Source organism: Micromys minutus (genome assembly GCF_963924665.1).
Source record: "Micromys minutus genome assembly, chromosome: 19".
Taxonomy (NCBI): Eukaryota; Metazoa; Chordata; class Mammalia; order Rodentia; family Muridae; genus Micromys; species Micromys minutus.
In genome coordinates this window covers 32,150,903-32,222,991 of record NC_137954.1, presented here as the reverse complement: position 1 = coordinate 32,222,991, position 72,089 = coordinate 32,150,903, and the positions used below count along the sequence as shown (strand labels likewise).

At 39.1% G+C, this 72,089-nt stretch overlaps 1 protein-coding gene across 9 annotated transcripts; it reads right to left on the bottom strand.

The window, feature by feature from the left end:
* Positions 1-12,240: 12,240 nt before the first annotated feature.
* Positions 12,241-70,302, bottom strand: AGFG1 (ArfGAP with FG repeats 1). Of its 9 annotated transcripts, XR_013975426.1 has the most exons (16): positions 70,003-70,302; positions 50,424-50,517; positions 39,456-39,571; positions 32,512-32,674; positions 31,760-31,913; positions 29,634-29,753; positions 28,947-29,018; positions 27,514-27,723; positions 26,445-26,625; positions 23,694-23,770; positions 23,407-23,499; positions 18,570-18,617; positions 16,592-16,750; positions 15,893-15,984; positions 14,685-15,332; positions 12,241-14,275 (listed from the first exon to the last, which is right to left on the bottom strand). XR_013975426.1 is itself a non-coding variant. In XM_080932787.1 (15 exons), the coding sequence occupies exons 1-15, from the start codon at positions 70,167-70,169 to the stop codon at positions 15,273-15,275; spliced, it is 1,806 nt and encodes a 601-aa protein (XP_080788913.1). In that variant the 5' UTR covers positions 70,170-70,302; the 3' UTR covers positions 12,241-15,272. The 9 variants fall into 9 exon arrangements, 8 of the variants coding, with proteins under 8 accessions (XP_080788913.1, XP_080788914.1, XP_080788916.1 ...); XM_080932787.1 differs by having other exon boundaries at positions 12,241-15,332; XM_080932788.1 differs by having other exon boundaries at positions 12,241-15,332; positions 23,694-23,767.
* Between the last annotated feature and the right edge of the window lie 1,787 nt (positions 70,303-72,089).

Genomic DNA, 72,089 nt, shown 5'->3' with positions numbered 1-72,089 from the left:
GGGGGACGGGAAGACACAGAGAGGGAGGGAAGGAAGAAAGATATTCATTCTAGATAACAGAAATGAGAATGGTGACAATTGGGAAATAGGGGTTACACTGGGAAGCATTAATGTGTAACAGGGCAATTAGCAAAGATGGGTGTGGTTGTGTGTAGTAGAAACACTGTCTGCATTAAAGATACTTGCCCCCCACATATGAGAGTGAATCAGAACCCATCTTCTCACCAGTTACAAAAGGTGTGTGAATTTACTAAAGTCTCAAAGCTAACACTTGGAACTCTGAATCCACTGGAATTGAACAGGAGGATGTTTACAGACGTTAGCATTGTAGAAAAAGTTGCTGTGTCATTAAAGGAAAGGAAGTGCACCCAGTGGTGGTGGTGCATGCCTTTAATCCATGTCAGAGCTCTGAGTTCTATGACAGCCATGACTACCCAGAGAAACCCTGTCATGAAAATTGAAAAGAAGAAATAACAGAAGGAAGGAATGGGCGGGGGGAGGAAAATAAATCTCCCAGCGTTCTCAATAGAATTATCAATGAAATTAATGCACTCCATGATTTGTCTTTTGCATGCTTTTCAATGCAATATAATTGTCTTCTCCCTATATATCTAGCAAGTACTTTGATTTTTAATGGTATTACGTTTCCTGTTTTAAATAGATTTTTTTGCATGTTTATGTGTAAGGGTTGTATTGTGGAGGTGTATATGTATCTGTGTGTGTGTGTGTGTGTGTGTGTGTGTGTGTGTGTGTGCACGCGAGCGATGGTGTGTAGGTTCATGTGGAGATTGGAAGTTGACATCTGTTTTCTTATGGTTTCTACTGCTCTGATGGAACACCGGGACCAAAAGCAGCTTAGAGAGTAAAGAGTTTATTTCATCTGACAACTTGAAATCCATCAATCAGTGAAGTAAGGGTGGCAATTCAAGCAGGAACTGATGCAAAGGCCATTAAAGAACTCTACGTATTGGCTTGTTCCTCAATGGTTTGTCTATTCCGTTTCCTTAGAGTACCCAGGACCACATCAATCACCAATTAAAAAAATGTACCATGGCCTCACCCACAGGACAGTTTGGTAGGGGCACTTTCTCAGTTGTGGTTTCTTCTCAGATGACCACAGCCTGTACCAGGTTTACATAAAAACTAGCCAGCCCATCTGGTATCTTCCTAAGTCACTCTCTACCTTATATATCAATGTACAGTCTTTCACTTGAACCCAGACCTGGCCAATTCAACTAGTCTAGATCGGCAGCTTGCTTAGGGAATCCTCTTATGTGCTAAGATTGTACGTGTTCCACCCCACCCACTGCTTTTATGTGGATGAGAGGGCACATTGATCCATCTTTCTATCCTTGAATGGCTTCTTTTTAAAACAAAATTTTCTATTTAATATATAAACGGTCTTAATTGATAGATATTGACTTTAAGGCTCTTTCCTCTCCAAAAGTTTTTACCATTAATATATTCTGTGAAAATAAAACTAAGACATGGCACTTTCCTCTGGGGTGCCAGCCCTGACTGGCAAGAATGAGGAAGATGTTCATCTCCAGCTGAGGTCAAAGAAATCCCATTCTCAAGCAGACAGACGTGTTTATTAAATATTTCAGACAGTTCACATTCCATTGCTGAAAAGGAAGTGAATCTACCTAAAACTGCAGTTCAAATGAAGCTATGTGTCCTTGTAAGGTGAGGAAGTAGCCAAGAGAAAATAAGTGTTCATCACAGAGACCAAAGCATCAACAAGGAAGTGACCATAAGCCTCATGCCAAGCCAAACATTCAGACCTCCTTCTCTCTTCAGTCTCACTCCTCACTTCACCTGAGTCCACACGACTACCATGGATGGCTGTGGCTGTGGTGGCTGTGGCTGGGGTGGCTGTGGCTGGGGTGGCTGGGGTGGCTGTGGTTGTGGTGGCTGTGGCTGGGGTGGCTGTGGTGGCTATGATGGCTGTGGCTGTGGTGACTTTGGTGACTGTGGCTGTGGCTCCTGTGGCTGCAGCTGTGGCTGTGGGAAGGGATGTTGTGAGTAGAAGTGCTGCTGTCAGCAGAAGTGTGGCTGCAAGAAGTGCTGCTGCTAGCATGGCTGTGGTCTCTTAACATAGTGTCTTTGCTGGGATGTCCTTGCCTGTTGGTTAGTCAGCATTTCTCCATGATTTCCTATTTTCTTCCCATGACCCAGAGGTCATCCCCATGCATTCAACTGCTATGAATTTGCTGCTCTCCTGTTTTTTGCAGATTAATAATTTAATAATATTAATGGAGGTCTCTCTTAACAATGCCAAGAATGTAACACTTCAACAGATAGGAATGGCCCCTGGTAAGTGTTTCAAGAACCCTTTCCAGAAACCATGCCTGTGTATTCCGAGCATCTCTCTTAAGCATTAATCTACTATCTTGCTGAAACAACTAATTGCATTCTATATATTCATCCACAGTAAATATAGAGCTCTTGTTGGGAAGAATCGCCCCCCCATGGTCAGATTTGCTTCTTTTGTGGTCAAAGACACACTGAGATACACTATGGGCAAAAAACACTGCTCACATGTAGGACCATGTGTGAAAGCAGCCTTGCTTGTCCAAGTTCAATGTCCCTTATCTCATAGTTAGTGATACTCATTTCTATAACTACAAAAATGTCATTACTCATTCCAAAATCTCTACGCCTCACATCCACCTTTGTGCAGCGCTGAAGGAGCACAAACTCAGTTTGAGTTGCTACTGTTCAAAAACAATAGCAACGAGGCTGGGAAGACATATGACAAGTAGCAGCATGCATGCAGGAATAAAGACTTGGATTCACATCTCCAGCCCCCACAAAAAGCTGAGCGTGCCCATGTGCACCTATAACACCAGCACAGGAGAGCGGGGCTGAAGACAACCAGAGCCAGCCAGTCTAGCTGAAAACAAAAACAACCCCTCCAGATTCAGTGGGAGACCTTGTATCAAAAGGATGAGGTAGAGCATAATAGAGCAGGGTATCCAATGTTCCCTGTCTCCATGCCAGCACTTGTGGGCACGTGTGTCTCCCTACTCTCATAGATTGCTGACCTAACGGTCTATGACAGCAGTAGGAGCAAAGACAGTGGAGGAGTGTGGGGCAGTGGTGATTCAGAAGTCCCGTGACTGTTCAGAGTGAATGACCACACCAGGGCCAGCTCTCAGAAGGCAGACAACTTTATTTAGGTTTATAATGTTTTGGACAACTAAGAGTAGGAACATTCTGGATGGGCAAAGGTCATTAGATGAGGGCTGAGGGCACCAAAATGCCTCATTAACATGGGAAAGCATTTCAGAAATCTTGGGTGCTAGCTCAACAGGTTTTATCAGGAGGAAGGAAACTGATCCTGTAATCTAATTGAGGTCATGTGACATTCCTTGGGCAGAGGTGTACTTGGAGGGTTGGAATTCCCCAGCCAAGGTCAGAGGAGAGTCTCTGCTAGTGAAGTGTCTCCCATATTGCAGAAGCCAGAGACTGTGTGGTCTTGGTGGACTTCAACCTTAATGAGCAGTTTTCCTACATGTACACACCACACACACTATGCAGTAACTGAAATCTGTCAGTTTCTCATTTGAGATATTTTACTGTAGTTATGCAATGGGCTACCTTTGGCGAAGGGTTTCTTAACACTGTATCATAAGGGCTAGAGAAATTGGTCAGTGGTTGAGAGTACATGCTGTGTAACTCTGAGGACCTGAGCGAGATCCCAGCAAGCCAGGCTTGACTGTGGACAAGCCTATATAACCTTAGCTCTGAGAGGAGCAAAGACAGAGAATCCCTCAGGCTCACTAGCTGACAGTCTAGGCAAAAATGGAATTTCTGAGAATTTCAGAGACAAAAACCTTGCCTCAAGGGAATTTCAGAGACAAAAACCTTGCCTCAAGGGAATGAGGCAGAGAATGAAAAGAGGACACCCAACACCCCCTCTGGCCTCTGGACACAAATGTGCACAAGAACATACATAGCCCCCCCACACACACCATACATACATACATACATACATACATACATACATACATACATACATACATACACACACAAAAGTTTTTTTAAAAAGCAATTTAAGGGGCTGAAGAGATATTTCAGAGGTTAAGAGCACTGAAGGTTCTTCCAGAGAACCGGAGTTCAATTCCCAGCAAGCGCATGGTGGCTCACAACCATCTGTAATGGAATCCAACACCCTCTTCTGGTGTGTCTGAGGACAGCAACAGTGTACTTATACAATAAATAAATCTTTTTTAAAATTTAAATAGTTTTTAAACGATACATCAACCTATAATGTATAAAAATTAAAATCTTAAAGAAATGCACTTAGGGACATGTAAGTGTTCATAATACAGCACGTAGAAGACACCCAAGTCTGTTTCACTGCCATCTCTCAGCCTGCCCCACTGGCTCATGTCAGCTCCGATTATGATGCTCCTATACTTAGTGAATTCCTCGGTCCCAAGTGTATCCTCCCCACTACCGTCAGAAACTGACGGCACCCTGTACGTCTGCTAAGCACTGGCTCCACCTCCACTGGCCCCTCTCACTCTCAACAGCTGAGGTCTGGGCCACATCACACCACACCCAGTGACTTCCCTGCACATTGCACTTACTGTAAGTCATTTCATCCACAAGCTCCAGTCCCACCCTCCTGGCACAGAGTGCCCTGCCACCCACTCTTGCCTTCTTTGAACCTTTCAAACACATAAATCTTGTGCCTTCTTTAAACCCAAGCTACTTCCTCTGATTTTCTGAGCTCTTTGCAAAACTGGCTTCTGCTTCACTTGATGATATAAAATGATCTGCCATTCTCTCACTCAGCTTTCCTGTCCATCTCATCAGAGAGTGGCCTTAAGATAATCTGTATATCTGTGTTTGTCTCATTCTGATGTATGTTCTTCCTTAGATTGTTGCCTGTCTCCCTGGTGCCTGAACAGCTCGGAATGTTCTGCAGACACTATTGGATGAATACAGGGCAAGCAAGTCTGAGGCTTTTCCTGAGCCCTCCTCAACCTTCACAGCCAGCTGTCCCTCCCCTGGGCTGGCATCTTTCCTTAAACAATCCCAGTGTAACTCTCGATTCCAAGATTAAAGTGCTAAATCATGGAACCACCATGGGTGGTCTCAAATTTCCAGCCCCTTTCACAGTAAATGGCCTCCATTAAGATTTAATGAGCAAATGACTTCATCCACTTTCTATGGAATGACACCAATTGATGGCTGTCATCAAGACCCACTAAAAGCCATTTATAATGCCAGTGATGATGTCTTACATGGTACATATAAGTCAGACACAGAAGACCTCATTAAGTATGTGGTGAAGTTGTGTCCCTAGGCCTCAGCAGAAAACATTCTATGTAAGAAACTTGCACAAGCAGCAAAACAACAAATCAAACCACAATTGTAACTTCTAACAATACTTAGAATTCAAACTATCTGTAAAATTTCTATGTCTGAGACAATTGAGTCTCACAAAATAATGCAATAAATTTCATTCAGAATGAAACTATTTCCAAAGGAACGAATGGTCAGCCACGTCCTCTGGGCTACCAAGTCGCCAAGGGGTCAGCAGAGCAAGTAATAAAAATCTGAAGAACAAAAAATCTTAAAAATAAATGTTTTTCTTGTTTCCTGACAGTGCAGTGTCACATGGGTGAGCTTTGTTTTTCCTTTTTAGAATCATTTATTCAGTGCATGTATGCCTGAATGTCTTTATATATACCCTGTGAGTGCGGGTGCCTGTACTCCAGAAAATTGTGTCAGAGACCCAGGAACTGCAGATGTAGGCAGCTGTGAGCCACTCAATGGGGGTCTGGTAATTCAATGTGGGTTCTGTATAAGAGCATCAGCCGAGCAGTTTCTCCAGCCTCTATCCTGCTGTTCTCAAATGCTCTCTGATGACCCAGTTCATCAGTTTCTTCTGTTACTGTAACTTTTTTGAGATAAATTAGATAAAAAGAAAACTGAGCTACACAACACACACACACACACACACACACACACACACACACACCCTCCAATGTCAAACACCAAATGAATGAGTTGGAAAACGGGAAAAATTATTTTTCACTGAAAGTCTAAAATGCTAATCAACGTGGGTGCTTTGTCACACCCCACCTGTCTCAACTAGTTTCTGCAGGCTACACACACAACCGCCAGAGAAACTTACTCTCAGCCAGCATGCATGTGCACAGTCAACAGTAATGGCTCCTCCAGGCCATTCAGCTGCACTATACCCCAAAGCCATCTTAGTTCAGCTGAACCACTGGACTCTTGATGCTTGGGTAGAAAGTTTTACCAGAGAGACTTAAGCAAGAAAAATGAGACATACCGGTTTCCTGAAACCTATGGTCTTCAAATGGTTTCTTTTTTCAAGAAAGCTAACTCTTTTCTCTTTGGATCACTCTGACAGAGAACAGAATAAAGAATTAAAAACTAAAAGCCATTGAAGAAAACATAAAATAGGTATCTGGGTAGCATTGCTAACACAGCAGGTAGGACCAAAATCTTCATCAAACAATTCTCCACAAGAGTCATAGGACATGGGGATGAACACTTTTACCCAGAAATAACCAGTTGGTAAATCTTCATAAGACTGTGGGAATACTGTGTGAGACTCTAATTACCACTGGGAGCTCTAAGAAGCCCTTTGAACCCAAGGGAACTGAACAAGCTGCGTGTTTTCAGGTGAGCAGTCCAGAGTGAGTGGGTAGACTGTCACAGGGGTGGTGCACCGGAAGAGGCAAACAGATCCCTGCAGGCATGACATAGAAAACCCGGGCTAAGGGACCATCTTATCTTTTCAACACTGGAATTCATCAGTACTTTGGAGAGAATCTTCAGTGAGGGCAAGGGACAGTTCCTTATGATGTGGTGGGAAAAGTAGGTAGCTGTCTGTTCATCAATGGTCCTTAGAGCTCCATTATCCCGAGTCTTCCTTTAGCAAGATGGAAAGTGGCTAGTTTCTATCATTATGACAACACAAAGTCCCATGTGGCTTATGTGATCTACATTATCAAGAATACTGCCTATATGAAATCAAAAGCAGATAACCAGCCAAGTGCTGGAATACAGCCACTGGTAGCTGAGCTGCCCATCTCATTATGTATAAACATGAGCTATGATGGGCAAGTGGCTGGCTGAAAAAGCCCTTGTGATGGGAAACAGGACCATTTGCAAGGCCAGCAGCACATCACAACTGGGAACACACTGAGTCACAATGATCCAGTTTCCCTAATCTTATTACCCCAGGAAATGAGTCAAAGAAACGTTAGATTATTCACCTCTCAGCCATTCTCTTGTTAAAAATACGTATTAAAGAGTGTCTACTATTTGGTACATACCGACCTTATGCCAGAGATTTAAGTGAAGTCTGCACGCTGCAGTATGAAAAATATTGGGGTATTCTAATCATATAGTTGCTTTACTTTTGCACTTCAAAGTGAGATAGAGTCAGAGGGCTCAGTGTTTGCTGCCAAGCTTGATGAGCTCTATATGGTCACAGGAAATAACCCACACCCACAGGCTGTCCTCTTACCTTCCCATGTATGTACCATGGCAAGTGTATTCACCCACCCCTCACACATAATACAAAAATGTAATGAGATGTAATTTCCATACTAAAAATTTTCCTTTGAATTATAATGACTGACTTTAAAGTACAAAAAATTTATCTCAATTTGGTTTATTCACAAAATTGAATTCCAGAACATCTTAGCACCTCCCGACATCTTATGGTTTCTATTGCTGTGAAGAGACACTAGGACCACAGCAACTCTTACAACAGAAAGCATTGAATTGAGGCTGGCTTACAGTTCAGAGGTTTAGTCCAGGGTTCATCATCGCAGGAAGCATGGAAGCACACAGGCAGACATGGTGCTGGAGAGGCAGATGAGATTTGTAGGCAGCAGGAAAATAGTGACACTGAGTCTGGTTTCAGCATCTGCAACAAAGGCCACCCCCAGTGACACACTTCCTACAAGGCCACACCTCCTAATAGTACCACTCCTGTGAACCTACGGAGGGGGGGTCCATTCAAGCCACGACCCCAGAATGGGTGACAGTTGTCTGAACCTTCTCCCATGTTCAAACGTTTTCTTCCAAGTTCTGTATTAAGTTCATAATTTTCATACCAACCCTGTAGCCACCTGAAACTCAACGTAATTCTCAAACATCCCATTGCTGACCTACTTACACTTTTATACACCTACTCCTTTAAGGCCTAGAAAATATTCTTTCTCACATTTACCTGTCTGGGCTCTAAAAGTTCCTACCCAAAGATCTGTCTCAATATAGCCCCTCAGACTTTCTAATAGTGAGTGTTTGGAGCCAACACATTTTTTGCCTTCACTTATCTGAGTACATCTGTTTCTGTGTTCCCAAATGGTGTTTGCAGGAAACACAGACTGCTGTTGATTGGACAGTCCCCCATTCCATCCCATCCCACCTCACCATCATTTACAAGCCCTGGTTCCAGGGTTCCACAGACACAGTGCTTCTGAAATCAGAGATGAGGTTTTGCATTAGCATCTTTACTTTCTTTTTCATTCCCATGGTTTTCAGTGTGACTCTGAGGTGCTCAGGAGCCTCTAAATTACAGATTCAAGTTAATTATGAGGCCTTCCAACTTCTTGCCTCACTGTGTTCCTTCTTAAACCTCTCCCTTACTCTTCAGCCAGTCATCTGTCAAAACTGTCCGCCAGGCTACATTCACTTTACTGACATGATCTCAGAGCCTGTTTTCCACTGGTTCGGCCTGGCCTCATAATTCTGCCTGCAGCCTTCATCCCCCCACGCTTTATAATTAATCCAGAGTTTCTGCAAGCCCTGCATTTCTGCCCTAACCTGACCTCCATGCTTGTGCTGCTCTTGACTTTGAACTACATCGTTCTTCCTTGACTTCACGTCTCAGCTGGCCATTTCTTTTTATAGAGGCCGTTTGTCAGTGCTCTACTTTGGTTTGGCCCCTCTCTGTGCCCATGGCACCTCGGCTTCCATCAGCTCTTACCTCCTGAGGATGCATGTGCATGCCTCACTGCACTCTACCTTGACCGGGATAAAAACTATGCTTGTTTTTGGAGGAGGGGGCTGTTTTGTTTTGGTTCTTTTAAAAAAGAAATAGATATTCAATGAAGATACCAGATTCTATCAACAAACATTCCATATCCAGAAGTTTGGTAAAACTAAGCAAAGAAAAAGGCATTTCTGTTGAAAGCAGATATAGACAGAGGAGTGTCTTTCAATCTCCCAGATATCATGTTATATTAGGACACGATTAAAGAGGCCACCCCAAATGGTACACAAATTTGTCTTTATTTTTTTTAAAAATTATTTCAACAATATTTTACAATGAACAAGAAATTAGCTGGGTTTAGTTGTAGAGCATTGCCTAGCCTGTGCAAGACTGAGGGTTCAATCCTCAGCATCTCCAAAAGAGAAAAGAAACAGTTATCAAAATCAGTAAGTATCTACACCTAAAACCACTTCCTGCACCAGGACTGAGCCTCAGAAGCCCTAGCAGGTTAACATTTCCAAACCCAGCAGCCGCAGACGGCCGGCCCCTGAGCACTGCCCTTTGCAGCTCCTCCCTCTGCACCGCTCCCCTCCACATGGACAGGTGCTTTCAAGTCAGTTACTCGGCAAGTGTTCCTCAAGAACAAACTTTCCTAGGAAGCACGTTCTATGCATATTAATTCTGTAAGAAGTCAAAATCAAAGCTTTTTATAAGTTGTTCCCCAAATGTTTTCCAAAGCAAAAGCTAATTCTGAAGACACTAGTGAAAAAATAGACTTGTACTTTCTTTCATAAATATAAGGTTCATTCCAAGCTAAGGTGAATGAGCACAAATAATACTGAAGTCTTCAAGCCATTCTTTTAGAAACTTCAGGGTCACAGGTAGGGGTCACAGGAAGAATAAAGTATAAAATAAGACAAGAGACTTCGGTCTCTCACTGAGTGCACTGAATGCCCTTGTGATTGAATTTAAATGCTGGCATTTCACAACTATTTGAAAGAACTTAACATTTTCTCAGGTGGAAATAAAATACCATATATAAATAGCTGGTGAGCCACAAAATTAAGTTATCTGTTTTGTTGAAAGTTCCCTATCAGGCAAAATCAAGAATTTTCATGTAAGTATACACATGTATGTATATATGTATGTGTATACACATATGCATATAAATGTGTACATATGTGTATGCATATTCATACAAAAATGTTCCTGACATCCACTCCTGGATCTTGATGCCATTCACACAATGGGATAGTGCTGCATGTGGAAATGGAAAGGTGTCCAAGTAAAAACAAAGGAAAATGTTGCAAAAGTCTGCATTTTTAAAAGGCAGAACCATGAAAGGCATGCACAGATATGTAGACAGACATAAAAGACAGCATTCCTGAAAACTACAAATACAAGGAACAATAAGAATTCCCCTCAAGTGTGAAGTCAAGTTGCAGAGGGAAACATTCTGTGTCTACCTTACACCCTGTGTACACTGTACAACTGTAAAAGTCCTAAGCATGTTTTTTAGAACATATAAAGACTCCTAAGTCTTTAAAAATCTGGCTCTATTTACCACACTCTAGGAACACTATGTAACATTAGTTTAAAACCTCTGCTGCCTCAAGTGTAATAATCACAAGGCTACTTATTTAAGATTGACTCAGACAACAAGTGGTGGAGAACAAACCAATTTTAAAAATTAATCCAATGGGCATATCTATTGTCAATTAACACGTTCTATCTAGAATTTTTTTTAAAAAACAAAATTCTGAATCAAAACACCGCTTTCATTCACCTCCACAGATCTAGGTACTGGACAAGTACAGCTTTCAAAACAATGGATTCTAACTGTAGGCATAAAACATGCAGAATGGATAGGATATTGATATATCTTCTTGGCAGAAGTCTTTACTGGAAAGACTAATCCAGAATCCTGAAGGAAGAAAAGGTGCCGGAGGAAAGCCCTCTCACCTTTATCCCCGTCCAGGATCTGCTCATTGAAAGGCTAGGGAAGCGGTAGATGTGGGAGACAAGGGACCTTTGCAAGTACATGCTCTACTCCCGTGGGATCTGAACCCAAGTTCCAAGAAGTACTGGCAGCATATCACTACACGTCAGCAGACAGCAAGCACCTATACAGCCCTATACCAGGAAAGATTATATCGTCGTCTCCAATCTTTGACAGTACTTGGACATTTCCAAATTATAGTGTACTTTCAGAAATAAACCAGTGTCTAGATGCTTACAGAATGAATGACTAAGAATACAAACAAAGGTTTTCAAAGCCTGAATCTAATTATCAAAGGAGCAGTTGCTCATCAGTGCTGTGCCAGAGCTGTCTAACTCGGGCTCAGCACATCCACTCATGCTCCTTTCAAATGGTATTTCATGACCCAGACCACTAGTAAAAAATAAACCTGCCATTACAAAGCAGGTTCCTTCATCTTCTCTTCAGGGATGGCTGTGAAATACCAGCACAGTCCTGGCTACACTCACATCTCCATTTGTTCAAATACAACCATATAAAAAGCAAAGCAATGACACTGCTTTAAAATACACAAAGTTTAACTAATTAGTAAATTCAATACCATAAGCTAATTTATACAAACTCTTAATTACCTTTAAAATAAGCAAATGTTAAAGCAGAAGGGGGAACAGACTACATATATAAAGGACAACTGTCCCATACAATGAGCCACTGTCAACTTCAAGTGCAAGCTGTCCCATCACTCACCCCAGTACTCTACAGGCAATAAGACTCTCAGTGGGCTAGGTGGCTGTGGTGGCAGAGGCAGACCATTTCTGTGAGTTTGAGGCCAGCCTGGCCTACAGATTGAGTTCCAGGACAGTCAGGGCTATGTGGAGATCCTGTCATTTAAAAAAGCAAACAACACTCTACAGAGCAAATAGTACTTATTTCGTCAAAGTATAAAAAAACTCATGTTAAAGAATTTAAGTATTTTTGAGAATATAAGTAACTTGGTTACTATATAAGGGGGCATGGTCTACTCACACCTAAATATGAAAGCACAATTTAACCCAATAGTACTTTCTCCCAAGAATAAAAACTGTTACTAGCTTACCTGTTCTATGCCTTGTAGATTCCAATACATGAGTTGATGGAAGAAAACTACTTAGGGTGTAAAAAACACCACACCCACACCACACATTACCATTAGTACTTTATTTAACAATGATTTCAACTGGAATTTCACCAAAGGAAACAACCCCTTGAGTTCAGAAGGAGCAAGGTTTCCCCAAACAGAGGTCAATAGATCAAGAACACAAAAACTTAAAGTGCTGTGTTCTCAAAATGTTATCTGGGAACCCTAAATACCTGCACCAGATCTAGCTGATTTTCTACTAATTCTAAGGTGGTTTGTGCCTCTGTCAACGTCTGGATTTCACAAGTACACAGCACAGTTTCCAATGCCTCCCTGCTATGTTACATGAAGAGTCTGAATGCAAGCAGCATGACTATCTTCAGTTTCTATCAAGCCTGATATTGGAGAGGTGGGCAAAACATAAAGTGTTTGCTTTCATTTTGGAACTTACTTTACATCAAATCTCCATGCTAACATGTAATAGGACAATTGCAGTCACCTCTAAAAGAAGGTATGTTTCAGAAATCCCTCAGTACTTATCTGTAGTATACTGACCTATGAAAACAATCAAGCTTTGTAAACAAAAGCTCTTTGTAGGGTCATCAACGGTTATAAAAACTATGACCCTACAACATCATGTTTCATGAATGCTGGCACAGTGACTGTAAGCAGCCAGGTACTCGCTCGACTTTGCAACTGAGAGGAAGAGGTACCAAGTACCTCCCATATAACAGGTGTTTAATTTACAGAACAAACGATTTTATGGAAGATGACAACCTAACCTCCATTAAAAAAAAAAAGTCTAAAATAAAACATTCCTTAAGTCATAAAAACAAGATGAAGATGGTTTTAAATTTATCAACACAGAATTTGATTTCTGATCAGAGACAGCAGGAAGGGTGCTGTGAGCAATGAGCCCACAGTGTGATGACCCTCAGCTGCCACTCAGAGCACCATCCTTCCAATGATCACACAGTGCCAAAAACTAGAAGCAAACCCAAATGTAAGCCTGAGAAAACCAACTAACACTGGAACTCTTCTGAACCTAAGTAACTGTATTTTTATTATAGGCACTCACTGAAAGTCAAAACAGCACCCTCCCATTTAGTTGCACATTTCAAGATCTACTAGAAAAATAGTCTTTAAGGTTATTTTGATAACAACTGTTTAATTTACTTAATAGATGTAAAGCCTGGTGGGTTATTTGGGTAATGGCCTATATTATATAGTTTAACTTGTACATATGAATTGATTTGAATCTAATATCCCAAACAAAAGTTTAAAGACATTCACATTTTCTCTCCATGAAAACAGATGAAATCCCCAAAATGTACAAAGAGTTCAAGACTATGCCCAAAATGCAGGTGAGCCTGAGCAACCCTAACTGGATTCTCGGTGGTGGGCTGTCCGGAGGAAGCTCAGTCTCAGGCACATCACTTGTCAAGTGCACATAAAGCACCTCCAATAAGGAGGGCACCCGACTGCCATGATCAAGTAAACACTGACATTAGAGTATGAGGACAATAGCCACCACTGCAAAATACACCCAGTGTAATAAAACCTGTGAGAAGAGCGATGCTCGTGTCACTTCAAACTACCGCTTTCAACATTTCCTACGTCACTTTCTAACAGGCATTGTTTACTTGTGTATGCAATTTCAGCTTTCTGATGGCACAGTCACCACCTCTTGACTGAGCTGGCTGTCCCTATGGGGCCTTTGGCAGTACATGCTCTCCATCCTTGTTCTGTACCCCTTCCTTTCATCAACACTAATATGCTATGGACCAATAAATCAAATTATCAAACTATTAAACGCTCATATTCAAAAAAACACATATGCTCTACATATAGAATTCATAACTTAGGGGTATTGTTCAAAGACTTTTTTTAATCAGTTCAATTCTTAGTTGTATTTGGTTCTGATGAAAAGGCCAGATTATCCTGGGATGAACAAGGCATTACTACATATAAATATTTAAACAAGTTCATTTGGATATTAACAAAAAGATAAACTAAAATTAGTATTGCTACCTTTTTACACAAGTATTACATCACCTTAAGGTAACATTGGGTTCCTTTTTCTTCATCCCCAAAACAAACACAGAGTTTGATAGATAGTATCAGTCTGTCCAGAAAATGAGGGGGAAACCTCAGGTGTAACCATGTCACAGTCAATGCATGTCTGCTTCCAATACATTCAAAGACAATGAAAACAGAGGGAAAAAATAGTTAAAGTAGGCATTTTGCAGTCTGAGAATTCAAGATCTTTAAAAAATATCTGTAAATACACATACATGCAAATTCTCCATATTTACAAATTTCACAAATTAAGAAGTTGCAAAGAAATGAGAAGTAGCATGAGTCTGACAGCTACAAGTAAATGCTCTTCCACTGTCACAGTCCTGAATATAGCAGTCCTAGGAGTTTAGTAAGTTTTCTACATGGCCTTTTGACAACAGTTAGTCACTACAAGTCTTTAAGAGTTCAAGATGTTCTCAACTCACTACTCATTATTTAAGGCCACTTTGGTAAAGGCATTGCAGCAAGAACACAAAAACAATAGCATATTTTCTAGTATTTATTTTGTTCACCTGCAAACTGTAGCAAAACATGATCAGCTTTATTCTGCAGACAGGTGTCCTCCACATCGTTAAAGAACTTAGCCATGTATGAATAGAAGAGCTCTTTAGAAGGAAAGATTCAAGAATGAATAAAACCTTCCAATTTGAATTTCCCAGAAGCACTGTTTAAATGATTTTAATCATTCATTCCAAGCTATATGACAGCACCTTGAAAGTGGCTGATCGATTTCCCCAGGAACATTTCTCACATTACAATGTGTTAAAGTTACAAATACTGATATGCACAAATAACTAATTTCTAAGAAAAGTATGTACAGTACTGCAGCATAATGAATGTGGGATCTGCAATAACTTAACATTAGCCAATTTTTAACTTACATGATGCCGATACCTTTTCCTGCCAATTCACAAGTGAAAAGTTGTTGCTGAGCCCTCTGTTTTGCACATATTACCTGGTGTTTAATACACAATGCAGGCATTTTAAAGACTTCTCTCATGTTTAAAGCTAAGATCAGTGAAACAAGACAACAGTGCAAGAGGCGAAGAGATGTAATATGATCGCATAAAAGTTCGTTCCAGTACAGTGTCTATATAAGGCTATAAGAAAGGATTGGTTGATGAGCTTCCTGTTGGAAATTGTCCTGTTGGTGCACCAGTCTGTCAGAAAGAAACACAAGGGCAAAATAAGCAAATAGAAATGATGTCTGTATGACAGCACTGAACTGTACTTAATTCTAACATCAACATTTTATTAAGAATTTGTTGTTGACAACATTTATTCACCATTGCTGTCAGCAAACAACAATAATAAATAAATGTCCATTTCTTGTTATAGACTATATGTGCCTTTCACATACATGCATGCATGGCCTGAATACTACCTAAAGGGGAGACTTAGCACCTAAAGAACTTGTAAGTTCAAAAAAAAAAAAAAAAAAATGTCATTTTTACGACTCCTTTTCCCTAAATCCAACAGTTTCTCCTTGAGCATAATTTGAAAAGAGTGCATGCACTCCATATGATGAAATAGCTAATCTGCTATTAGCACTTTAATTTGCAACTACGTCTAAAAGGTCTTGTAAGGGCCTGTATAGTCTACAGCATCACATTAACAGAACAGGAGGCTGTGTGTGGACACAGTCACATAGCCACACTCTGGTTTCCCTAGTTTAAAAGTAAGACACAACTCATTTTTTAAGGTTCTAAAATTCACTCACCATAAAAGGATTACTAGACACTCCAGAAGCTGCTACTTGACCAAAAGGTGTTACCACTGGTTTTGTTTGTCCAAATGTGGTGAAACCTGCACCTTGTTTTTTTAAAACAAAACAAAAAAGAATGAGAGAGAACCACCAGTTATAAATTACACTGCCACCAAGAGCCTATGTCAGCATTCCAAGTTTCATAAAAATTCATGTTAAGGAGCCTCAAAGCTCTGAAATAATCTAACTCTACCTTCAAGGCTGAGAAAATCTTCTAACCTATTATAACTAAGCCACAAGTGCACCACTGTCACCTATTTAGAGTCTTAATCAAAATACACATGCCTGTCCCAAAAGCATACCAGCAACCAGTTACCATAAAAAGAGAAAACAAAACTAATATTCTAAGTCTTAAGGACTATACAATTTGCACTTTAAGTCAAGAAACATGAAAACATACAAGATGAACATGTTAGACAAAGACATGGATAATTCTGAGAAGAGTCTTATAGTTACTGATGTCTCCTAAGATCAAGGAAATTTATAAAACCACAATTTTCTTAAGCCCACACCTCCAAAGGCTGTGTCTTTTTAGGTGGTCAACACTTAGCACACAGGATGACTGCAATCTTGGGATAGTCTTTGTCTCAAGCACTTAACATCACACTGTGTAAAAGGTACTAAAGTCATGCAGCTGGCCAATGTCAGGCTTACCATTGGGCTGTTGAGAAAAAGCTGTCTGCTGAGGAAAAGCTGCTTGGGCTGGGAAGGTAGGCTGCTGGAAACTGCCACTAAAGCTGGTGGGGAGACTGTACTGGGCAGGAGTGCCAAATCCTGCTGGCATACTCATAGATGCAGTGCCAAAGGTTGCCGCTGACAGAAAAGAAAAGGGTAGGTCAGAGACACTGTCAACTGTGCAGTGTGGAATACAAGCACTCACCTTGAGAATGCTAAGACACGGAGGAAGGGCATTTGAAACTTCCAAATCCTGACAAAGTCAATTGTTTAGCACTATCTATGGTAACCTAGGAAGTTTTCTTCTGAAATGCAATGACCAGAGAGAGAAACTACTAAGTCTGTCATTTGAAATCCCAAGAAAACCTCCATAAGCAATTACATAAAATCAAACAGCCAGTCATACTGACGTGTACCACTTTATATACATCCCAGGTTTGACGCTGTTTTCCTATATTCAATTAAAAAAATAAGCAAACTTTAATTACTAAGTATCTGCAATCATGTAAGGTTCATTTTTCTAAAGAAAAAACTTAAAGAGCTCACTAAAAATTATAGAATTTATAAGACAACTAGGGTGAAAGGCAGTACATTCAAAATTATACTTCTATAGTACAGTCAAAGACAAAGAAAAATTCTACTTAAAACATCAATACAACTATATGAATATATTCTTATTAACTAACTACATGTGTACATATACACATTTTATATATGTACATACACATAATATATAGAAACATACATATATATTTATACACACGACACACACACATATAAACTCATACTTAATATGCCCCATTTCATGGCTGAGAGAAAATGAAGGATACCGGGGCCTACTGAGCAACATTAGTTGGTGTAAATGCACAAAGTAAGTGCAAAGATCATTTTTAGAAGGGATGAGGTTATGGGGTCCATGTCCCCTGTGTTCAATGTTAGCAGATCCTGCTTGGCTTACTGTGCTTGATGGGCAGTACATTAGCTGGCAATCTCTGTGGAAATCACCAATGTTTGTGTGATATGCCTATACCACCCCTATTTACATAAATCACCACATATATGAACAAATTCTCATCTTAGAGACATTCGATAGCAGGATGCTGTGTCAGCTATTGGTAGGAAATACTTAAAAACAGAACCTTCTAATGATATGCTTGTTCTAGGAAGGGACTTAGTAAAATAAGAATATAGGGAAATATTGTAAAAGCCCATCAACTTGTTGAATTTCTGATTTTAAAAATTTTAACCAAACTAATGACTGATTTCAAGGCAAAGAAATTAAATATTAAAAGGACTCCATAAAATGTTAACCTGAAAACAAACTAAAAATCTTTACGTATGTTACCCATAGCAATCCTAATGTTTGTGGCAATGCAAATTTGTTGAAGGAACTTAATTAAACTACAGACGGTTTCTGTTTTTTTTTAATTTATTACTATGGGGGTCAGGGTGGGGAGAAAAGAACAAACAGGCTATTGGGAAGCAAGTGAATGAAAGAAAGTCTGAGCACATTGCAAGGGAAACAGAAGGGTTTCACTGCAGACAAAATGCACTAATGCAACTGACAAGTCACTGTTTAAAGCACTCGATGCAAAGCTTGGACAGTTAGGCAAAACCAAACTCTAGATGAGATAAAGCAGGAAAATAAGTTGGTACATCAAAAAGGTATCACTTAAAGGTACTATGAATTTAAACGTAAGAAAAATGATCAAAATAGCTATTAACATTCTACTGTGACCATGGAGGTAAAGCAACGCTTTACAATATTGAAGCATAAATCATTACATAGGATATTCATGTTACATTAAGTACAAGGTGACCTTAGTGCCACACATCCATGCCCACTCCATATAAAACATGGAAATAACAATTCCACATGCAAGGATCCAGAACACCAGCAGAAGCTTCCACAAGCAGCTAGACATATTGCCACACAGATCTACTTGTGGCCACCTACCAAAATGAGCGTGAGGGAACACTTGAGAATGCATTGCTCCAGAAAGGCCTTATGGGAAGCCATAAAGAGACCAAGGTCAATTAAGTTATATAGAGCTGTTGTTAAAGTAAAAGTTAACGGGTTTCATTAAAGATCTCTAGGGTTAGAACACGCTGTCGCCCACTGGGTATCACAGGAAAATATAATTGAAACACATCCCACAATCAGACTTCATGTTTTAATTACATTCATGACATTGTAACATGTCACTTTTAACAGTTTAGAACAATATATGTCAAATGGAAGAACACTCATGAAATTCATTCTTAAAAATCCTTCGTAGTTGGTCACAGCAGCCCATACTTTTAATTTTAGCATGGGGAGGATTATCTGTGAACAAGGCTGGCCCTATCTATATAGCAAATTGCAGACCAACTAGGCTTGAAGAGGAAAAACAAAAATAATCTTAGTTTTATCATTTGAAGATACAACTATAACCTTAAAATCAGTACAGTAAGAACCAAGGCATGGGGCATACACATGAAATGCATACAACAGTTCAGATGTAGAGGCAGAAAGATCAGTGGTTCAAGGCCAGCCTCAGCTACAAAGTAAACTCACACAAAGCATCATGAAACAAATCCAAAAATGCTTATCACCTGAAACCCCAAGTCTTAAACAAAGCCCCTGAATAATACCAGAATGTTTTCTTTACAAATCAAGACAATAACTAAAAATATCTAAAAATAACTTAAATGAGTTAAAGATTATAAGGAGAAAAATCATCAAACATACAAATGTTTTAGTCTACTTAAAGCATTGTGGCCAACCAAATAGAGAAATGGTGTCCCGATCACAACTCACCTGGTGTACTAGAGGATAGAATTACATGCACATATGTAATTACTAAATTCTAAAACTGGTGTTGTTTGAATTAGGGTTATTCCTATGCATTTTATACTAGAATAGTTTTTAGATTAGCACAAATCTGAGGAACATAGTGATGAAAGAGAAAAGTCTTAGTCTTAGTTCTAGGACTTTCTACATCTTTCAGGTTCCTTATTGCAAAGGGAAGATGGAAGGGTACAGAGATGACAGGACCTACATATGTGCACAAAGCTGCTATAAAAATATGGAAAGCAAGAAATATCTTTCTTGCCAATTTAAACAGATTTTATACTGTGCTATACATTCAGCAAAATATTGAAGGGACTGGACAGACGGTTCAATTCATAAAGTTCCTACAAGCACAAAGACCTAACTTCAATACCAGAACCCATGTAATCACTTCTCTGTCTTTTGACTAAAATCTACTACTAAAACCCATGTGGAAATATTAGTCTCAGTAGAACAAGCCTGTGATTCTAGACTGGGGAAGCAGAGACACAAGAACCCCTATAGCTTACAAGTCAGCGAATGTAGCCTAATTGATGAGCTCCGGGCCAATGAGAGACTGTCTCAAAAGAAGTAGATGGCATTTCCAAGGATGATACCCAGTACTACACTGTCCTCTCACTTTAGGAAGATATCTTAGTGAGCACGTGTTCCTCCCTCCCTCTCCCTCATCCCCAAATTTTTAAAATTAAAGAGAGAGAGAAAAAAAAAAAACAAACCAGTTGACAAGGAAGGGTTCTGTGATAAAGTTTAGTCAATGTATTTTACTCTCCTTAGAAATCCAAAGGCTTCAACTACTCTTGCATCAGTCATCTTGCTAAACTGTGCTATATCACGATTTCACAGACTCTCTCCATTGAATAATGACTCAAAAACTTCTCAAGGCTGGCAATATGGGTCCGTAGATAAAAGTGCTGCATAAGCCTGAAGCCTGAAGCCTGGGTTCATTCTCAAGATCTCACAATGGAACTGATCCAGAAAGCGGTTTTCTGATCTCTACACAAGTGCAAAAGGATATTCAGTCTCCCACCCCAACCCCAGCTTCTCTATAATAAAACTATTTTTAAAACTTCTCAGTGAACAGTGACAGTTAACCAGTATAAACCACTACCATAATGGTTTTAGTCTGACACAGCTGACATCCTAGGTAGTTTTTTTTTTTAATAAAGATTTATTTATTATATATATAAATACACTGTAGCTGTCTTCAGACACACCAGAAGAGGGCATCAGATCTCATTACAGATGGTTGTGAGCCACCATGTGGTTGCTGGGAATTGAACTCAGGACCTCTGAAGAGCAGTCCGTGCTCTAACCACTGAGCCATCGCTCCAACCCAATATTTATTTTTTCAATCTTGAAGAGCACAGAACTGACACACCATTCTTCCAAAGCTATCTGAAGGAGTTTATTACAGTGTTAACATTTTTAAAGAGCCCTCAAGAAATCCAAGTGCTGCAACGGACTAGGTGCTCTTAGGGACATGCATGTGACATGGGTGTGACACAGTGCACAGTACTGCAGTTGTAAAATTTGTTTCAACTAATCAATAATGACCTGAGAAATAATGCAGTGTGATAGTCAAAACATCTTATAATGCAAAAATTACTTTAAAATAGCCAGGCATGGTAGCACATCACTTTATTATTAGTATCCAGAAGGCAGAGATATACAGATTTCTGAGAATTCAAGGCTAGCCTGGTCTATATACCAAGTTCTAGGACAGTCAGGTTCCACAAAGAAATTTTATCTCAAACAAACAAAAATTTACTTTGAAATAAAAATTTGTAGAGATAGTATTTTCTTTCTGCTAAACTTCAAAATTAAATATTGCTTATATAAGCTATAGATTTTATATATAGCATTATAACCTATGTAGAGTCTTAGCTCTTAATATACTTTCATATTAGGCAGAAGAGATGATTCAGTGGTTAAGAGCACTGACTGCTCTTCCAGAGGTCCTGCGCTTAATTCCCAGCAACCACATGGTGGCTCACAACCATCTGTAATGGAATCTGATGCCTTCTTCTGATGTGTCTGAAGACTTACATAAAACAAATAAATAAATCTTAAAAAACAAACAAACAAAAAGTTTCTTATTTAAAACCATAGAAAAGTAAAGAGGTGGTAGGGGATCCCCTAACTCTGATGTACACCGTAGAACACAAACAAACAGAGTGACTTAAAGCCTCTGACCTCAAGTAGCCTGGCTGCCCAGGGAGCACTGGTCACACCAGAGAGATAAGCACAGATTTAACTAGAGTTAAATTAGCATTCTCTCAGGCAAGGTGTAATTTGAGCTTCTCTTCTTTTGGTTGTCTATAAACTGAACAATGTGTTGTGCTGACTTTAACATAGCAAGCACACATTAGGACAAATGGTTCTCTTTCTCCACTATCTGAGTTCCAGTTCATGAGGGATTAGCAAGAACTACTTTTATACACCTAGCTACCTCACCTGCCCCCAAACAAATCATTTGATAAATTAAATGATAGGAATTTCAAATACTTAAATTATGACTAAAGTATTTGTGTAAATGAGAAATAATACCTATTATTCATACTTATAATAGCACAATGTTCTTGTTTCTCTGTTTAAATAGGTTCTCCCTGTAGTAGCCTAAACTGGCCTCCAACTCCTGATTCTCCTCTGCCTCTCCTTCATGGTTGGGTTTACAGACAAAATACCACCATGGAAGCTCTATTATCATAATCCTTAGTCTTGTCAATAATAAAGACATTTATCATAACTACTAATTATTAATAATTTAGGTATATTATAATAATATACTCTTTTTGAGAGGGTAGAGGCATTGGGTGTAGATTTCTGAGTAGCCTGTGCTGTCCTGGAACTCACCCTGCAGACCAGGCTGGCCTCAAACTCAGAGACATTCTTGCCTCTACCGCCCAAGGTCCTGGGAATTTAAGGCGTGTACCACAGCCCAGTGAATAGTGATATACTCTTGAAATTTCACATCAACATTTGCTTCAATTGGAGTTGAAGCTCTTATTCCAATCTTACTCTGAAACACAGAAACAAAGCTTACAACGTCTAAACTGACTGGACGGTTGGCCACACTTGGAACTGCTGACATGCCATGTGAGGCAATGGCAGTAAGACAGAACTAGAAGAGATTCAATGACAATAATGTAGCTGGCTTGGGTATGAAACAAGTATAGAAAAGAGACGAGGTCGGGGGGGGGGATAAACAGAATTAATGAGAAAAAAGTCATCAAAAAAAAAATATTTAAGTGCCAAACTCCAAAATCAGTGGGGATATAGTTTAGTTGGTACAGTGCATGCCTAGGATGCAGGAGGACCCAGGGTTTGACCCCCAGCTCATTAAAAAAAAAAAAAAAAAAAAAAAAAACACAACCCTATAAGAGGCACTAGAGATATTTAATTAGAATTATATATATATATATAATTGTATTTATATATAATAAAGCATTATTAAAACAATAAAATAATAAAGCAATGTAATACAGTTCTTCCATCTAATATAATCTCATGGGGCCTTGAGAAAATCTTTTGTTAATATTGAATGACTAGAAGCTATTCTGGCACCAAGTATACAAACTACTATTGTCAATCACATTCTTCTACCCACATTTGAACTTCCCTACCTAAAATAACAACATTCCCAACAAGAGGGTTGAAACACAATTTCTCAGCTCCAGTAGATTAAATTCCTAAATTTACATTTTCAGTAGCATTTGTCTTGCTTTTCAGACATTTTTCTACGTGGCTCAGGTTGCCTCACACTCCTTAGCCTCTTGCCACAGTCTTCCAAGTTCTAAGAGGAGAGAGGCATGCCCAGATACTCAGAGTAAGTATCTGGATAAAGTCATCCACCCTTTCTCTTACACTACTGTTTGCTAAGAAGAAAGCCTCGTGTTTAGGTCTTTAGAATAAGCTCCTTTCCCCAGAGGTTATACTTCCTTAATCTGTCTTTTCTTCTTACCTGTTGCTCCTCTGGCATTGGTCTGAAATGGGTTTGTAGACGATGCCGCAGAAGGACCAGTAGCAGCAACAAATGGGTTCGTAGAAGGCGGAGCTTTTAAAGAAGTATAAAATATGCTATAAAAATCCTAATATTTTATAGTTAAGATTTTTTTTAAAAAATTCTTCACTATAATTTTGAAGACAAACGTGAGCCTTTTGATAACAAAACATTGCTCTCTTACTGTTTTCTAGCACCTTAAAAGAACGTCCTACAACATAGTCAGGTTCTGTATAAAAAGCACATACCTCCAAATGGAGCAGGCCCACTTGAAGTAGGTTGTGTCTGAGTGGAGGCACCCACAGGCACTGTTCCAAAGACACTGCTGGAGAGAACAAAAAGTCAGTATTTAACAGAGAAAAGGTCGTCTACCAACACAGTGCTCACAACACGTACAAGCACATAAGACCCAAGCATTCTACACAACTCTGCAGTCCCCACCACAGATAATCCAGATGGGTTTACATTCTGAAAAATTATTGAAATTCCAGTAATAAATTGTTTATATATTCTAACTTTAGTAATTAGCAGTATATATGTATCTAAGATTGGATTCCATTATCTGATAGCATAGGCACTTTTAATAATAATTGTATTTCAAAGCAAAAAGAACATGTTTTATGTTTCTACTAATCCACATAATGACTGACTAAACAGAAAACAAATGTATATATTAGCATTTGTTTGACGTGAAGGATGAACATATAGCTTTATATATACACTGAACAACAAATGAGTACTTCGTTTGACATGACACCAAAATGGGCAGTTTCCTAAGGTTAACTGATATTGGGAAACTGAAACCTACTGATGAACTTTTTCTACTCCACAAAGCCAAAGTTTTAACGACTTTCAATGACTCTGAACAATTTTCTATTGTGGTGGCTTATTTAACAAAATTATTCAGTGAGCTGAGTCAATCTTCCAAATGCTGAAATATTTTCACATGCAAAATTTAAAATTCACTTTCATTTATATTGTTACTCATTTCATCAGAGTATTGGAAAGATATCACTTATGGTAGAATTCACAAATTTCCCAAAATTCTAACATTTGCTTAAAAGCATCAAGTACAAGTTTTGTTTCTTTTCTGAGATAAGGTTTCATATCATATAGCACAGGCTAGCCTGGAATCTAATACACAGGGTGTTCTTGAACTTCCAATATTTCTGCTTCTACCTCGAGGTGCTGGTAATACCCCATTTATGGTGCTGGGATTAGATCCAGAGCTTGGTGTACACTTGGTAAACACTACCCCCTGAGCTCTGCCTCTAGCAGAAGGTACAGTCTTTACAGTTCAATTCAAACCACTATAAAGTGAGTATCTGGTCTGTCTCAAAACTCAAGAACCATATTTCTTTCAAGCAGACTATATGTTTTACAATACATCCAAATTACTTGATACATGCATAACATTAACATGCAGAAAATACATTTAATGAAAAACATTTAATAAAGTTGAAAATAGTTATAATTTTTACCAAGAATATTTGTTAGAAAAACTCATCAACATGATTTGTAAGGTAAAGATGGAAATGGTGGCACATGCAACTTAAGAGCATGAGTAAAACCCATGACTCAAACACTAGGTGTGGTGGTTTGAATGGGAGTGGCCCCCACAGACTATGTGTTTGAGACCCCTATGTATGGGCACTATTAGAAGATGTGGCCTTGTTGGAAGAAGTGTGTCACTGTTCTATGCTCAAGCAATACTCAGTGTGGCACACAGTCTCCTGCATCCTGCGGATCAAGATGTAGAACCCAACTCTAACTCTTTATCTGGGACCATGTCTGCCTGGACACTGCCATGCTTCCTGCCATGATGATAATGAACTAACCCTCTGACACTCTAAGCCAACCACAATTAATATTTTCCTTTATAAGAGTTGCCATGCCATAGTATCTCTTCACAGCAATGTAAACCCTAAGACCGGGCTACAAAAGACAACCCCATTTTTTTAGAATCAGAAATAAAACTAGTGTTCATGAGAAACACAATGTCTACTGTGACACAATCTGATGGCACTACCTTAATTTCTGCTCAAGATTCCATCAAGGTTTTCCTGACTTATTTTATTTTGTGTACCACAAATATAAATGTCAATCACTAAAAATTTAAATTAGCTTCTCAAAATTATTATGAAAAAAAGACCTGACCTCATAGTCCTTGAAGAAGAGGCTTATGAAACTCAAACATTCCATAGATCACACTTATAAACATTAATGTATCACACTGCAATATTAATAATCTATCACATAGGATTTACCTATGTTTCTAAGCCTTACGGCCATCTTGTTACTATTATTAAGATGCATTATTACATTATAACAAATATTTTATTTGGCCTCAATTTGTCCCATCTCAAGTAGTTAAAATTTCTCTCTAGAAAAGGTATCAAAGAGATATAAAATAAATAATAGTAATACAGCAGTTATAATCTACAGAAATGGAACAAAAGAAATAACTAGAATATTGTATATTCTCAATAAATGTAAAAAGTTTATTAAAAGTTTCATGTTCTTCTAGGTTTGGTATCACATGCCTGCAAGTACTCTGGAGACGGACAGGACCGTAGGACCACAACCAACCTTATTTAAGGCAGGCTAATGCTTTAAATACACAATGACAGCTAGAGAATGGACAGTGACACTGGGGTTTGGTACAAACTAAAGACTGCGCCCTGACATGCAATCATACTGCTAAACAAACTCTGCCCAGTATAGTCCATATGTAATTGTCTATCTGAAAATGTGTATTGCTTGAAGTACATTTAGTATCCAAGAGGGAAAAGAGATACGATTTCTAAGATTTGATAAAAGAATTGTGGCAGTTACAAGAATTATTTTTTAAATAGCAAATTGCACTCAATTTCCTCAGACTTAAGCATTACTCCATTATTTTTAAATTACAACCGTGCAACAGTCATATATTATAACTACGTTATTCAGATGTACAAAAAAATCAGAAAGTAACACATAGGATTGCTGACTAAGGGTACCTGCTAGCATTACTGGTGGGTGTGTACGCATGAGTGGAGGTGGCTGCAGAACTGAACACGCTGTCTAACTCTGCCAGGGCTGCATACTTGTCTGAAGATGCACTTGAATGACTGGGAACTGAAACCACAGAACCAACAGGAGCTTTACCCGTGGTCCCAAAACCACTCCCTTGATCACCTCCTGGAGGCAAACAAACAAAAAGGTTACACCAAAACTTTAATATCACATTGTCAGTTTATCAACCATATTTGCTATGAACCACAGGTAAGCCCAAAACTGACTAGATCTAAATTTTAAATGGACAGGAGTCAAAGAACTCTAAGACAGATGGTTTCATTCAAATAAACACAGAAGACTATTTGATGGACCTAATGAACACAATCTATTAATATTACCAATCTCCCAGGGCTTTTCATGAATAAAAAGAGAGATAATTATAATAAATATTTAAGGCACTTCCTGTGCTAGACACTTCTCTAAATGCCTTACACACAATAATTCACAAAAATCTAAGTCCAATACTTTAATTCTATAAGCCCTTCCAGTTTAGAGATGAGAAAAGACCAAAGACCAGGGTAGGAATCCAGTGTAGAACATATTCCCATTGTTCTCCACTATACACACTGTTGCAGGGGAAACACTAAATGCCAAAATTTACTACAAAAATGTATTAGAAAAATAATGGGTCAAATGCCAAAATATTAATAAATAAATGACAGTTCAAAACAAGTATGATTTTTAAAAATTACAAAATAGCACTTTAATCAGCTATATACATGAAAAATACTGGGCCTCTGTAGCCACTGTATAGTAGAGCATGTTTTTAAAGACAAAAATGCAATTGTTTTCAACTACTTTCCTTTCAAAACTGTTTGTAAATTAATTTCTAGGCCTTCAGTTTTACAGTTGGTTTTTTTGGTGTGTGTGCAAAAAAATACCAAGAACCTTTTACTTTAAAACATTCAATGAACACATACTTTCTATACAAGCAAGAAAAGCATTATTTCCTCAGGTTTCAACATATGTAACTTAGACAAATTAGTATCTGGTTTGTTTACACACTGATACCTTGCCCAGCACTGAAGATATTGTCTAAATTAGCAAGTGCCGCATATTTGTCTGCTGTCTGTAAACCAGCTTTGTTTGTTGAAACTTTACTAACAGTTGATGCTGTCTGATGACTCTGGGATGTACTGAAGGTTCCAAAATCAGCACTGGAGGATTTGGGGAAGTTATCAAAATGAGCAAAATTAGCATTTACTGATCCAGCACTTCCACCTGTAACAGAATAAACAAAACATGAAATTTCTATGCTTTTCTCAATATTCACTGGTAGATTTATTTGATCATTTCTGCCTGAGGTTTTATATATATATATGTACGTATGTATATTACACTGAAACTTGACTTTCTAAGCAACTGATAATATGTAAGACAGTATCTATCCTGGGATAAACAACAGAATGTATGGGTGGAGAGGTCTGCAGCGTCGTAGTCCCTAACAGACTCTGACTGATGTGTAAAATTATATTGATGATAAACTTGTTTCAGTCCTTGCCTTTTTTCCCTTGAAGATCCATTACTTAACTCTACAGCAATTCAATGTGTATTCAATAAATCTGATGCTCATGGCAAAACTAAGTCCTACCATGTAGTTTGAAGTATAAAATTAAAGTACCTGACAGTGACTGTTGAATTCATAAAGCACAACTCACCTAACTGTAATAGGCGGGTTGCCTACTAAATCTGTAACTCTGTTCTCCACCCAAGACTTTTCTGATGCCCTCACCAAAGACTACAGGCTGTGCACTACACTGCATGCTTTGAATCCTACATAGGTACTAGTTTTGTTTTCTACACTGTCAAATCACATCATACATATTAAGGTGAGAGCACAGTTCAAAGATTTCTTTGTTTAATAATGCAGAACAGATCATTAAAGTACCTTTCATCAATTAATTCTTTGACAGTCTATAAATATATATAAACTAATAGATCTTTTACAAGAATTTAACTCTGGGTATTTCAATAAAAACTAAGAAAACTAGGCATAGTGACGCATGCCTATAATCTGACTTATTCAAAAGGCTGAAACAGGAAGATTTCCAGTTCAACATCAACCTGGTCAGCAAGTCTCCATTTTAAAAATTAATTTTCAAAGAAAAAATCAGCTAAAACTAGCATAAATAGGTATATATGTTAAAAGACAGTGATCTGGTATGCGTAACTCACAAATTAAGTACTAAATTTGTACAATTTTTATAAAATTTTTTATTTCAAATTATTAAGCCAAACAAGTTTTGTTGATAACTACTATATATATATATATATATATATATATATATATATATATATATACCTTTGAGTTTAATAAAAGAAGGGAGACTAAAGGTAATTTATGAAGGCTAATCACTAAAATGACAGTCTAGAACTAAAAAACATGAACTAACACAAGCAGCATACGAATGAGTATCAGATGCCTCCTGGACAACAGAACTTACTGTGGGCAGCCTGGAGAGGAAAAGCTGAAGTAAATTCACCAAAACTGCAGCTAGATGAAAGTGCACTAAATGCTGGACAGGCAGACATTATGTAAATGATGAAGGTTAAGGAGTGGGGAGAAAATTGAAAGAAAAGCCTTTAAGACAACACATACAGAGTTAAAAGTTGAAAGAAAAATAGTCAGCCAAAAAACTAAATAAGAGTTCAACGAATTTCTGAAAATACACTTTTATAGAAGAATTTTCAGTGTCTGAGAACCAATTCCTGCACAGAACTATTTCCACTTTGATTAAAGTGGCCATTAATAATTTATACCTGAATAAATAAATTCAACAATTTGCTGCCCATAAAATAACGTTTTTTACTTCAACAGAAGCCATCAACTAGCTTTCCTTAGCCTAAGATGCAGCATGAGCCTTAGTCACGGTGTTCCGTGTACTAACAACTTCTGGTGCTTTCTGGTCTCAGTGGTGGAGACTTCCAAGAGGACATGTGCAGGAAAAGGAGGACAGAAGATGATGTACAGCAGACAGAGTTCAGAGAAACAGACTTCAGGTTTCCCCAGAGCTTTGTAAAATAGAGCTACTTTAAAATTAGGTCATTAGAGAATTTTGTTTTTCAAAACTACATTTGCAGAATTTTGTTTTGAAAGTACACATTTAAGCGCAATGCTGGAGAGGCTCTACCTGTAGTTTGGGGCTGAAAAGGAGAGTGACTTGCTGTGGGGAAACCTCCAAAGTTACTCGAACCACTAGACTGTCCAAATGCATCAAAGTTTGCAAAATCTGCATTTGCAGAATTCTGAGCTGTAAATGGCAAGGACAACATATGTTAATGAATGAAAACTACAACTGAAAAGACAAGACAAATGAGTTCAAGGATTTCATGAAAATGTTACTGCAGTACAACCCACTTTAGAGAGAATTCATTTAATCACATCTTAAATGTTACTACCAGTATTAACCCAATTAGAAATATATACTAAATAGTATCTAGAAATCTCCAAGAAGTGCTTTGTAAAGGGATAATCTATTCACAATATCCCTGAATTACCTTGGTTACAGCACTATTCTAAAAAGATTCTAGTAACAAAAGAAACTAATTCAGGGTCCTAAATATATTCCTTCTAGTAAACAAAACTATGGATGCAAACTAAAGTTTTTGGGTTTTTTTTGGGGGGGGGGGGTGCTGAGACAGTGTTTCTCTGTGTGGCCTTGGCTGTCCTGGAACTTGCTCTGTAGACCAAGCGCTCCCTAATTTTAAAAATTTTAACAGTATTGATTTGTGCTTATATCAACAGAGAGCAGAAGCTGACTCAAGTGTCTTCCCTGGTTGCTCTCTTCCTTGTTCTTTTGAGGCAGGGTTGGTTACTCACTGAGCCTGTGTTCCCTGCTTCCACTGCTAGATACTGACTCACATGAATCACAGTCTCTGCCCCAATGCTGGAGTTATACATGCACACCTCGGTACCCAACTTGCATGTGTGTGCTGACTATATTAAGATCATTATTCTTACACAGCAAACATTTTATTTGGCCACTTTCCCAGCCTAGTAACCCACTTTAAAATGACAATGAGCTTGGTAAATCTGAAGAGTAATTTAAATACCTAAAATAATGATACAAAGATTTTTGTATCAATCACATTAACAAGAGGGATAGTTGTGAATCACCATGTGCACAATAAAATTGAACCTGTGTCTTCTGCAAGAGTATCAAGTGCTCTGAACCACTCAGCTGTGTCTGTTCCCACTTGACTTTATAAAGGAAGGTAGAGCAGTGGGTCTCTGCATTAAGGCCAGCCTTATCTACATGGCAGGTTGCAGGCCACGCTAAGGCTACAAGTTGAGATCCAGAGGAGGGTTAGAAATCGGCACGTTTTTGTTGTGTTGGCTGAACTATGAAATTCTCCCAAATAGGGAGAACTGTTCCCCTTCCCCTTTAGGTAGCCTAAATAGCAAAGTACTTCTCTGACCAAATAAGGAACTAAATTCTTACTTCCTATCACCTCCCTTCTCCTTTTTAATATTTATTTTTAGTATACTTGTATTTTGCCTGCATGTATGTCTGTGTACCATGAGTATAGTACTTGTGGAGGCCCTAGGAAGGTATTAGACTCTCTAGACAGGAGTTGCAGACAGTTATGAACCACTGTGTTAATGCTGGGAACTGAACCTGGGTCTTCGCAGGAGCAGAATGTGTACATGGAGTACAAACACACCACACACACATACCATAAAGTGTAAAAAAAAAAATTTAACTTAATTCTTCTCATGTGTTTTTTTTATGAAAAGAAGTCACACTCATGTTATACATCATTTCTTTTTGTGATTAAAAAGTAAAAAGTACCATGGTACATTTTAATGTATGGCCAGGCCATGGTGACACACACTTTAATCCCAGCACTTGGGATAAAGTTCTGAGTTCAAGGCCAACATGGTCTACAAAATAAGTTCCAGGACAGCCAGGGCTACACAAAGAAACCCTGTCTCAAAAACAAGTATAAAAAGGACCACAGTGAAATGACATATGGTAATTTTAGCACTCAGGTGGCAGAGTGGAACAATAAGGAGCTCATGGTCATTCTTGAACAGAGCAAGTTCAAGGTCAACCAGCTGGGGCTACATAAGATGCTATCTAAGATACTCCCCTAAAAGTACCATGGGTATAAATATGTCTATAAGCTACAATGTTCACGGATGACCAAAATTCCTCAGTGAACTACACTTACTGTGACTTAAGTAAAGCAAATGATTAATGTTGCTTGGTGTTTTTACACATATCCTAAACAATAGCTATCAGGAAAGACATACCTGCATGACTGTTAAAATGTGCAAAGTTAGCAAAATTGGCTGTAGCTGTTGACTGAGGAGCTGGAGCAGCAAAGATGTCTGAGCCAAGATCACTCAAAAGGTCAAACTGCTTCTTCTCCTGTTGCTGCCCTTGAGAGCGACCTACAACTGGGGACTGCAAACACAGTACTTACTCGTGGTGTTTCTAAAATACACATTTATGCATTAACTATAAAGATTTTTCAGTTAGATTTGCTAAGGTTTATATAAAGCTATCCCCACTTCACTGCACTAAAAATGCATTTATACACAGGAAGAGTTACAGTATCCTGACTTTACTCCTCTCTTCATTTATCCAGAGTTTACTCAGAGACTCTAGAATACACTGTGGGAAGGGTAGGATTTGATGCACTAAAGTTCAAAGCCATTCCTTCAAGTATAGCATAGAGTAACAGTCAGACAGAAATAGTCATAACTACAACAATGTAAATACTGAGGACACAAATGGTTTCGTGAGGTACATTTAAAACCATTGCATTTCAATGATAATAAGCATGCTACATAATCAGGTATGTTGCAAATCCTACTCTTTTTTGTTAAGGCATCACAGAGGATCTTTACAAAGTGATGGCAAAGCCAAAGCCAATAAAAGCACACATTCTTACCACTTATCAAACAATTTCTTAATGTATTCTACAAATCACAGAGACATACTATTAGAGGTTCTTAGCACTCAACCTTCCAGGTGTCTTTAGGAGTTACCAAGCACTTACCTGACTAGGTGTGCCCTTATTTAAGTGCAGTGCTGGTGCAGAATCTCCCAACAGAGATTTCAGGGGCTTAACCTCAGGGGTGCTGCTTGTGCTGCTGGCAGAAGACCCTGAAATAGATGCGTGAACCGATGCCACCACTTTGGCTTGCTCTGGTGGAACATACCTGCAATAGAAAATTCAAAACACACAGCTAAGAAAAATCCATATTCTTTCTTTTTGGTTTTCAATACAGGGTTTCTCTTTGTAGCCCTGGCTGTCCTAGAACTTGCTCTGTGAACCAAGCTGGCCTCGAACTCAGAGATTTGCCTGCCTCCCAATTGCTGGGATTAAAGGCATGCACCACCTCTGCATGGCTAAGGAATCCATATTTAAATTATTAAATCTAAATTTTATACAGCACTCTTACAACACTAATGTTACTGGGAAAGGTAGAACTTAAAATTGACAGCTTAAAGCTATGAATTGCCCACAATTATTTAAAGAAAACTAAGTATTGGTCATAAATTGTTCCAATCATTTATTTATGGCTTTACTGAGACAATACACCATAACACCTGCTGTTGGAAGACAGATCTATAGTTAATCATCACAACAGACAGTTAACACTGTAATTTTTAAAGTAAGGAACTCATAAGATCATAAATATCTGAAGATAAATGAAACAGTAAGGAAACACTTAAAATTAATGGCCTAAAACATATAAACCATTAAAAATAAGAACTCCACTTAAAAATGGACAAAAACAAGTCATAAAGAATATGAAAACTGAAAGCAGATAGAATGTAGATTAATGTATCACTCAGCTCTGATCTGTATGAGCTGAGTTTTCAGTTGCTACCTAATGACAATCCACGTACAGGTATATATGCTCTATATTCAGAAGTATTACTCCTAGAAACTTAGCCTTAGCCAGTAACTAGATAAGTATACAAAGAACAAAGGTAACAAATACCTGTCAATAGAAAACAATGTATATTATGCTAAAATAAATATAATTCTGCATAGCCACTACCCTTCTTTGGCATGCACAGATGCCCATGTGACTCAACAAATCCTTCAGGTCTGACCAGTCACAAAATAAGACATAGAGGAGGGAATGAAGAAAAAAAAAAAAAAAACAGCATGAATATAAGGACCAAATATTAGTACTGTTCATCTCAGGGAAGGAATTGTTTGGCAGCTTTTGTTGTCTATAACTTTAGATGTATTCCTACCCTCATGCTCATTTACCATATCAAGTAGGGAGTGAGAAATAAAGCATTAAGATAGAAAACACTTATTTCACAACAAAGACAACAAAAAGCCCACATACACATAGAAATTAAACAACGCTCTGTTAAACGATAGCAGGGTCAAAGAAGAAATAAAAAAAGGAATTGAGGATTTTCTAGAATTCAACGAAAACGAAAACACAACATACCCAAACCTATGGGATGCAATGAAAGCAGTACTGAGAGGAAAACTCATAGCCCTTAAGTGCTTCCAAAAAGAAACTGGAGAGAGCTTACATCAGCAACCTGACAGCACAGCTAAAAGCCCTAGAACAGAAGGAAGCAGATATACCCAAAAAGAGTAGACGGCAAGAAATAATCAAAATTAGGGCAGAAATAGACCAAATAGAATCAAAAAGAACCATTGAAAAAAAATCAACAAAACCAAGAGTTGGTTCTTTGAGAAAATCAACAAGATTGATAAACCCCTAGCAAGACTAACTAGAGGGCAAAGAGAGAGTATACAAATTAACAACATCAGAAAGGAAAGTGGGGACATAACAACTGAAACTGAGGAAATTCAAGAAATCATCAGATCCTACTACAAAAACTTATACTCCACAAAATTGGAAAATCTGGAGGAAATGGACGAATTCCTAGACAGATACCAGATCCCAAAGTTAAACCAGGACCAAGTAAACCATCTAAATAACCCTATAACACCTAAAGAAATAGAAGAAGTCATCAAAAGTCTCCCAACCAAAAAAAGCCCAGGTCCAGACGGGTTCAGTGCAGAATTTTATCAGACATTTATTGGGGATATAACACCAATTCTCTCCAAACTATTCCAAAAGATAGAATCAGATGGAATACTACCTAACTCATTTTTTGAGGCTACAATAACCCTCGAACCTAAACCACACAAAGACCCTACAAGGAAAGAGAACTTCAGACCAATCTCACTTATGAACATTGATACAAAAATACTCAACAAAATCCTTGCAAACCGAATCCAAGAACACATTAAAACGATCATTCATCATGACCAAGTAGGCTTCATCCCTGGGATGCAGGGATGGTTTAATATAAAGAAATCCATCAATGTAATCCACCATATAAACAAACTCAAAGATCAAAATCACATGGTCATCTCACTAGATGCTGAGAAAGCATTTGACAAAATCCAACACCCCTTCATGTTAAAAGTCCTGGAAACAACAGGAATCCAAGGTCCATACTTAAACATAATAAAAGCAATATACAGCAAACCAACAGCCAACATCAAACTTAATGGCGAGAAACTTGAAGCAATCCCACTAAAATCAGGGACTCGACAAGGCTGCGCACTCTCCCCCTACCTATTCAACATAGTACTGGAAGTCCTGGCTGGAGCAATTAGACAGCAAAAGGAGATCAAAGGGATACAAATCGAAAAGGAAGAGATAAAAACATCACTCTTTGCCGATGACATGATAGTGTACTTGAGTGACCCCAAAAATTCCACCAGAGAACTTCTACAGCTGATAAACAAGTTCAGCAAAGTGGCTGGATACAAAATTAACTCAAACAAATCAGTAGCCTTCCTATACTCAAAGGACAAACATGTGGAGAAAGAAATTAGGGAAAAGGTACCCTTCACAATCGTCACAAAAACTATGAAATACCTTGGTGTGACTCTAACTAAGCAAGTGAAGGACCTGTATGACAAGAACTTCAAACCTCTAAAGAAAGAAATTGAGGAGGATCTCAGAAAATGGAAAGATCTCCCATGCTCATGGATTGGAAAGATCAACATCTTAAAAATGGCCATCCTACCAAAAGCAATCTACAGATTCAATGCAATCCCCATCAAAATTCCAACCCAGTTCTTCATGGAATTGGAAAGATCAATGTGCAATTTTATATGGAATAACAAAAGACCTAGAATAGCTAAATCCATCCTCAACAACAAAAAAACATCTGCGGGAATCACTATCCCTGACCTCAACCTATATTACAAGGCAATTGTGCTGAAAACTGCATGGTACTGGTACAGAAATAGGCATGTGGATCAATGGAATAGAAAAGAAGATCCAGAAATGAGCCCTCATGTATGTGATCACCTTATTTTTGACAAAGGAGCCATAAACATTCAATGGAAAAAGGACAGCCTATTCAACAAATGGTGCTGGTCCAACTCAGCATGCAAAAGAATGAAAATAGACCCTTTCTTATCTCCTTGTACAAAGCTCAAGTGTAAGCGGATCAAAGATCTCCACATTAAACCAGATACACTGAAACTATTAGATGAGAAAGTAGGGAAAACCTTAGAACACATAGGCATAGGAGAAAATTTCCTGAACAAAACACCAATGGCTCAAGCTCTAAGGTCAAAGACTAACAAATGGGACTTAATGAGATTGCAAAGTTTCTGTAAGGCTAAAGACATCGTCAAGAAAACAAAACGGCAACCAACAGAATGGGAAAAGATCTTTACCAACACCACATCAGATAGAGGCCTAATATTCAAGGTATACAAAGAACTCAAAAAGCTAGACACCAGAGAATCAAATAACCCTATTAAAAAATGGGGTACAGAGCTAAACAAAATGTTCTCAGTTGAGGAACACCGAATGGCTGAGATACATCTGAGGAAGTGCTCAACATCCTTAGCCATCAAGGAAATGCAAATCAAAACAACCCTGAGATTCCACCTCACACCAGTCAGATTGGCCAAGATCCAAAACTCAGATGACAGCAGATGCTGGCGAGGCTGCGGAGAAAGAGGAACACTTCTTCACTGTTGGTGGGGTTGCAAACTGGCGATACCTCAGAAAATTGGATATAGTACTACCTGAAGACCCAGCTATTCCACTTCTGGGCAAATACCCCAGAGACACTTTAATACACAACAAAGATATATGCACCACAATGTTCATAGCGGCTCTATTTATAATAGCCAGAAGCTGGAAAGAACCCAGATGTCCTTCAGAAGGTGAATGGATACAAAAATTGTGGTACATTTACACAATGGAATACTATTCAGCCACCAGAAACAATGACTTAACCAAATTCCTAAGAAAATGGCTGCATCTAGAGAATATCATCCTGAGTGAGATAACCCAGTCACAAAAGAACAGACATAATATGCAGTCACTGATATTGGGATGCTAACCCCAGAGGCTTGCACTCCCTCAGAAACAACTCACAGACTGTATGAAGTCCAAGAAATAAAGAAAACAAATATATATATATATATTTACAAAACGAGAAGACTTTGACTATTTCCATGTTGCGTTTTGTTTTGCATGTACTTTACGCTCATGGTAACTATTAGGTTTTCAATGCATACTGTCAAGCCCTTGAAAAAAATCAAGTACTAACTAAAAAATATATTCACATAGTTTTATGTAAAAATTATTTTAATATCTGAAAAAACAGTACTGACAAAAATGTATAATTTTAAGCAAAAAATGTTTAAAATCTGTACATTTATCTTTGTTTTGTAAAATAAAGTTGTTTAAAAAAAAAAAGAAAAGAAAAGAAAATACTATTTCAAACTTATTCCAGTTCCACCACTCAACAACCAACTTTGGGCAATCATTTCATCTCCAGGCTTCCATTTTTTCACCTATGAATTTGCTATGGAATTTAAACAAATTCACATTTGTAGTATGATCAGAATTACCTGCCAGTTTATTAGCTATTGACTAACCATGTAATAATACTCACAAACAATACCACTGACTGCCCCACTAGGAGAATACAAGTATGATGAAATCTGAAAACCAAAGCTTATGTTCTCCAATACTCTGGCATTGCACTGACAACATGAATTCTTGGGTATGGCTAATTCTGATCACAGAATCAGACAGACAACAGTTTATAGCTATAATGATTCACCACACTTAAAGCAATACTGTATATCTAAGTGAAAAGAACCATTTCAAAACTCTGTACAGCACCATCCCTGCTGCACTGCTCCCTATAACAAAGGTTCTTAGGGAGGCTGTGTCCAATATGCAAGCTCTGCCCCTGCTCTCTAATCATGTCAGAGTTGATGAAGCAGAGAGATACAGATTCTGGCTCCGTCATCACTGTTAGAAAACTGTGTCTGGGGCTGGAGAGGTGGCTCAGCGGTTAAGAGCACTGACTGCTCTTCCAGAGGACCTGAGTTCAATTCCCAGCAACCACATGGTGGCTCACAACCATCTGTAATGTAATCCAATGCCCTTGTCTGCTGTGTCTGAATTCAGCTACAGTGTACTCATATACATAAACATAAACATTAAAAAAAAAAGACAAAGAAAGTTTGTGTCTGTACTATTCATTCTTAGAAATACTGTGCTTCTTAAGAAAGGTACAAAAGTAGAACAAACTATTACTTGAGATTGTCAGGGTTCCTGTTCTGAATGCAGGAGAGGAACTGAGGGTTTTACAGTCCTAGTGATGCTCACATTCCCTGTGTCACATCCTGCCTCCCTTTGCAACTAGGTCTAGTATCACTAAAATCCAAGCCAGCTAACTACTAACAGCAAACTCACTTTTTGAATTGTTAGAAATTAGTCCTGCTGCATAAGCAAACAGCTATGCTGGGGTCACCTAAGGAGAACAGATTTATTTTACCTATAAGCTGTAAAACTTATAAAATTAAGAACAAAAATAATAAAAAAAGGGGGGGATGGTTTTTGTCTTAAAAAAATCATTTGTGTATGATTATTTAATTATCATCCCAGAACCTTCTAATATTGTCTTCCTTCTTGAACTAAAATTTCACTAGTACATTTTCATCTATATGCAAACCTAATGTATCTATCTAGTGCTTATGAAGAGAATCCTAGATAAATTAATCTTATAATTAGTGGTAGTCTATTTAGACAATGTTAAGAGCACAGACTACACAGAATGTGTAACTCAGAGCAAATGTACTCACTATTCAAGGGGATCTTCCCCATAATCCACAGTAAACTCCCTCTAACCAATACCGTCTTTGACTGCATTATTCCTTGGGTCAAAATACTGTTGTTTCCTCTGGGAAACAGGCAGTTTATTCCCCAACTATCCACTCCCTGCATCCTCATCTCACCATCTAATCCCCCAAGAAGCAACACAAACTGTTGGTTACTGACTGCTATAAAAAACAAGCAGATCATAATTAATTCATCAGTTCATTCTTAAAGCTAAAGCTGAGGGGCTGAGTGACTGGATACTAGCTCTATCATTACAACCTCACACTCTGCTGAAGGGACGTCCTGGCTTTAGTGTAGTTTATAGGGAGCAAAAATGTTCCCTTCTCACCTAACCAACAACTTAATTTCTTGATTAAGAAATAAATATTTAGAGCACAGATTTCTCACAGGACACAGTCAAGTAGACAGACTTACTAGACAAGAGCTTTAACACAGTGCCTAAAAGATACTACTTAATAAATACTGAAGAAATACAGAGTATAAGCATTATAGACTAAAAACATCTAAGGAAACGAACTTGAAAGATTAGAAGGAGAGATCACTAACTTTTCTTGTCATGAGTCTTGACATCATAACAAAAGGCTTCTTGATGCTAGGCATAGATGTGGGAAGATAAAGCAAGGTTTCTGGAAAGCAGCTCTAATGAAAAGTCAAAGGGTGACGTGTCTGTATCCACCAACCATCAGTCAACTCCTCAGTTCTGTCGGCCTGCCTTAATCTGTCAATCAAGTCTTAACACACTCGTGATCTTGGAGCTTTAACTAAATACCAATTATTCACTTACCATCTTTTCTTTTCGTATTTCTCTTGTAGAAACTCTTTCACTTTCTGTGGATCCCTGAAGTCTGGAATTGCTGAAGATCTATCATCAAATAATCCTAGCCAAATCTGTTTGCAGACCTTTAAAAAGAATTGAGAAATAGGGGGTTTAAAAAAATATTAATTTAATAAAATTTCAAGAAAAGATTCTGTTTCTTTGAGAAAGCCATTTATAATAATACTTGCAATGAGAATATTCACTGCAATCATAAACTCAGCATACTGGTATATGCTGCAAGACAGTGAAATCTCAGCAACAAGGTCATAGAGAAATCTCCAAGGAAACAAATGGTGAACTGAGACTTGGGAGTACTGGGCTCTTTTAGTCTCAGTACAATCATGAGCTGTCAATCATCATGTCAAAGCAGTCAAATAGTCTGTGGGAACCTCAGTTCCTTTACTAATAAAACAGAAACTGGGCCAAGATCAATGTAGGGCCCCTTTAGCAAGCTAAAAATAAGCCAAAAAGAACACAAAAATATCAGAATTGTGAGCAGTCTGTTAATAAAGTATCATAACACAAATACTAGCCATGAGTGTCTGAGACATTTAACTCTTTTGAAGAATTAAGAGAAATGAAATTCAAACAAGGCACAAAAAGGAAATAAAAAGGAAAAGATACTTTAAAAAAAAAAGACAAAAACCAGTAATAAAATGCGTACGAATTTCAAAGTCCTTGAGCCTAGAGTACGTAAGGAACAAGAATACAACTGTTAATAATAAATTAGGGGGCAAGGTATATAGACAGTCACTTCAACAAAGATGTATACACTCCAAGTTATAAATGCCATATGCCACTGCAACTCCAGTAGCAGAAACACAGTATGCAGACCCACAGTCCCATAGTCTTCTTATAAAAACAGGAGTGATTTGCTGACCATATCTTTTGATGCTGAATATAGAACAACTGATATTCTCCAGAATGTAAATGGTACAACACCTAAAGAAAACAGTTAGGCTGTTTCTTAAACACTAAATATATCTTCTCCATGGCCAGGTCATTTTGGTGCTGTCTGCCCAAAAAGTATGAAAGTACATGTCTGCACACAGGACTGAACACAGCTGATCACAGTAGCTTTACTGGGAAGCCCAAATTGGAAAGAATGCAACCAACTGTATGTAAGAGGTGATGGATGAACAAATTACAGCACAGACCAAGAAAAATATTATGCAGCAAGTAAAAGTAGCAATGTAGTATTTTGCAAGTTTTGTGGTGGTCTCAATGAAAATGACACATTGGTCCATAGGGAAAGGCATTATTGGAGGTGTGGCCTTGTTGGAGAAAGCCTGTCAACTGGGGTGAGCTTTGAAGTTTCAGAAGCTCAAGCCAGGCCTAGTGCTTCACTCTCACCCTGCTGCCTGCTAATCCAGATGTAGAACTTTTAGCTCCTTGTCCAGCACCATGTCTACATGCATGCAGCCATGCTTCCTACTGTAACAATAACAGACTGACCTTCTGAAACTGTACACTAGCCCCAACTAAATGTTTCCCTTTATAAGAGTCGCTGTGGTTATGGTGTCTCTTCTCAGCAATAGAAACCCTAACTAAGACAAAACTTTAAGACAAATATGCTGACTGGAAAAAAAGAAACCAAATAAGCAACACAGATAATAATGCCTGTGGACAATTTAAGTTCAATTCCTGAAACCCACAGTGGAAGGAGAGAAGATGCCCAAAAGTTGCCCTCTGACCTCTAGATGTATACCATGAAAGGGAGGCTGTGCATGCACATATATGCAAATATTAACTTTATAAAAAGACCTCCACTTCTTTGTACAATTGACAATTGGTATCACACACCTTTATGCAGTCCTCTTTCTACCAAAACAAACAAAAAAGTGTTTTAAATTTAGTCGTCAGCTTGTCACTAAGCAAGACTCACATCAAAGTCCGAACTTTCCCAACATATTCCCCATCCCAAAAAGGGAGGGTGAGGAAAAGCCTCTGCCTCTTAGATATCAACTTCACCTGGTCCCTGAAGAGTTGAATTTTCTTTCCTCTATCACATTAAAACTATAAGCATTTGCTAATAGCAGTTTGTTTTTCATCTGTTATGTTTTAATAAAACTCAATGGGGGGGGGGGGGGTCCTTTAAGTTAGAGAATGAAGAGGAAAAGCCAACTAAAATTGCAGGTAGTTGATGTTTGCCAAGTACAATAGGATAAAAGCTGAAGGGGGGTGGTTATAATAACACACCATGAAGTCCAAGCTAGTCTAAGAGAAAGTAAAGACAAAGCAACTTAGCAAAATGAAGGTCCTGGTAGTTGGCTAGTGTAGCTAAGCTTCACAGTGAAGGAACTGGAAAGAAAGGATCAGTGCGGAGATCATGACACAAAACACTTAAGTCTTAAATCCAACAGGTAAGAGTGATTGGTATTGTAAAATGGGATGAAAGACCAGTGGAAGACAAGGGGTGAGAGATTCAAGTGAATGATTCTTGGGAACACTGGCTGGAGTTTTGCAACAGCAAGAAAAGTTTAACGAGCCAAAATCTAGAACAAATACTGTGTGACAAGAAGACACAGGAAGTAATAGCATCTATTAACATGGGAACCAGGGGGTGTGGGCTAAAAACAATAGTGAGGAATAGTAATGTCCCCTGGAAGTCGTCATTGGTAAGGGTTCAACACATAATAGGATTTGTCTTAATGATCTCTCTGGGGAAAGGAAATGAATAATCAGCCTAATTATAGCATAACGTGGTTGTGGTGTCTTGAGAGTCTGAACTAGCTCAGCCAACTCTTGCTAGGTAGCTATAAGATATGTCATTATCTTCTTACGTAAAATACAACTAATAATGGAACTTACTTGATAGGGATATTAGGCAGTTTCAATGACTGAGGTACTACTGTATTACTGTAATGGTGAACTAATATAGCACTGGTGTATTGTTAATTTTTTGTGCTATTTTATTTTGAGAAATCTGCAATGGTGGGGTGATTAGACAGCACTGGATGAGGAGGGAAAGTCTTATCGGGAATGCAGAAAACTAGGTCCACCTTTAATCCTGTTGTAGACAAAATCAAAGTGGTCTTGAAAAAAAATCACCCTCTGATGAACTCACAGAGTGCTTTATACTTTTACAGAAAAAGATTACAAACTGCTATGTTAGACTCACTAAGTACGTGTCTTATGCAGTACTTCTCAACCCTTACTCAAGTTGAGCTATAAATGTTCAAACAATGAACAAAGTGACTCAAAACTCATCGCAGAGAAGAATTAAAATATAAAATCAAAGAACAAATAAATCAACAAGAGCCAATGAATAAATTCATAAAGATGTGAGTTATCTTTCCACTTTAGTACTGAGTAATTTTAGAATTGGCATCATGATCACCAATAACAATGCAAAGTATTTTTAATGTATACTTTTGCTAGTCAAGAATTTGTTGGCAAATAAACAGTTAATGTGGAAAACTGAAAGTTAACCAAGAGACTATTACAAAGTACAGCCTAGCTGTAAGAAAACCTCAAGTTAGAGCACAGTACTCCAGGCTTAGTAATGACAGCACCCACCAGACACCGCAATAAAACTTTCAGCAAAACCTCAAAAGGTAGACAGTCTTATGAGAGCTGTGAGCTTCAAAGGATTCGACCAACTATATCTAAAAGGGTTACCAGAAATCTAACAGGGTTGGCCAACCCAACCAGAGACCAAAACTCAAGGGGTTCCATTTGTCTGTCCAGACAGGCTTGCCAGGTAGAGCAGTTGTGACAGCTGTTAGCACACCCCGGAGCAAGTTAGCAAGCCCAAGAAAGGAAAGCTGCATATCATAACCAGTCACTTGTACTAAAGAGAAGATAAAACACCATTTCAGTAAGCTTGAGAAAGATCAGGTAAGAGCAAGGATCATTTATTACTGCTTTATAATCCTCACAAGGAAAGCAAGATAGAGTAGAAATGCTGACATACACATTCCCCTTTGTTGAGATAACCCTCTACTGTCCATAAGGATAGGAAGTATAAATAGTGTAGCATGATTCTGCTCACTTCTAGATGAGAAGAGCAGAATAGAGTTGGGAGCATCTTTTCTCAATAATCTATCTCTGCACACAGAACTTCTCAAAATTTCTTTTTGGTTTGTTGTCTCCTAGATAGAGATAGAGCACTGACTCATACATAATAAAACTTTTAATAGTATTTCCCATAAAGCACAAAAACAGTTAAATAAATGAAAACTTCATGAATAAGTAAATACCTGATTACTGCTTTTTAAAACTAGGGGCAAAAAAGAAAACAGAATAGTAAAAAGTATTAATTACAGAATGAATGTTATTGAAGTGCTTTTCATAGCTACTATAAATATATACAGTTAATATAAATATATAAAAGTCGATTATCAACTTCTTACTTTCTTTTAAATTTAAAAAGCTTTATTTATTTATTATATGTGAGTACATTGTAGCTGTCTTCAGACACACCAGAAGAGAACATTAGATCTCATTACAGATGGTTGTGAGCCATCATGTGGTTTCTGGGAATTGAACTTGAGACCAGTGCTCTTAACCACTGAGCCATCTCTCCAGCCCAACTTCTTACTTTCTATTTACTTACTTTCAGGGAGACATAGTCTTGCTATGTACATAGTCCAGCTAGCCTCAAACTCCCAATCTTCCTGTCTCAGCCTGGCATTACTATATGGTACAGTACTAACACATCCAGTTCTGTTGCCAACTCTCGTCATGCTGAGGTGCTAGGAAATCAAACGTAGGGTCCTGTACATAGGTGCAAGCTTTCTAACTCTGAGTTACATTCCAGCCCGTTACCAACATACTATTTTGCCTACCAACCCCTCAATTGAATGTGATGACACATGGTTTAATCCTATGACTTGGAAGATCCTCTATGTTTGAAGACAGCCAACTCTACATAGCAATTTCCAGGCCAGGTAGGATAAATAACAAAACCCTGTCTCAAAACAAAATGAAATAACAACAAAAAACAAAGTAGAGAAAGTCTATAATGAGAAAAATATTTCAAATATACGTCATAGCTCAAGTAATACAATAGCAAAGCAAATGCAACATAAACAATTCTACATGCAGTAAGTTCACTGACATGACTATGTTAGTATTTCTAGACCACCAGCTGATACGTACTTCTCAATGATCAGAGTATCTAACTGATATATAACCTGAACTATATTTGCAGAAATAAAAGCCAGCCACCATTATCCACATGTCTCATGTAAAAGGAATGAACAGTTCTACATTTATATACATTTTTAAAATCATTACATTCCATCTTTGTTTGTTTGTTTATAAATGTCTTCAGATACACCAGAAGAGAGCATCAGATCCCATCAGAGTTGGTTGTGAGCCACCATTTGGTTGATAGAAAATTGAACTCAGGACCACTGGAATAGCAGTCAGTGCTCTTAACTGCTGAGCTATCTCTCCAGCCCTATATTCCATTCTTAACATTTTACTTTTTCTAATGTGCTATCAAGAATTAATGGATATACAACTGAGTGAAAACAGCCAGAAGCTTGTCTGTCAGACCAGACACTAGTCTGCAACCCAGCCACAATAGAAGACTTAGGTCCACATCTAGTTTAAAGCACAGAATTCTTCCCTGCCTTATAATGACCTTCCTTAAAGGAAGTGTCAAAGTGCTTATCCTGACCAGTCATACCCAACAAGCCCTGATCCTTAGGTAACTCTTGAAGGTATCTGGTAGTGTTGCTCCTCCAACAAGTCCTCCTAGCCCATCCAAAGGGGAAATGATGCAGCAAACCCTAGACACTCACTATAGAATTTGTTGCTAACTTTGTGTCAATTTTTTAGGTATATATTTCATGAGGCATGAACTTCCTGCCTAATGTAATAGTTATTCCCCTTTCCACCTTCAAATAGAGCAAGCTTGAACAAAAGCATATTTCTACCTCCCTGAAGCATCTCTAGAATGAAATGCTTTTCCCCTTTGTTCCACCTAGAATATGTATGCTGACCTAGAACATTTAGTCCCCAACTTATTTTGACAGAATAAATTCAATGATCTAAATTCTAAATATATATCAACTACAGGTCAGCAAAAAGCCACACCTATTTGCTTACCTACGGTCTGACTAGTTTAGACTACAATATGTGTATTGATCAGTTCCAGCAAAAATCTTAAGATATTTACATTTCATACTTCATAGGAAACATCTGCGTAAACATGGACTAACAATGACATCCTCCAAGCATCCAAGACTAATATTTAAAGAGAAGAACTGAAGCCTATTTTAGATGAAGGCATTGAAAAGTACATAGGAAATGATGCTATAAAAGGAAGGAAGTCTTCCACCGAAGGCAACAGCCATTACTACATAGTGCTGTCAAGGGAAAACAGGGCAATTTTAAATTACAACCTCTTACAGTAATGCCTGCTTCCCTTAAGTGAAACATTTCTACAAAATTCTCTGTATACTAAATTCTATTCAAGGCACAAAATGTTCCTTTGTGATAATTATTTTCTAAACTTAGAAATCAATCAAAAAAGTATCTTCCCACTTAAAAGTGTCAGCTTGCATCAAAATAATAAATCAATTTTTAAGATACTGTTCTTTAAGCCTATAATAATACAGAATTCATTATATGTTACAAAAGAAAATAAAACTCAAGAAGAGAAAAATGGTTTGCTTACAATCACAAGGTTCATAAATCACTGGTAATAAAATGAAAACTGCTGATTTTTTTTTCCAAGTCCTATTGTAAAACCTTTAACTACTCGTACCCCCCCCAATAGGGATCTGGTTATAAAAACACAGATAAAGTAGGCAGCCATGGAGACACATGCTCACAATCCCTGCACCAAAAAAGGCTGAAACAGGAGAATCATGTGGTTTTTGAGGCCAGCCTGGGCTTGATTAGGGTTAAGTGTAGGCTGCACAGTGAGACTGTCTCAAAAACATCAACAAAAGGAAGAAGAGCACATAAGACAAGTCATCCTCAGTGCTTATGTATTGCTTCTATCCAGCAGATAAATCATTTCATAACAACAAGAATGTTTTTACAAGCTGAGCAGTGCTCACGAACACCTTTAATCCCAATACTTGGGAGGCAAAGGAAGGCAATGTCTGTGAGTATGAGACCAGTATGATCTACAAAGCAAGTTCCAAGACAGCCAGGGCTTAGACAGAGAAATCCTGTCTTGAGGAAAAAAAGAGAATTATATATTCTACGTTAATCTTGCCTTCTCCCTAAATTATATTTCTCCAAAAAGTCTGTCATATGTGACAAAGATGAACCTTAAGAACAAATGGCTAAAACAATTTGCCTATGAAAGACAAAATTATATGATCTCACTTATATGAGATGCTTAAAATAGAACAGTGGCTGTCAGGGCTGAGGAGGAAACCAGAAATACTAATTTAAAGCAATATGCTGAAGAACACTGTGCCTACTTAGGGTTAGCAAAAGTGTATTGCACACTCAAAAATGTATCAGAGTATGTCTTGTGTAAGTATACTTACCACAATTAAAAACATAATCTTGAAGCTTGGTATTTTGGAACAAGGTTTGCTCATCACAGTAACACTAGAACCCAAGAAAAACAGTTCCTCGAATAAAGGAGGTGATTAATAAATCAGTTTCAAACATGAAGAATGGATGGGGCTAGACATAGCTCAGTTGGTAGTATCTAGCATGCAAGAAGCCCTAGGTTCCATCCTTTTACACACACACACGAAGGAAGGTGACGGATCAAACACATATAACACAGAAAAATGTATTTTTATCATGAGGACTTTTTCTCAAAACTGATTATTATGCCCTCAAACTAGCAGAAAGTTCATCGGACACCAGCAAGCAGTAAAAGTTGCTCCGTCTACAGACTACATGCCTACAGAGCTTCAACAATGAGAGGAATTTACTTCTAGAAAAAAAATGTAATTATTACATTCTCTTCTCTATGGGATTATCTAGTCTACCATTCACTGGTCCAGCAAGCTCCCAGAACTGTCTTGTCTCTGGTTCCCCAGTGCAGAGCCACAGACACATGCTGCTATGCCAGGCCTTTTTATGTAGACTCTAGGATCTTAATGTAGGTCCCTCATGCCTGTGCAGCCATCAGAAACTGGAAGTAACTTTCCAACACAAAGGAAACATCACAAGACACTTTCAGATTAAAGCAGATGGATATAGCATGTTACCCAGAGGACCATGTGGTGTTAACAGCTTAGTCCCAACCCCGCCACACTGGAAGGTGCCAGAACCTCTAAGAAGAGAATTGTGGGAGGTTTTCAAAGTCATTACAACAAGCCCTTGATGACAACTAAGGGATCCCTGTTCCTTCACACCCTAGTAATGAGATGTGCAGTGTCACTCAAAGCCTCTTCCAATGATTGCTACCTCCATACAGTCCAAGTGATCAGAGGCTGAAGTCTCCAAAACTCTAAACCAGAACAACCCTTCTAAGGCCGGGCATGGTGGCCTATACCCATAGCTTAGCATTCAAAGGCTGATGCAGAAGGATCATAGCAATCTCTAGGCCAGACTGAGCTACAGAGATGCTATCTCAAAACCAAAACAGATTTAAAAGTCTAAGTAAACACTCTTCAAAGGTTACCTCAGATAATTTATTATAGTGACAACAAGTTCAAGTTACAGGTGAAGTGAGTGAAGAGATTCTGAGAAACAATTTGTTGGTCAAAAACACAGCAAATAAATACAGTGTTTTGCTGTCATATAAAGCCAAACCATCTGGCATTCCATGCCCTAGGACTTGAAAGGTATACTCTACCACATTTGCTTCTGTTCTGTGAAAGTCTAACTAAACACATAGAGTAGTCAAATAATTTATAAAGCATTAACTAAGGACACTAAAACATGACCTTGATGCATATTTATAAATAATAGTATTAATTGCTTATCATAAATAGCTACCAACATAGGCATTTCAGTGATGACTATAACCATCAGTTTTATAATTTTTGAAATTAGTGAACAATCCTTTACAGAGTTCTGAATGATGTGATCTCCCTACATAGATGCATGTAATAAACCAATGTACTAAAGGTTTCAATTGATGGTTTTCTGTTTCATGTCTTTTTGCCTTGAATCCTGGTAATCTTTCCCACTACTTCTGGGTGGGAAGCATGGCCGCCTTTTGCAGTTAACATGTACACAACTGTAGCACATGTAATCCAAGATTAAAGTGTATGGCTATGTGGCTGTACACAGATGCTTCCTATTACAGGAATATCTGAGTGACTGTATACAGCACATGGCATGCAGGTTAGTTCTGTTCACTGTACGTCATCTATCATCCATAGTCATTTCCAGATTAAATTAGCAATGTTTTCCAATAGTGACAACAATCTAACACATCCCACAGCACACTGAAACTTTAAGACAGTGAAGCAGTGGGAGAAGATCTAAGAATGCTGTCCAAACCAATGTACTTTCTGACTTCCTATGTAAGAAGCACTCATCTCCAGACATAAATTTACTCATGTGTAAGATCTATGACACCGCCATTTTAGTCCTAAATATATGTGTTTCAGTATGGTACCTATTTTGGGGGGAGGGGGATGCAAGGCAGACCAAAGAAGGCATGAGATCCTCTGGAGCAGATGAGTTGCTCTTAAATGATGAGCCATGTCTTCCAGCTCTGTATCTTCTTATACTCAAATCATCTAACTCAAAATATTTTATCACTGGCAAAACTGGAAAACTTTAAAGTCTGCTCTATTCTCTAAATATATATTTTAGAAAATTTCACAATTGTGAATTCACTCTTCATTTTAGAAACAAAAGCATATATGTGTATCATACTAGTAGGCAAATAATTGTATTTATTCCCTTTTGGGTTTTGCAAATTTTCATGCAGCCCAGGCTGGCCCAGAACTTGCTATATAACCAATGGTAACCTTGAGTTTTAATTCTCTTGCCTCTATCTCTGAGTGCTGGGATTACATATGTGCAACAATGCTTGGTTAGCCAAATTATTTTAAATAAAGATTCTGAAACATTAGGGGGGAAAAAGACTGTAATAAACTTGTAAACATTTTCTAATATTAAATAAGAGGTGACTAAAACCAATAAAATCTTAACACTCAGCCTCTTCTATGTCTCAGGTTATCACAGATATGCAACCAATAGTACACCCGAAGTCCTACTGCCTTCCTGGAAAGTAGGCTTCCTGCGAAACAAAAGCGTTTTTTATCCATCAACCGAACTGAACTGCCTTACCAAGATTAAAGCATTCCCACCAGGCATAGTGGTGTATGCTTTAGATCCTAGAGACAGAGGCAAATGGATCTCTGAGTTCAAGGCCAGCCTGGTCTACACAGTAGTTCTAAGACAGCCAGGGCTATATAGTGAAACCCTGTCTCAAAACCTTTCCCCTAAAACAAAAGAAAACAGAAAAAGCAATCCTACATTCTTTTATTAATTGAACCCATTTTAAAACAACAGATCACTACTTTTATTAGCAACAAAACTTAAATCTAAAAATAATCAAACAGCACAGATTCCTGGGAGCCCATGAAAGGTCATAAGAACCAGTTCCCTCCAAATCCTTTCCTAGCTCTCTCTGCTGCCTTTTAGAATTAGGGATCCTCTCCCTGCCAAGCACCTGCTAAACATTAAGCATCATATACACGTAATGAGATGGCCTGAAAGCTCATCACACAGCAAACTCACAAGCTTGTAGCACCATATTACAGAGCTGGCTCTTCTTCCTCCCTTGAGATACAACACACCCACCAAACATGCCTTCTACAGCCAACACTGCTAACTTTTAAGTATCTATCTATGTTTTACTTCAGGTTTACAGCAAATCACTTAGGCATTAATTGAAAATGCATTGTCAAATAAGAACTTTTGGAATATCTAAATATTTCAATATAAGAGTTAACATTGAGGCAAGAAACTCACCATTTTAATCAACTTTTTAAAATCACATTAAAATGATTGCAAAAAATTTTAAAATTGCAAAATACTTACTTCATTTCCATGTTTTTGTAGGAATTCAATTTCCTGTTGTGTAAATGTTGTCATGGAGATAGACTTCACCCTGTGAGGTGGATTTAACCCTCTCCTAAAAGATAAAATATTTTACAAATTTTACTACTCTGTATTTTTTAATTATTCTACGTATTCAAAGACTTATGAGTATTTTCATTCCATAAATAGAAGTATTAAATATTAAACTATTGCTTATCATACAGGTACAATAAATGTAGTTAGAATCCAGAGTACTAGCATTCTACAAGATACTAGCATTCTACAAGATAATAATCTGAGCAACTACCCAGGAGAAACAAGTAGTACCTCTAACACACTAGCTTCTGAAAAAGTATTACCATCATGCATCTGTGTGGACAGAAGGCTCCACAGTAGAGCACTATGGTAAAGAACTTTGTAACTACTTACATGTTCTTATGGTTCCCTAACAAAGAGCTAGTGGTGTGCTCAGACATATGAAACAAGTGAACACTGAATGAACAACACATGGAAAGTGACAAAGGAAATCTGAGGTGATTCATCAGTTTGAATAAAGTCCCATCATCTTCCTGTCTGTCAGAGCATGGTCCATGAGCAAAGGTGTGTGAGGAGATTTTCAAGACCTGGTGAGAAAGCTCCAGTAAACAAACTAATAGTCTTATAACCTCTATTCCTTCAAAATGTGGATTTGTTCTTGGAATGCGCTTTCACACCCTCCCAGAAGTAATAAATGATAGGAGTGGTTTACTTTTCCCATTATTACCCAGCATCTTACCCATTATTACTCAGAAGGATGTTTCCAAGCACGAGATACTTTTGTGATTGTGTATAGCCTAGACTTATGTGAACTTACCTTTCTGACTGTATACAACTTGAACTCAAGTGAACTTTACTCATATGACCTTGCCTAATCCTCAGAATGCCCTGAGAACATAGTTTGCTGTGCTGAGTGAAACAGTTCACCTGACCTTTAGAGTCTACTCTCCCAGGTTCACTCTACCAGCCAGAATAGTATAAAACCTATCAATTCAAATAAGAATTTATAAAAAGATCTTTTTTAATTACCTCAATAATCAGTAAATGTTCAAGACCAAAGTTAGCCAGATGTGCTTTGATCCCAGGATTTGGAAGGCAGAGGCAGGCAGAGCTCTTGTGAGTTCAAGGCCAGCCTGTTCTACAGAGTTCCTGTATAGCAAGGGCTGTTACACAGAGAACAAATGAAAAACCAGTAAGAAGCAGCAGTCTTGGGACTCATAGGAAACAGAGAGAGTTAGATGTAGAAATCTACACTTAAAATTAAATTGTACAGCTGATTCTACAATTAAGACTTATAATCTAGTCCTTCTCTATATGGATGACTTCAAAAAAAAAAATGAACAAAAATTTACTAAGAATTTTGCACCTAAAAGCACCAAGTGGCTTATCTACTACCAAATCAGGGTTAAACAATTCAATCAAAGTTCCATCAAATTACTTTAAGACCTTATTTGAAGTCCAGTTTCCAAAATTTATTATGTTTATAAAGCTTGTTATAAACATTAAAAATGAGAATTAACAATGATATTAAGTGATCCAAAGTTACTCTAAGCTCCACAAACATTTCTGTATATAACAATCTAGAAACTCATTTTTTAAGCCTAAACATAAAGGAGAACTATTCCTGAAGCAGCCATCTTCCCAGCCTCTCTGCTTCACCCTCTCCATCCCCATGTCAGTGATGACACTATCTTTTGGGGTTCCCGTGAGAATGAAGACATTTTAATCTCTTTCACCGTCTGGATGGGAGAAAAGTTAACCTGGGCTTTGTTGCTGGTTTTGCTTCACTCCAATATTAAACCAATGTACTGATCCCACATAAAGTATGGAAATAAGCAGTGGACAGAGGATAAACTAACCCAGCCACTGTAATACCAACTACAACTGGACAGCTTCCAGAACTGAACTGTACAACTGCCTGGAGAGGTGGCTCAGTGGTTAAGAACACTGACTGCTCTCTCTTCCAGAGGTCCTGAGTTCAATTCCCAGCAACCACATAAATAAAAAAGTTAAAATCTTAAAAAAAAAAAAAAAAAAAAAAAAAAAAAAAAATTACTTCTCAACCTCTAAAGACAGAAAGTCATTATATGCACCAAAATCATGACACTTGTTTCCCAATTCATCTCTATTACATGGTAAATTCACCACTAGGGAGTTATTAACTCATGACACATGCCTACACTCTAACTTTCACAGAATTTCCTCCCCAGTGCCTACTTTCTCTCACTTGCTACTCTGCCTCTTCCTGTTCTAGTAAAGCTTTTACTTTTCTACCTTCCTTGTGAACACTCTTAAAGAAAAAAAGAAAATGTCTGGGCCAGCAAGATACAATGATGCATAAAGGTGTTTGCTGATAAACCTGAGTTCAATTCCTAGAACCTGGTCTACATGGTAAATATTTGCAGAAGTGACTACTGCAAATGTCCTCTGACCTTTGCATGTGCTACAAGCAGATGTACCCACCCACAATATACATAGTTTTTAAGTAAAAATTTTTTAAGTCAATGCAAATCAAAGGACTATTACAACAGTCTGAATGAGGATGCCCCACCATGGTTTACTTGTAAACTTAGTTGTCAGTTGATAAACTATTTGGAAAGGATTAGAAATTATAACCTTGTTGGAGGTGTCACTGGGAGTGGGCCTGAAGTCAATTTGGCATATATCTATCTTTCTTTCTCTCTGTCCCTCTGTCTCTGTCTGTCTGTCTCTCTCTCTCTCTCTCTCTCTCTCTCTCTCTCTCTCTCTCTCCCTCTCCCTCTCTCTCTGCCAGCCAGCCTGTGGATCAAGATGTAAGCTCTCAGCTACTATTCCAGCACCTTGCCTACCTATATACAGCCATGCTCCCCACAATTGTAAGCAAACCCACAATTAAATGCATTCTTCAGGAAGAGTTGTCTTGGTCATGATGTCTCTTACCAGCATTAAAATGTTGACTGAAAACAAATACCATATCATAGAACAAAGGCATTCATGTTATCAAAATAAACAAAGATGAACTTATAAAAATAAATACAGCCACAATGGATTCAACTAAACTATGACAGGATAATTTTTCCCATTTAGAGAGACTGCAGAGTTAAGATTTAAGTTCTTCCAATACACATAAAATAGTAAGACTAGATTTACTGAGGCCACATTTATTACAATGTCAGTAAGGTCAAGGAAATTTTTTATACTTTTCCACTTTTTTTATACCATTGAGCCTGTCTAAGAAGCTATTCTAAAAGTGATTATCAGCAATGTGGCTAAATAATTATATATGAGAGGGTCACTGCACATTGTTCACAATAGGAAAACATTAGAAATAAATACTTCAATTTCTTTTAAAAAATAGAAAGCATGTGACTAAAAATAAATCCACATTATAGTATACATATTTATGATTGTGCTTTCATACTAAAAATTACACAATATTTTCAGGATGCGATTTTAAAATAATCTTTGCAAAAGACCAAAAGATTTCATATTAAAAGTCCTTCATATCTGCACCTTTTTTAACTTTGTATGTGCAGTCAGCTCTCACCACCCCCTTGTTAGAGGCAGGCTCTCTAACTACTCCTGTTGTCTCTACTCCCATCTTGCCACAGAAATGACAGGATGGTAGACACAGCACATCTGACTTTCGTGTAACAACTACTTATCCACTGAGCCATTAATGGCATTTTTTCTATATTTAATTTTCTAGTCTCTCCAAGTTTTCCACAACAAAAATCCCATTTATATAACTTCAAAAAATTACAAGAAATAATAGAAAATGTGCCTGACTAGTAGTGGTAGTAAAAACATTTGGACTTTAAGCATGGCTTTCTGGATATAACTAAGGTGACTTAACAACAAAGAGAATGGGACCCTATGGCCTTCTTTGCATTTTCCTGAAACCTGAAAATCTTTCCTCCCAAATACTGTGATGCCTGCCTATGAGCATCAGCACTGAATATTCACTTCGATAAATCAGTTTCTTACCCTAGGAGTCATTGGCATTTGACCCTGTATAACTTTACTGTGAGAGGCTGTGCACTCTAGGTATTAAGCAGTATCCCTGGCTTCACTAAATGCAATACTTCCCAATGAGTAGGAACAATCGAATTCATTCCTGATCATTAAAACCACTACTTGAAATACAACAAATATAGAGAGACTAAAAAAATTCCTGACTCACTATTCAGGTATGATCTTTACAGTGTTTCTAATCTTCTCCAAACACTACTTACTTTCACCCTGTATTCAATTAGGTTTCCATAACTTTCTATATACAGAAAGAAAAATACCTAAATCTTCCTAAAACTGTAAATAAATATGCAAGCGTAAGGTGAATGGGTGTACAAAAACTCGAGCTCGCATGTACACACACACACAAATTTAAGTTTAAAACACTAAAACAGGGGGCCAGGGAGAAGACTCAGCAGTTAAGAGTACTAATTACTGTCCTCATGGAAGACCCAGAACCTACTGCCAACACCAACAGAGACTCACAACTGCCTGTAATTCAATTTCAGGGGGAGCTGATACTCTTTTCTGACCTCCAAGGGTTCCTGCACATACAAACTCACACAGGCATATATGCACACATTCAATGAACAAAATTTTTTAAAAGTTAAAATGTGGCTGACAAGCTGACTTGACAGGGAAGGGCACTGGTGATCAGAGCTCACCTCCTAGAATTCACATGGAGGGACCAGCTGGCTCCCACCAGCTGTTTTCCGACCTCATATACGTGCTTGTAGCACACCAAGACCTACACAAGTACACAAAATAAATGTTAAAGAATTTAAAAACTAAAAAATACTGTCAACAGCAAATAATCAAGAATGAACTATATCATTCAATACAACTGGCCAGAAAATAAAAGTTCATAATGTTTTTAAAAAGAAAGAAAGGCTCAGTGGTTAAGAGCACTAACTGCTCTTCCAGAGTCCTGAGTTCAGTTCCCAGCAACCACATGGTGGCTCACAGCAGTCTGTAATGGGATCTGATGCCCTCTTGTGGTGTGTCTGAAGACAGCTACAGTGTACTATATATGATAAATAAATAAATCTTAAAAAGAAAGAAAATGTACAAATCATCTACACAGGCAATTAGTATATTTAATCTCAATTTAATTGTACTGTATGACAGACAAGGTAGTCTTTTGGTTTGTTGCTTAACTTTCTTTGTAATAAATAATGTGTATATGTGTATGATGGATGTATATAGATCATGTGCATATGTGTATGATGAGTATATGTAATGCCAGGTGTCTGGGAGGCCACAAGAGGGCATAGGAATCCCTAGAGCTGGACTTAGGCCAGAGAGATGGGCCCTGTGAGTGCTAGGAACTAAACTCAGAGCCTTGGCAAGGGTAGTAAAGGCTTACAGCTGCCAAGCCATCTCTCCAGGAAGGAGAGGCAGTGGGGAAGGAGATGGAACATCTTTCAAATCCCAATTTTCTGAAATGAAAGTCTATAATGTATACGCTAAATTTTCTGCAAACCAGTTAGAAAACAGATTAAACACCTGAACAAAGGCCATGTGGGGCAGTGCATGCCTTTAAGTAGGCAGAAGCAGATGGATGCCTGTGACTTTGAGCCCAGCCTGGTCTACAGAGTTCTAGTACAGCCTGTGCTACATGAGACTCTGCCCCCTCCCATCCCCAATCAGTCAACCAACCAATCAATCAAAATAAACATTTCTAAATAGAAAGATTAATGAACTGGAAGACAGAAAACAGATAAAGAAGCCTGAAGGTAACATAGAGGAGGAGGAGGAGGAAAGAGAAGATATAACTAGGAAGCCTAACAAACACCACAGCCAGCTCTACAGCTACAGAACTCAAAGAATGAAGATACATTTGAATGGCTGACATTTTTTTTTCAGATTCAACGAAAGCTAAAAAAATTGTGGAAAATAAAAACTACACTTAGAAACATTCTGTCAAAATCCCAAAGACTTTAAAATAAATTACAGGCATTTTTCAGTGGGAATGAGAGTGTCATCTGTGTGAGGAGAAGGAAAGAACTGCTGTGATCAGAAAAGCTACTACTGAAGAATGGGGTCAAGTGATAAACCGCCAGTCCTTTCCGACTTAAAAGGGAAAAGGTGTTACCCAAGAGACTTTAGTAAAGAAATCTGCATCATATACACTTTAAAAACAAAACTATGCAAAAAGCTCTTGAGATGCAAAAGAACAGAGACCCAAGCAAACAGAAGCAAATCTAAGCATACAATGTCAACTTGTAACAGTAAAAGGATACATTTTTAGCAAAAAAAAAAAAAAAAAACTTCAGAAAGCATTTTGTATTTTCAACAACTATATATTATTAAACTAAAATACCTATTAATTACAGAATGTTAGTGTGAATAACATAGTTTCAACAGGGCTTAACAAGAAAGTCTGGAATTTGCAATTTCCAAAACCAATAGAAAGAAAATCAGAACAAGCCCGCTAATTTTTCAATAAGGTCAAACATACATATACTTGCTATATAAACCTTTGTAGTAAAAGTCACAAGTAAAATATAAATCTATATTTGCCCCCAAGCTTGTCTATTTTTGTTTACATCTTCTTTACTCATATACAACAGAAATTTGAAACAATACAAATGCCGCTTTGGGGTTTTGTTGTTGTTGTTGTTTACGGCAATGAAATATAGTGAAATTAAGAATTAAAAGGGGCAAGCTACTGCAAGCAGCAAGTCTGGATTAATATCACAGGTATGGTGAGTAACAGTGAGCAAAGGTAGTTCCATCCAACATGCGCTCCCGGAAAGGCAATAACTACAATGTAGAAAATCGCAGGTCCCAGTCAGGGATAGAAAAAAAAGCCTAACAGTTTTACAAGGTGATGGAACACCTCTGCTCTGAGGTGGTAGTTTCCATAAAGAAAAAAAAAAAAAAAAAGAGTGGTGGGGGTGGAGGAGAGGGGAGATTCAGACAGAGACTGATTTGTAGTAGAACTGTTATGGTTTGAAGTTACATAAAGCCCAGCAATGCCTACAATTTATTCTATAGCCTAAGGCCTTAAGCTCCTGATCCTTCCACCTCCACTTCCCAAGAACTGGGATTCCAGGTATGCACCAGCCATGCCCAGCTGGCAAAATGTGTTCTCCATCTATCAAATGTAATCTCTTAAATAAACAGAATCCTTAGTGGATCAAAACTGACTAATTCTTAGCATGTACTCCTGTAAACTGATGTCACATCTCCTCATGCTAGTCTGCTTATCATATGAATACAGCTCATTATAATGATATGAGTCATATACTATCTATCTGAGGAAAGTATTGGGCAAATAAATCACATCATTTCAGAGCCAATACTTTCAGAGCACTGTCCACCCTGAACTCTAAAAATATACACTGTGAGTCTCCAAATTTGGGCCAACATTTTTTTGACTCATTTAGTAACTAGAGTATTTATGTTTTGAAAGCATGTAAGCCAGTTTATTGGCTTTAAGTTCCAAAGTAACCTGCCAATTCAGCCCAATATGTTTCTGCAGTATAATTAAGTCATATACAGATCCCCAGGAGTTTTGTTTTAATGAGCACCACTCAGGTACGACTGTAACCAGATGGTGTGACTCACACATATGTCTGCCAGTATGCTCCTAACTAGGCCTCAATCTTACAGTCATTTGTTCAATTCAAATACCAATCTGTGCTGGATGAGTAAGAAAGCTCATTTGGTTGATTTTATTGTTTTTCTCATACTGAGGGAGAAGCTGTTCAAAATATTTTATGTCAGAAAGTAATAAAGTTAATTTGACATTAGGTCTATCCTGATAGTTATTTACTAAAAAAAAAAAAAAAAATACATTTCAGTTTATAAAAAAGATCTAAAACAGAAGATGCTTTTAGTAGGTTAAGACTCTCCAAACTGTTGGCTCCAAGACACTTTGCATACTTATAAAATATTAATCCACTTAGAGTTGTGTGTGTGTGTGTGTGTGTGTGTGTGTGTGTGTGTGTGTGTGTGTGTGAATGTAAGGCACAATAGTTATCTTTTTTCCTTAGAAACCCACAACCCCAAGGTCCTTATAATAGGCCAACCACTAAAAAACATTCAACAAACTGACAGATACTAGTGACAGTGACAAAGCTAACAACAGTGTATTCACTAAATCTTTAATACCCCACTGACAGGACAGCAAAAGAGGAGAAAGGTTAGCCCACAACAAAAAGGGGAAAAAACAAACACTTAAGAGCCCCTAAACACAATACAGTTCTTTAATAGCAAACTTTGGGAGAAAAAGCTATGCCAAGCCAGGGCTTATAGCTCCAGCCTCTAAGGAAGCTAAGGTAGGAAGATCAACTGAGGCGAGCTGTTAAAGACCAACCTGGAACAATATTAAGTCTTTATATGAAAAAACAAAAAACAAAGAAGCATCAATAAGCCAGCAATGACTGACTGTAGAATAAGCCAGAGCAGAGCTCCTGCAGAATGGGAGGAGCCAAGAGAAGACACGACTCCCTCTACAGGACTCAGCAAGATTCACTGACAGAATGAACACAGCTAGGGTCAAACTGCACAGTTCCTCAACAGTCACCAGCCTAACCCCTCACCAGGCCCTGAGCAAAAGGCTAAGGAAAAGTTTTATCTAAACAAGTTCTATGAAAGACTGTGGAGGCAGCATAGCTGGAGATTTATATTAGCCTCCATGCTAAAAACTGAATATCACATAATAACAGGTTACATGCTCCTGTTACTGTCTTTACTTGACTCCAGAGCAGTGGAAGCTAGGCTTTTTCTTTTCAAAAAGATGACAGAAAATATCTCTAAAGTTAATTTTAAAAATAAAAATAATTAAAGTTAAAAAAAGAATCCATGGGCTGGAGAAATGACTCAGAGGTTAAGAGCACTGACTACTCTTCCAGAGGTCCTGAGTTCAAATCCCAGCAACCGCATAGTAGCTCCCAACCATCTGTAATAATACCTGATGAGCTCTTCTGGTGTGTCTGAAGACAGCTACAGTGTACTTATATATAATAAATAAATCTTTTTTAAAAAAGCAATTCATAAGTATTAAAAATTTTTAATTAAAGCATTTTAAACTCAATAGAGAGACCGAAGACTAAATTGACCCAAGGCACATTTAGCAGTGAACTCAAGTCCACTGGTTAAGCTATGGCTTCCAGCAAAATCACAATGCAAAAGATGAGAAACAGAATGAAAAGAATGAAAGCCAGAACACATGCACTGGGTCAGCACGTGCTGAATTTTGGGAAGGCAAGGCATTTCCTTGTAAGGAACAGGATCTACACACTGACAGCATTTGGAAAGCCAAAGAAAACCTAAGATTATGAATTAATTAATCAATTCTCAAAAAATGGAAAAGGAAAAATAATATAAAAAGATCTTTATATGATAGTGAAACTGCTACAGGACAGATAACTGAGGTGCATACTTAATGTATCAAAGTGGACCTGGCTGCCAGGTTCTCAAAGCATCCCTCAGTCCCTACTTGTTACAAGTCATGGCTTACATACTCTACCTCATACTCTAAATGTCTCCAGTCCAAAGGCTGGGCTGGGCTGTCCTCCCCGTATAATCCAGCTATTCTGGATACCGAGCCCATTTTGTCTACGCTTTATGCTCCTGGGCTCTTGGTCACTTGGCTCTCCCTTCTGCCCCTTGCCTCTCTCCTTCCATAGCCAGGTTCAGGGCCATGTTCACTCTGGACTCTCCCAGGTTATCCACTCCTGTGTGTGGCCTGTTGTCTATTCAGGGAGACTTCTGCTAAAGCCTCTTGGTTTGTTAGTAGGAAGGACATGACTGCTCCTAGGTATGGTGGAGAAGAAAGTTTATTGCAGATAAATGGGAGAGAGAGCATAGCCAGAGGTTCTCCCTGAATAGATAACAAGCCACACACAGGAGTGGATGAAATGAAAGCATTCAGATGGGGTGGCAGGTGCTGACAGAGAAAGCAGAGATAAATACCCTCAGACTGTAATGCTTTTTATGACAAGAGACTAAATGAACACTCCTGCACAGAGGATGTAGCTCAATAATTGCTATGCACACACATACATGCACATGTGTGAGATCTGGGTCTTAGTTTTGAATTTGTACTACTACAAATACTACACTCTACATATTCAGGGTGGTATGTTGGTTCTGGGAGTACTGACAGCTGTTGAGATTTATTTGTTTGTTTGTTTTGCATCAAGAACACCAGTTGAGAGTAAATAAAAGCTTTCTAGAGTTACTTTCTTTAACAAAATCAAGTATTTGATACCATGATCTGTGTCCCCTGTACTGAAGAACAGTATTTAGAACAGTATTTTCTAAATGCTGGGGAATCTCCCAGTCATTACTCAAAGAGAACTTACTTATAACTGGTATTCGAAAGAATCTTTCTGGTATTTTTTGTCTGTCTGAATATATAAAATACTTGTATATAAGTAAATATTTTTAAAATATTCACCAGACTAAAAGCGCCACATGCCTTTAACCCCAGTACTAAGAAGGGAAAGGTAGGTGGATCTCTATGAGTTAGAGACCAGTGTGGTCTACACAACAAGTTCCAAAACACCAAGGTTATGAGACTGTGCCTAAAAAAACTAACTAAACAAATAAATAGGGGGGCTGGACAGATGGGTCAGCAATTAGAACTTAACTGTTAAGAGAACATACTGTTCTTGCAGAGGACCAAGTTTGATTCCTAGCTGCCATGTCAAGTGGCTGCAACTGCCTGGTAACCCCAGCTGCCAGGGTCTGATGTCTCTAGCCTCTAACAGCATGGGCAACTCCCCACTCCACTCCCATCCAACTAAAAATTTAAAATACTTCACCAAAACAAAAACAGTGGCTCATAACCCACATCCATCAGAATCTATCATTCTGAGAAACCTAAGAAATTGTCATAAGGGCCCATTTAGGGAAATGCCTCTGGCCCAGAGAATAAAATCTCTTGCCTAAGTGGAGGCCAAACATTCCATTTGGGCTGGGTCACTCACCTGGGGCAAGGGACCTGTCCTAGAAAGGCAGGTTCACCCCAAGCCATGCTAAAGAGATAGGCAGAATAATTAGTCCTTTAATTAGGGACTACACCTTTCCTTCCTAGAATTCCATGCAGCATCTTAGTCTATAGCAATGCAGCTTCCTAAGCCTTCCCACTTTTCTGAATCCTTAAAAAACAGCATGACTTCTCCTTTACTTTTTTGTCCTCTGTAGCTTGCTTTCCCTAACTCCAGGTTTTCAGATCCTTCAGGCTTCCTCGATCCTCTAAGTCTCCTCCCCACCATGTAACTGCTGGTCTGCCATGTGTCTGACCTCCATGCCAGATAACCGGCAAGATTTTCTTCTCTCTTTCTCCACAGCTTGCTGCCCTGAAGATTTTCTTTTAAACCCTAATAAAATTTTATTTGAGCCCCATTTAAGTTTATTCTTGAATTTTTTATTAATGAGATTGAGTGCCAAAAAGAAACAACCTGATTTCCTATGTACCAAAATCAGCTCTGTTGATTTAATTTTTTTTAAGGCCAGGCCTTTGGTATTAAATAGATGATTCTTAAAGCTTGGGTGAGATTGTTTAAAAGCAGAATTTATTTTTTATCATCACACAAATGCAGTATTTGCAAACTATTATCATTACCAACCTGCTAGCAAAGGAAACTAGACAAATCCTCATCTAGGCTGTTGTTTAGTTAAATGAAATTTAAATGGACATATGAGATATTCCTTTATGCAAAGTTGAAATTTGTATATTAAAATTTGTGATTCGGCATTGATCCAACAAAGATCATAAGAACTGCTTTACTGGATGCTGCTGGGGTGGCCTCCTCACTAACTACAGCCAAAGCTATAGTGACAGAAATTCCTAAAGGAGAGAAGGACCCTGGAATGGGTGCAATGGGAGGAATGGGAGGCTATGGGAGGAATGGGAGGTAGCCGTTCTAACTCCTAGAATAGTGCTTTGCCCTCATCAATGAACTGTGACAGGAAGCTCAAGGCAGGTCCCTCACCAATATCTTCAGAGAAGTCACCTGAAGAAAATGACTAAAGACAAGGCAGACTGATCACTGTAACCATCCGTTACGGGTTTCCTTTGACAATATATAATGGTTTTCTGCTGTCATTGTCCATACCTACAAATAATTTATTTTATATTTTTGAATAAAGACATTTGTACATTCCTGATGATGGGTGCAAGAGCCATACACCATGTCCTGCTTTCAGCTTAAATCACTGGGGCATCTCTACTGTTCTGTCAGCATCAGGACTGTAGCACTGTCACCACATGAGAAGTTCAGAAGCAGCCTGTCTGTGGAGGGCAGGAATGATTGTGTACAAGGCAGAGAAGTGTCCATTATGTGACCTTTGTGTAATAAAATTTTGTTTAAAATTTTTAAAAATGTGATTCGGGATGGAGAGATGACTCAGTCGGTTAAGAGCACTGATTGCTTGCTCCAGAGTTCAATTCCCACATGGTGGCTCACAACCATCTGTAATGGGCTCTGATGCTCTCTTCTGGTGTGTCTAAAGACAGCTACAGTGTACTCACATACATAAAATAAATAATCTAAAATTTTTAAAAAGGCTATAATTTAAGAAATATCTAATACTGCTTATGAAAATGTAATCATATGGTTGGAGACATTAAGAAGTTAGAACTGACATAAATATCTAAACATTTTACAATATAGATTAATCAACTTACCTCATCTTTACCAACTCATTCTTTACACGTTGGATTCAATTTTTCTGTATTTAGGTTAATAGTTCAGAAGAATATCTTTATAGTATTAGAATGCTACTTAATGGGGGGATAGGAGATAACAGTGAAATGTAAATACATAATATCCAATAAAAAAGTTTTAAAAAAGAATGCTACTTAATGGTGTAGTTACTGTAAATAATGGTGAATGAACACTGACCAGCAGCAAGACACTAACTTAACTCTCCCGTACCATGGGGACCTGTCAGTCCTCATAACAAGTGCATTTACTCACTGAGCCACCTTGACAGCTCATTATTCTTACTTAAAAAGAAAGGAAGGAACGAAGAGAGGGCCTACCACAAGTGAATAAAAACCTACACGAAAATATTCAACATTTCAAAACACAGTTCAGAGTAGCAGAGATTCAAAAGGGAAGGAAGCACGGAACAGAGACTCAGTAACAAGGATGGCATCGCCGCCCTGAAGCCTGAGAGCAGAAGGCAAAGAGCCACCTCACTTGTGGAAGTGACCCCCCAGTCATCTTTAACCAAATTCCTACAATGGAGGGGCCAGAAAGAGAGTCCATGGCTACAGTAAAAATCAAACTAAACGCATCTCTAGATGGCAGCTGTACAGGGGCCTAGAAAGCCACACTACCAAAGCATGTTGCAAACACTACCTGGAAATGACTGACCAGAAAACAGTAAGTGAGCTGGGAAGATGGCTCAGAGAGTAGGACCACTTGCTGCACAAAAGCCCCAGTCCTAGAAGCCACCTCACAGCTGGCTATGCTGACACAGGCCTATAACCCGGGTTTGTGGTTGCTAGCCTAGCTCTATGTTCAATGAGAGTGTCTCAAAAAAACAAGGAAGAGTGGCAGAGCAGGCATCCCACCGTCTACGGCCTCCAGATACCAAACACCCACCACTGTTTAAGATAAGACAGTGTCTGTCTTATCTCACTGAAATCTTATACCTCAGCCACAGGTAATACCTAAAAGTCGTGTAATTATCCATACACTAAAGCAAAGGAAATGAAGAGAAACAGAGCATTAGAACCTGAGGCGAGGATTAGCTATGTAAGAGGGTGGTGAGAGCAGGAGGAACCGTCACAGCCTTCACTTTTAAAAAGTGTATGTGCTGTTTTTAAGATAAGAGTGAATTCTGTAAACTAACATAAAATAAAACTTAGACCTTTATAAACTTCAAGAATTCCAAGATCCTTGACTGTATACTAGCTACAGTTAAGAAAACACTTTGAACCAGTGTTTGAAGGTAGAACCAACTGAGTGAGAGCTTAGAAAGAGCACGGATAATGTCTTCACGTGTTCTTACATTACTAGCCCCACTAATGTAAATTCTAATTCTGCCAAAAGACCCGCAAATTTTAACACAAAGTAGAGAAAAGACAAAAAGCTTAGACATGACAAGTCTAAGAAAACTTCCCTTCCTTTTCTTTCAAGGGATACCCTATTTCCCTAGAGTAACAGAAGAAATCCATTACTCTTTTACTACAACAGGCCTGAACTGCCCATACAGTTACCATTTGTACAGTATTCCCACCCTCTCCAAGCCTTTTCTTCTTCAAGATAACAGCATTCCAGCTCCTGGGATCTCTATCTCCATCACACTCTTGAGTGCATGCTCCAGATTGTTGGGGCACCTCTGAAGAAAATAAGCCACCATAACAGAAGGCTAGGATTAAAGGCATATACCACCACCACCCAGCACCTTCAAACTTTTAAAATAAACACCATTCCCTGTATTTTAAACAATTCAAAGTTTACTATCACCAATATAAAGTAAAGTAATACATCTTCTTTACATCACATAAAATCAGGTATCTCTGAAGCCATAGCTCCAGTGCAGAGGCAGGAAAGGAAGTCATAAGGAATGTGTCCCAGGTGAAGTCCTCCGGAAGCTCTAAATGACTCATCTTTCCATACACACATTAGAGAACTTCACTGTGCTCCTTAGACTTTCATTACTTCAACCACCTGAGAAAGAAAAATGTACAAAGGAAAGCTACTGCAAGAATAAAGATACCTAGTCCCACAAATCTCTTTATGAATGCCTCACAAATGTGAGGGTCATATGGAGCTCAAAAAAAGACCAGTCCAGATTTGCTTGTCCTTTAAGCCACGTATTACATGAATCCTTTCTTTTAAATTCCCTTTGGAAATTTAAATGGGCATTCAATGGCAAGCCCTCCATCCAGTTAAATCCTATACTAAGTTGTCTGGAACCAGGCATGGTAGCAAATATTGTAATCCCAGAGGCTAAGAAAGAAGTATGGTAAGTTGAAAGCCATCCTAGCTATATGGTGGATCACCGTCGAGAGAGAGAGAGAGAGAGAGAGAGAGAGAGAGAGAGAGAGAGAGCGAGAGAGAGAGAGAGAGAGAGAGAGAGAGAGAGAGAGAGAGAGGGGAAGAAAGATCTTCCTGTATGAGCCTGTATGGGTAGACAAAAAAACTGTCTCTCAGACGTTCCTTTTTTATTTTGCTTAAGCCTTCACTGAACAATTTATGTGTTTGGTTCTTCAAAATAAAGTAATCCCATGTTACTTTCTGATTCTACTCTTTACAATCTCCACAAAGCAATTTCATTCCAAACTAGTCCTTAGGCAGTACATTGTGGCTCACCAATAACTCCAGACTCAGAAACTGAGATAGGAGGACTACCTTTAGTTTACAGCCAGTGCGGGTTACACAATAATAAGACCCTATCTCAAAAGAACAACAAGTAGCTGCAGCTCAGGAGGTAAGAGTATTTGTTCCCAGTGCTACATAAGCCACGCAGAGCAGCAGCGCAAGCAGGATCAGGAGTTCAAAGACATCCTTAACACTACAGTGAGTTTGAGGCCAGCCTGGGTTATAGAAAACTGTGTCTCCAAAACAAAAAGTAATTACAGCAAACCCCAGCCTCAATTCTAGAGATTAAACCCAGAGCCTCAAGCCTAGGACTTTATAATCCAGTTCCATAAAGACAGATTTTTACTCTCTATAGTTTATGATTTGAATACCTGTTCCTAACTTAAGTATTTTATAAAGAGAAAGAGAGAAACAAACTAGTAAGTCCCAGCATGCCTTGGTTTTCCTAACAAACTGAACTGCATCTAAACTGCTAGTCTCTTTCAAAAGTTTTAGAATCCTATTCATTTACTCTGAATCAGCACCACTGACTTATACAAGACAGAAATCTGGGAAGGAAAAAAAAAAAAAAAAAAAAAAAAACCACAGGAGAGATTAGCTTTGAATCTAGAAGTCCCCCCAAAAAGAAAGAAAGAAAAAAAGAAAGAAAGAAAGAAAGAAAGAAAGAAAGAGAGAGAGAAAAGGTTGTTTCATCAAAACAAAGATATTACTGAGAGAATAAAAAGTAGGTTATTATCATCCTAAAGTAGAGAGCTGGTGACAGATATTGTCACCTATACAGTGACATCGCTAGACAAGCCAGGCAATGGCAGCCAACAAGCCTTGCTTCATCCTTGTACCTACACTGCTTGCCCTATCCTCAAATACAGTATAGTCAATAAGTCACTACAGCACATGTGCTATTCCCATTTAACAACCATGGGCACACAATCCTGTCAGCCAAGGGGATGAACACATGCCAAGATGTGCATGAACGACTTTTTCAAAATCGTCTACATAAGAAATATGTAATTACTCTTCCTCAGCTGTTTTCCAGCATTATGGCTTTCCAGAGATACAATTCCTCAGGAGCGAGTCTCCCCAAATGCTACAGCAGACACTCCATGGCCACACTGCAGCACCCATGCTTTCTTTGTAGGACTCATATGAGGATGCAGCATATAGTGAGGTCACTGACTCAAGGTGGACAGTGACGAGTTAACCCAGCTAGACTCCAGGACAGCTTGTTACTCCAGGAGCTGTAGACAACTATCTTTTCATACGAGGGAAATAAAAGATCATTTAAACCCTATCAGCAAATCACCTTCATCTTTTGAGTCCATCTGAGTCAGGATTGAGGTCAGAGTCCAAAAGGTTCTGACAGACTCTGGTTGAGGTGCTTCTCACATCAGTGTCTTTCCCTTTCTCCCTCTCGTTAGTAACACCCACTGTGCACCCACAGTGCATACACATTGTATGAGGCCCTGCCTCTTGTATGGGAAACAAATCTATATCACAGCTTTTATTCTATTTCATATTTAAAATAAAAAACTGCTGAGTGATTATTTTCAGTATTAATTACATAGCTTTTAGAGGCAAAAGAAAAATCAGGGTCACCTAGCTAAGTACCCCACTCTTCTACTACACAAAGCTGCTGCTACTTGGGACTTGTCTTTGAAGATCTTCCCTCAGACATCAACTCCTCTGTGACATCTCCATATGAACCTTCACATGTTCCAAAGATAGTCTATTCAAGAAAAAAAATGCCTTAAAATAAAAAATGATACTGGTAGCCCAGAGAGACAGCTCAGTACAGTAAAGGCACTTGTCAGCAAGCCTAGTGACCTAGTTCAATATCCAGGATCCACAGGTGAAGGGAGACCTGCCTCCTACAACTCCTCCTCTGAAGCCATCCAAGTGTCATGGTGCGTGCATCTGTATACACAAGTGCACAGAGAGCCAGGCAGTGCTGTGTGTCTGACCTTATATTCAGGTACTTGATCCACTTGGAGATGAATTTTGTATAGGGTAATAACTATGGATCTAAGGCAGGAATGGTGGTACACACCTTTAATTCCAGTACTCAGGAAGCAGAGGCAGGCAGAGCTTTGTGAGTTCAGGGCCAGCCTAGTCTACAGAGAGTTCCAGTACAGCCAAGGCTACATAGAGAGACCCTGTGGAAAAACAAAAATCACACTAATAGTTCCTATATGTCTAACATTTCTAAAACATTGAAAATATTCTCATTACATACTTGTTGCAATGGAATCACTGTATGTATTTATAAAGAGCTCTAAATACAATTATACATATGTAAATATATATATATATATATATATATATATATATATATATATATAAAACCTAATGTGTTTTGCAAAAGCAGGACATACTTAAGGACATATTAAAAGTAAAGTACATGGGGCTAGAGAGATGGCTTAGTGGTTAAGAGTATTGGCTATTCTTCCAGAAGTCCTAAATCTAATTCCCAGGACCCACATGGCAGGTTCCAACTGTCGTTCCTGGGGATCTGACATCATCACACAGACATACATGCAGGCAAAACACCAATGTGCACAAAAAGGAAAATAAATTTTAAAACAGGGGTGGGGATTGAAGAAATGGCTCAGCAGTTAAAAGCATTGGCTGTTCTTCCAGAGGTCCTAAGTTCAATTCCCAGCAACCACATAGTGGCTCACAACCATTTATAATGAGATCTGATGCCCTTTTCTGGAGTCTGAAGACAGGGACAATGAAGTCATATACATACAAATAAACAATTTTTTTAAAAAGTAGAGTACACTTTAAATAAATTGGACTATTAGCTTAACCAAAGTTACCTAACATAAGTGACTTTAATGTCCTAATTTTGTTTCACTTATAAATGAATGGAATGAACCACACATACAGCTGTGGCAAATTCCATTTCCTAACTATAAACCTGAAAGTAACTTCTAGGACTCTCTCACTGCACTACTCCAGGGTGGAGCCCAGCACCCTGAAACTTTTCGTACTTACTTATGCTTTTCCACGGCCTCCATTAGAATGTAAACGCATTTACAAGACAAGGCATTTATCACCGCACCCTAAAACTTCATCCAAAAACCTAATAGGAACCACCCAAAATAATGTTATACTCATAGACAACCAACGACGGCTCCTTGCCCCAATTTAAAATGGGGGTGGGGGAGAGGGCCAATGGTGAATTGTTGGCCACGTCTACATCTTCCAACTTTTTATAAAATTTTCCACGTGTTACATATATTGTTATTAATATTATAATAAAAATTTTGGAAGGGCCGACGAAAAGGCTCAGCCTGTAAAAGTGAACCCAGACATACAAATCATGCACGCGTGTCACCACACTGCGACACACAGGGTAATTTTTTTTTTAAAACCTAAGGAACTACCAGTTCATTAAAAATGTATTGAATTCAAGATAACGATCGTAAAATAGCATCTAATCGGATCCAGAATCACCTGCAAACTTTCCAAATGAAATTTCACAGGAATGAAAATTCCCATCACAACACAGCTTACACAGAGAGGCCTAGACATATGCCATCTGAGTAATTTCGGGCGGCCACCTCCATCTCCTTTCTCAATACTGTCTTCCCGGTCCCCATTTCTCCATACAGTTAGGACACTTGGGTACTGATCCAGAAATCTCATCGAGCTCTATCCTTATGCTGAACCGCACAACTCCCGATAACCCATTTCCAGTAAAACTTTCCCCAACTCAGGACACTTGGAGCCACGCCACAACCCTCGTGCTTTTGCTGCTTCCTCACAATTAATCCTCTAGGGAAAACTTTCCTCCTGGGACTCACATCTCAGCCACCAAGACCTTTTAATGCCCCCCCGCCCTCCCCCAACACGCCCCATTTACCTATGTGCTGTGGGCCGGAGGAAGATCCCCAGCCTCTCCTTTCCTGCTCTCTCCCTTCCCACCCGCTCCACGACACCGAGCAGATGCCGGGCTCCCAACAGCGGAGCTGCGGGTCGCACAAAGGCCCCGCACCGCCCTCCCGGGGCTGCTCCCGGCCTGCGCCCCCGTCCCAGGCCCAGCCACGCCCGCTGGGCGGCGGGAAGCCGGGATGCTCCGCCAGGCCGGCCGCTCGCTGACCCCGACCCCACCCACGCCGGCCACCCTAAGGCTGGACCCTCGCCCGGCCAAAGCGCAAGAGCATCCCGGGTCCCCAAGGCCTAGGCCAGCCGCATCCTCAACGGGCCCCGCCGCCACGGTACCCGGTACCCCCGACCCCGTCTGCACTCACAGGCTGCCGGAGCAAGAGGTGCACACGAACGAACCGACCGTCATGTTCACGTAGGTGGGGCCGCGCTGATCGCAGTCGAAGCACTTGCGGTTGTGCGGCAGCCCCGTCATGTCCCTCAGCATCTTCAGGTGCTTCTCCTCCTGCTTCCGCTTCGCGCTGGCCGCCATGGCCGCGGCTCCGACCGAGGAGGCCGGCAGGGCCGGGAGCCGGCGAGGCTGCCGGGGCCCCGCGCTCCCTCCCACGGGCCGCCCTGGCCGCCGCCTTCGCCCTCCGCCCGCGCGGCCTCCGGTCTCGGCCTCCGCTCGGCTCCGCCCGGCTGGACGAGGCTCGGAAGCTGCGCAGCACGCGCCGACCGGTCACACCAACCGGCCGGGCGGGACAACCGCCACCGCCGCCGCTGCCACCTTCCCGACTTCTCCTAAGGGGGAAAGACGAGGCGGGGGGGGGGGCGGGGGAGCGGCAAGAGGAGGCCCGCCTAGGGCGGCCGGCGGCCAAGTGTAGGATGGCGCCCTCTGCTGTTCGGGAGGAGTCACTGCGGCCACACTGCGGCAGGGGGTCGGAGCTGGGCGGGGTAGGGAAGACACAATGGTGACCGTAATTAACAGACCTTACCCGCTGGGTGCCTGTACGTGCTAAGCTCGGGCCATCTTCCTCCAGGCAGAAATCTTCCTGGCAGCTTCCAGCTGCTTTAGGGGAAACCCCAAATTCTTCACTAGCAGAGTCTCTAGCCTAGTCTCCTTCTTCCACATCATTCCCATTCACTCAGCCACTCTAGACTTAGATTTGTTCTCTCTAGCACAACTTACTTCGTTCTCATTCCTGCCTTGCTGTTCTCTGTGTAGCAAGCAAGATTCACCAACTTCACCATTCCTGACATTTTGGAAGAGCTTAATTTTGGTGTCGGGGTTGTCCTAGGCAAGGCGTAGTCCGGGGGCAGGTATGCCTGGCCTCTGTCTACTAAATGCTGTTACCATGAGGCCCCTCTCCTTCCAAGGGGAAATTTGCAACCAAAAATCCTCACACTTTGCCAGATGCCCAGTGAGGTTGAGAGGAGCTGGAGTAACTCCTACTTGGGCAAGACCAGATCGCTCCCTGGCAAGCTATTTCACTTTGGTCACATGAGGTTCATCCAGCCAGACTGCCCCAGATCGCGATTGCAGCTCGCTCCTGAGCGCTCTCTCTGTGTCTCTGTCTCTGTCTCTGTCTCCGTCTCTCTCTCTCTCCCTCTCTCTCTCTCTCTCTCTCTCATTACTACGGTATTTCATAGCTCCTTCGTAGCCAGAGTTAATGGAAGTACTGTTTCCTACCTTCTCTGGACTCTCCCTTCAGGCTTCACATGACCCGCACCCCTTGAATTTTCCTCGCTGCTCCATTCATAAACTTCCCAGAACACAGGAACACTTCCGGGCTCGGAGCCCCTCCCTTGTGGAATGCATGCATGACATGTATCTATCTTTGTGGCTGCTCCAAGAGCTAAACAGGATTGGTATTTATTTCCATCCCATCAACTGAGAGTACGGTGCCCTGGGATAAATTCTGAGAATATACTGAGAATTTTACTACAGTCTTTACCTGCTGAAGCCAGAGTTCCAACCTAGTCCAACTGCAACACCCACCTTCCGTTGCTTCAGGGGACCACTGCGGGCCCATAGGGCAGTAGATGGTTCTCAACTTGGGGGGTGTTGTCAAACAACACTTTCAGAGGGGTCACCTAAGACCATTGGGAAACACAATTATCCATAACAGTAGCAAAATTACAGTTATGAAGTAGTAATGGAAATAATTTTGTGGTTGGAGATCACAGCATGAGGAACGGTATTAAAGGGTCCCAGCAGCATTAGGAAGGTTGAGAAACACTGGTATAAGGTATGAGAAACCATCTGTACCCTCATTTCTCAAAGGAGGATGAGGAGACTCAGAGAGCTGGGTGACAGAGCTGTCCCAGCCCCCACCACAAATGGAGGCAAATTTAAGTTTCTTAGCTGGAAATGCTGAGTCAGCCCGGGGAACCCTCAGGACAACATAACGTTATAATAGTAAATGACGTTATTGGGGGGGCGGGGCATATAGGATGGCTGGTGTGTTTC

What these genes read in the sequence shown, in the direction of transcription:
- AGFG1 (XM_080932787.1), bottom strand. Translation starts at nt 70,169, where the DNA reads ATGGCGGCCAGCGCGAAGCGGAAGCAGGAGGAGAAGCACCTGAAGATG. An exon ending in TGGGCCTGCTCCATTTGGAG is followed by an intron (nt 23,500 to 23,693) that starts GTATGTGCTTTT and finishes CTTCTTTAAAAG; the next exon opens with CTCCGCCTTCTACGAACCCA. An exon ending in CAATGCCAGAGGAGCAACAG is followed by an intron (nt 18,618 to 23,406) that starts GTAAGAAGAAAA and finishes GCTTCCCATAAG; the next exon opens with GCCTTTCTGGAGCAATGCAT.